The sequence below is a fragment of the Electrona antarctica genome (assembly GCF_951216825.1).
Source record: "Electrona antarctica genome assembly, chromosome: 11".
Taxonomy (NCBI): Eukaryota; Metazoa; Chordata; class Actinopteri; order Myctophiformes; family Myctophidae; genus Electrona; species Electrona antarctica.
Window position 1 is genome coordinate 7,182,305 of NC_136792.1, and position 72,089 is coordinate 7,254,393.

The 72,089-nt window shown below is 44.8% G+C and overlaps 1 protein-coding gene across 1 annotated transcript; it reads left to right on the plus strand.

Annotated features, from left to right (window-relative positions):
* Positions 1 to 13,008: 13,008 nt before the first annotated feature.
* Positions 13,009 to 20,583, plus strand: lhx1a (LIM homeobox 1a; the record flags this gene model as incomplete). Its single annotated transcript, XM_079513516.1, has 5 exons — positions 13,009 to 13,178; positions 14,978 to 15,201; positions 15,997 to 16,271; positions 18,598 to 18,763; positions 20,142 to 20,583. 5 exons carry the CDS (start codon positions 13,009 to 13,011, stop codon positions 20,513 to 20,515), a joined length of 1,209 nt encoding a protein of 402 aa, XP_079369642.1. The 3' UTR covers positions 20,516 to 20,583.
* Positions 20,584 to 72,089: the final 51,506 nt, after the last annotated feature.

Consider the following 72,089-nt stretch of genomic DNA (forward strand, 5'->3'; position numbering starts at 1 on the left):
GGGTTTAGCTCTGAATCCATTCAGAGCTTTTGAACAAAGGGTTCGTGACTTGAAGGTTGGGTGAGTAGCCTAATAATATACTTGTTTCCTTTTTTGAGCAATGCATTGGCTTTTTATTTGATGACTTTGTGGATTACTTGATTTTCGGAACACAATGTTTGGTTTGATTACATTTCGGATTATGTTTTTGATACTTGACTCATTGGAGACATTATGTTGCGGAGATTGAACATTTTCATTGGAAATCTTGATTGTTCAATCATCAATTCAATTGAATTTCATTATTATTTTGGTTGATCAAGTTTAAGTCAGATAAAAAATATTGCAGTTTAACTTCAAAAGCAACAGTTTTGAGTTTTCCTATTGGTCTGTAATACAGTTTGGTTACAGTATAAAGAACAACTAACTCTTTATTTCTTTTCGTTCTTTAATATAACTCAGACATACAATTTTGCAGATGTCCCTGCAGGCGTATCAACAGGCCTACTGGACCAAATGAAGGACAATAAGCTTCTGCTGGACCTGTACCCGCATTCTGGACCTGTACCCGCATGGCTCCTCATGTCTCAGAACCTTGTACACACAGATCAGGAGATGTGGCAAGCATCTCTGCATGCCTGACTGCTTAGTTGCTGCTGCAGCGACCATGTTCGCGTTCGCTAAACGCTTCGTGCTAATAAATAAGTTGATGATGCAGTAGGTTGTCTGTCTTTGTTTCCTGAGTGTGCACTCTCTGTATATATGTGTTGCCACAGACGAAAAACAGTCTAAGTCCACACTATTGATCCATAATGTATAAATGATAGATAAGGGTTCAGGACAACGAGGCCTTTTCGTGGAGGGGTCACAATGAAATTTGGACTGTTTTTCGTCTGTGGTACTCAATTGTATATCGAGGCTAGTGATGGGAGCTGATGGAGTGTAGCTCCGCCACATGCATCCATGTCCTTGGTCTGGCGCACTGATAGACACACTGGTTGCTGGGCTGATACATACAGGTGAGGTGAGTTCTATATATAGTGTAGGATGGATGGCACCCGGTTTGGTACTGATTGGATGATTGGTGTACACGAAGTGATTGGACCAGTGATAGGAGACCTGTGATAACTGATTGAAAGAGAACAGCGTGCAGGGGGAGAGCACAAACAACACACACACACACAAGACTTGACACTTCTTGGGCACGTAAGATCAACTTTGACCTCTGCCCAGCATACCCATATCACAAACCTCATGGCCCTTTGACCTCTAACCCACCTCATGCAGCAGTGTCCAGTCTCTCTCTCTCTCTCTCTCTCTCTCTCTCTGTCATTTACAATAACTACAAACTCCAAGACTGTGTACACACGCACGCACGCACGCACGCACGCGCGCACACACACACACACACACACACACACACACACACACACACACACACCCTAGGAGATGAATACCAGACCCCCTGTGTTTCTGAGCTGATGGCGCCATCAGCCAGAAGCCAGTACTGTACAGGTAACAGTTCCTCTCATGGCCTCATCCCTACCGTAGAGCCATCACACAGGGATAGACAACGCCTCCCACAGCCACCACTCTGGGGAGCCAGCAGGGGAGGGACGTGTGTGTGTGTGTGTGTGTGTGTGTGTGTGTGTGTGTGTGTGTGTGTGTGTGTGTGTGTGTGTGTGTGTGTGTGTGTGTGTGTGTGTGTGTGTGTGTGTGTGTGTGTGTGTGTGTGTGTGTGTGTGTGTGTGTGTGTGTGTGTGTGTGTGTGTGTGTGTGTGTGTGCGCGTGCGTGCGTGCGCTTGTGTGTGTGTGATGTGTGTGTGCGCCTGCCTGTGTGTGTGAGTGTCTCCTTTCAATGAATATGAAAAGTCTCATACAAGTCATATATTGCTGAGAGCAGGTTTGTGTTCAAATATGCAAAATGTCAGATGCAGGCATTGAGGGATCTATCTGTTCCATGAATGTTAAGGAGCTTACTTTCAACAAGTGCCATATTTTATACTGCTTTATTCTCTGCATATAGAGGACCCCTCACTCCCCCCCGCCCTCCTTTGTCCTTTCCAGGGATAAAGGTCGCGGGGAGCTCGTGGTGTTTGGCCCTGCTTTGAATAGTACCGTGTACGTACCCCAAAGCCGGGCGGGCTTTTGACATGGAGGGCTAAGACAAAGGCAGACGGGGGTCGTGTAGTGAAATGGTTAATGTGAATCTTAATCCATTCTGGGCGGGAAACCTTTTTGGTGTTAGCATTATGTTATGCTTTAGCTATTGAAAAATAGCACATCTACAAGCTCATAGCGTGCCACCGAGTGGCGCGCTACGAGCTTGTAGGTCTGCTATTTTTGAAAAGTCGTGAAAATGTGGCACAGATCTTTGAATATATATTTCAGAGCGAACATTTTTAACTAAAATATTTGCTTCTGGGGAGGTCCCTGGAACTACATATTTTGAGATGGGGGACTGTGGCCCAATAGAGATAATTCTGGGGGTCCTTGACATGAAAAAGGTTGACACTGACAGAAACATAGGTTTTTCAGAAAGATGTTAGGATTTAGAAGAAGCCTTTTTTTTAATCGACCTCAGTCCAAAATGGGTTAACAGGGGCTGGCAATGTCATTATCTCCAAATCCGCCTGAGCCCTCTCGACCGGGGGTCGCGCCACCGACGGCCACTTTACATCCCGAGCGTGTCGGGCCGAGAGAGACCGGGGCATGACTGCCAATCCCATGCGGCGGATTTGCGTCGTCCTCCTCAAAACCAAATTCTGCGAGCGCATGCATGCATGCGGACACGTATATAACGGTGTTCAAAGAATTGGGGAATTTGTCTGGGAGACATGGTCAAAGTCAACGAGGCTGTCTCATCTCAGACTAAATGGGGTGGGGGGGTGGGGGCATGAGGCCCCTGCAGGCCCCCCAGAACAAACCTTGACACGTCACACTTGTCCGCTGAGCAAGCCTTATAAACAAGACTGTCCACATTTCAGATGAGTTGGGGAGTCTGTCAGATTTACACACTGCTGTGGTTTCAACCACCCTTGATAATCCCTTCCCAGAAATAAATTGTCCCATTAAAATGAAATGTTGCCCATATAGGTTTAATAAATTGAAAACGCTTGTTTTGAATCCTCGGTAATTTGGACCGGAATCCCAAGCATGTAAGAAAGGCTTCCAACAAAATAAGATTATTTCCTGCTGTATTATAATGTATGCACCAGTTTTTATGACCAAACAGTGTCACTGAACCCCCCCCCCCCCCCCCCCCATAAAATGTGTGCTTATTTATATGCAGTTATTCAGGTATGCAGTAAATTCCAATTACTTCTTTAGGTTTCTATTTAGCATGGGGGGGGGGGGGTGACAGGGAAGCTCTGTTTTCTGGAGAGGCAGTGTAAATCTCGTTAACTCTTTGCTGTGCAACTGGAAATCTTACATTCGACTCATGAAATGAACAGTGTATAAGATTTTAATAACTAGCTAATGGTACCATATGAGAAAAGTATTAAAGGGGGCGGGTGTGAGGTACAAACGTGCGCGCGCAGTGTCATCTGCGCGTTCAGCAGTGCGTGAAGAGGAGGGAGGGAGGGGGGAGGGGGGGAAGGAGGGGGTACCAACCACGACCAACATTTCTATCCGTGGCGCTGAGTCCTTCGTTCGGCTCCCAGCGGCCCTAAATCCCCGCCGCCCCCCCGTGTCACCCCCCCACCCCACCCCACCCACCCACCACCCCTGTGAGCACCCGCTGACGTACGGCGTGCCGAGGCGAGCGCGTTTTGCCTATGCATTAGCCATCCATTTCCCCCGGCTGACACCTCTCCAACATAAAACCGTAAGGCAGAGGTAAAATATCTCTCTCTTGGCGAAAATAAAGCTTTGTCTGCCCGCTGATCTATTGGATATAAAAATAAAGCCAGCCGGCTTTGATGCCGGCTTTACCTTATGCGCGGGTTGCTTTTTGTGCACACAAAAGGCAATGAAGATGAATAGCGTAGGATTGCCCGTGCATGCTGCGTCCCCCGCAGTCCACGGTGGTGGTTCTGTCTGCTTCTCTGCGCAGTATTTGTTTCAGCTCATCATAGAGGCTATCTCTGCTATCTCCCCCCCTCCTCTGTCTCTCTCAGGAGGCCGGTTCTGATTCCCAGAAGTTCAGGGCGGCGTTATTATTGATCAGTATTGTGGTATTGTCGATAATTATGACATGGGATTCCCAGGCTTTTATAGGAAATGTTTCTCTTTTTAAGAAGAAAAATAAAAGGTTAGAGTTTTTCTATACAGTTTTATATTGGTTTCAGAACTATAGGCTCAAAATGTCATGCAAAGTTCATCCTTGTAAGTTCTGTTACTATCGTTGATTTGGGCGATTGCAACATGATATAAATATGACAATTATGATAAATCTTCATTAAAAACACGTGATATGATATAATGTGTGAACAACTAAAGTTTAGACGTTTATTTGTCTTGTACTTTTTCGATTCTGTCGATTCAGAGATGCTGTATTACTAAGGCCTATAAACATACTGTACATATAACTGAAAACTGTTTGATTCTGACAGAGTAGGCCTGTGTGTGTGTGTGTGTGTGTGTGTGTGTGTGTGTGTGTGTGTGTGTGTGTGTGTGTGTGTGTGTGTGTGTGTGTGTGTGTATTATATATATATATATATATATATATATATATATATATAGCCTACACATACACATACAGTCTTCAAGACCTGGCGACTTCTCATTATTAGGCCTTTGTGTTCACATTTCTGTGAGAGGGAGGAGGAGAAACAATAATTCACCGACGCCGCTCTATATATATATATATATATAAATCTTCCAGCTATCGTCCAGCCGTGCCTGTATTTTAATTCAACCCGGGGCACTTGATATCAGTGCCGGCCAGGGCTCCGCATCCTCGCGGGCTCTCCTTTTTTTGAGCAGCACAAATCTGCTCCCGTGCAGCCATGCTATCTGCTGCTTTTCAGCCACGCAAGGGCTGTCCCCAGAGCATTGCCCACCGCGCGATAATATCTCAAAGGGAGTGGTTATCACCACACATTATATTATAATCATTAGTGATCCTAGCCCTTTCACCCCTACTGCAGAATAAGCACTGAGTGCCATTAATCTAAACTAGAGCAACTGTTATAGGGAGGCTATAGAAGCACACTCATTCTTCGCTACTGCAGGGGGGGGGGGGGGGGGGGGGCTGTGGGGCCTAATAATAATTTCTCAATCCCCTCTGTTTGCAGACTTTTATATCGAACAAGAAAAGATACTTTTCGTCTTAATTTTATAGGGAAGGAAAATAGGCCACCGCGCTATGGGAAATGCTATTTGATTGATGAGCCTATATTACTCTCATATTACAGGCTATACCCCTCGGTCCGGCCTTACTTTCTAAATGTCAGAGACGGAGAGAGAGAGAGAGAGAGCCTTGCTGTGCGTGCATGGAAAGGGGTGACCATTTTACGTCACAGACAGATTTTGGATTGATAGAATGCCAGGCACACAAATTGTGTAATGCCTGGCAATCACAATCAAGACCATGTGGACCGTAATAATATGTCAAGCCACAAACCCTCTCCATGTTCGCCCCCTACTATAGTGTTAAAGTAATGAGTGAGTTGTGTGGGGATATAGCCTTGTTTTTCATGTAATGCACTGTATACTTTCTAACTGTGCTCCATGTATGATAACTCGAAGAAGCCATATTTGATATTTGTCGCCCACGGTAGATAATAAAACACTATAGGCCTACTTTGTAGCATTAAAGCTCAGATAAATGCTCAGATTGGTTCCATAATCTATACCATTGGGTTGGAAGCTTCTTTTCTATATATATTCAGCAGAACTCGGGGTTCTGTGTGTGGCAGCGCAGCACCGCGATGTCGTTTTGTCGGCGAGCGACACCGTCGTACTGAATCAGGCTCAGGTCTAGTGGTGGTGGTGGTGACAGGGTTTGATTATCGGCTGGGGACCGGGAAGGGGGACAGCTGTGGGGAGAGAGGGGGACCGCATGAGAGATCTATAAGTCCCATCGAATTTCTCTCCACCAAGCTGGGACAGAGTTGGGATGTCAGGGAAATGTTTATGTAGAGCTGCTGCTGTTCAATAGCCCGTGAGGTTCACACACTGCACGTTGGCTGCTGATTCCCAAGAAGTCCAGAGGAGGAGAGGAGACACACACACTCACACACACGCACGCACGCACACACACACACACACACACACACACACACGCACGCACACACACACACACACGCGCACGCACACGCGCGCGCACAACGTTGCATTGATCGTTGCGCTGTGCGTATTGGCTGTATCCTAACAATGTAGGTTATGCTGCCGTTGGTTTGAATTCAACTGTCGGTGCGTCTGGGCCATGCATACATGCATGCATGCATGCAGGGTGGATGCAAATGTTTCTGTGCCTCGTATAGGAATCGTAGGATGCGTGGTGGTGATGGAGGGTGGGGGTGGTATAGAGGCTTGGTGCTGCTGCTGGCTGCTGCCTGTGATATTTGGCCCCTGGGTCCTCCAGCGACGCATGACACCCTGCACCACCATCACCGCGCCACCCTCTTCTCTTCATGACTGACAGAGAGACGCACGCGGGCATGCAGGGCGCTCTCCCGTGTCCGCGCCCAGCCCTCCCCTCCTCACTCAGCAAATGCGAGCGCGTCCCCGGCTGTGAAAATAAAGACTTTTTTTTATTTTTTATGAATACGACTCGAATCACATGCTCGAGCCGCGTGAACTTTGAACCCCCATTTGAGTGATCTCACCATGGCCTCGTCCTTCAACCATGCCATGGCACAGTGCCAGACCCGTAAATACACTGCGTTTATTACTGTACGTTTATATTATTATACGGGCCATGCTGCCTGTATAGACCCTATACCAATACAATATTTAACAATACATTATTATTATTATTATTATTATTATTATTAACAATATTATTATTTATACTCGTTTTTATGCATGCGAAGGTAAAATGCACATTTGGGATTTGTTTTCCTGTCGCTTATTTATTTATTTTATATAGGCTGTATGAATCATTATTCTCATTTGCATGTTAATTTCGTTCTCCAGGTTTTTTTGTATTTTTTTTAACAGGCGCTTTTCGTTAGATTTCGAAAAGGAACACATGCCCAATTCTGAATTTAATAACAGCAATATTGTTTTGAAAATCGCCCGATGATATGTTTTTCGTTGGGTCCACTAAATGTCCTGTCAGTTTAATCTGATTTCCGGCTACATTAGTAACAAATTACTAATTTATTTTTAAATGAAGATTGGCCAACGTATACTTTATCCAGTAGTGCATTTTATTTGCAATTTAAATCAAGAAGACGATTTTGATATAGGCCTCACCAATTTCATACGGGCATTTTCGATGTAAAAAATAAACGCCCATATACTGATCGATTTGATTTTGAGAGTGCCATATTGGTGCTCCTTCTAAAAAAAGGAGGGCTCTTATCATCGTACATCACCATGACGTAAAACAGACACTATTGTCTATTTGCTCATGCAGACACTATATGACGTATAATTGTTCATTAATTGTCAATGGGAATTTAATGTTTGTGCAGGACAAAGTTTGTGCACACACACCAAAAGATGGATATAGGAGCGGAGGGGCTATAGCGCCCCTCAAAAGAAATCGACTTGGAGAGATCTGTGTACAAGCAAAGAACCATGCTGTGAGCCTGCAGGGGTGATGGGCTGGCTGCGAGCCCCAGGTTCCTCACTCCCCCTCCGGTATGGAGCTAGCTCTCTGATGCGGTCCTGGTGCGCTCAGATGATCAAAGCTCCAGTCGGGAGGTAATATTTCTCACTTTATTACCGGAGTCACATGCGTGTCTGTCCGGCCAACGATCACACAATCCGCACTGACCTATCATCCGACCTACCCCCCTTCTCACCATCCCGGGTTGAGGTCACTTTTATGGGCTATATATATATATATAGTTCTTCTGTACAACCGGCTTGAACATAATTATAACGCCTATATCCAAGAAACGACAAAAACAATAGTGTCCGTTAACCTTGGATATGTTTTCTATATATACATATATAGGTCTAATAGCCTTTATACTGTGTGTTTTAATTGAGAGATTTGCATGTTTAAGTTAAGCCTTAAGCATGACTTGTTTTTACAGCCTATATCGAATGCCACTATAGCCTATATGCCTGACATTTATCTGACCAAATACACTTTGCACTGAGCTAGTATTTAGGTTAGGACTGTTCAGTCTGCCTCACATGCGTTGTTTGTGCTGATATTGTATCTCCCTGGCTGTGAAGCCTCCAGGAGGCGGGAGACAAATAAACGTGTCATGATTAGAATTAATGATTGCATGCATCTTCACTGCCTCATTCATTATCGCAGATTAATTGTCTTGCAATGTACTAGTTCGGCTGTCTGCAGTTCATAAACTGAAATCTCTTGGGCTGATTAAAACGGTAAACCACGTGCGAAAAATGTCACTCCCCCTGCCCAGAGGTGTTAGCAATACAGGCATTATAGCCTACGGGTTATTTTTTCCAAGATGGCTTGTGGGAATGGATCAGACAGGTGCCAATAAGTGTGCATCTTTAGACTAGATCTTACTTCAATGGCGTGGAATTATAACTAAAAGGTAGAGAGGTACCTCAACCTTACCCAAACAAATTATGTCTCTGTTAGTTTAACGAAGAAGAAAAGAAAAAAAGAGGGGAGGAGAGTTAACTATATACTATTATAGTTAACTCTACCCCTCTCTTTTTTAAATTATAATGGAAAAAAATAAAAATAAAATCGTTCATCTAGTCTGACTGTGCAGCATAGTACGGGAATAAAACACAATGTTTCTCATTATATGCCATGTTCTCAGAATATCTCAGCAATGATCTGGTATAATGTTCCATATAGGCATGAACATACCCGGCCCAACATCGGCACATGGCTGTAATCTGAAAGCATAACTCCTGTAATAGAAAAGCACCCCTTAACTCAATTCATATTTTTGTTGTAACTTGTAAATCCCATGCGTGGCATGACTAGCCTAATCCTTTTTTGTTGTGAGGGAGAAACGTGTTGTGTTGAGAAAAGTTTTGTTTTCGCAACTATATTAAGATGTAGGCCTATAGCCAGCTCCGAGTCCTCCTAACAAATGAGAATACAGCAGAAATATCTTCTTGGTATAAAATTAAAAAAGGTCACCCCTTGGGTGGAAAACCCCCACATATCCTATAAGGGATTAAAGTAGTATCCTATAAGGTTAACCGCCTTTTGCATTTAATAGTGTCTTTGCCTCGAGGGTTCTCGAGATATTCTTAGGCCTATGTTTTGATTCCTATTCGTGGATTAGGCTGGTTGCCGTGGGTCGGAGGTTTTCTCCTGCAGTTTATTCCAAATCAGACAGAGATTATCCCCAGCGACATTCTAGCGTGCTATTTTATATTCCTATATACACACATAACACGTTCATGTTGGTTTACATTATACAAGATGCCTTTGCAAGTTCACCCGCAGTATGCTTGCCCCCATGAGGCTAAAGACTGGGGATTATTGTAAATAAGTCTACACACACATAGGCCCAAACTCAGACTCAACTTGAATGTTTTGAACTGTATAATGCAAACATACAATTATGGTGCATCGGATTGGCTGCATTTTTATTCTTTAAAAAGAAAAAAAATGAAAGGAAACAAGAAAAAGTCCATGGATGGCGGATGGTTAAAAAATGTGTTGTGCCCTGTAGTTGAACCATCCAGTTGTGACCCCTCTCTCTCTTTCCCTCGCCCTCTGTCTGCCCACCCCCATCCTGTCTGATGGAAATATAGAACCGATATATATACGCAGCACTGTCTGAATGCACTCACATCACATGCGCACTCTACAAACAGAATGAGACGTGGAGAGGTGGATGAAGAGCTATATAAAGGTGAGAATGGAGGAGGAGAAATCAAGCAAGTATAGGGAGGGGGGGGCGTCTGTCTGTATATGTTTGAGCTATGTTCTTCTTCTTTTTCTCTCTCCGTTTTTCCCTTTTTTTTTTTTTTTTTTTTGTGAGAAAAAAAAAATCAGATAGTCCCCAGATAGATGGAGGGAGGCAGCTGCCACCATGTGCCTGGTGTGTGCATGGGGGCCCGTCGCGGCCCTGGCTCGGCCCTGCGCCTCCGTTTTGCATGAGAAGTAGCCCATATGCAGGAGGAGGGAGAGGAGAGAGAGGGAGGCGTGCTATTGATTCCCCATTTCTAACTGGAACGTTTAACACCACCTCCGCACGCACGCGCTCACGCACACACACACGCACGCACACGCGCCACCAAAATAGAGGAAACGCACCGCCAAAATCTTTTGTCCGTCCAGATATAGTCTGATAAGAATGAACAGATCTATTTTGTCTCTTATGGGTGAGAGAGGTTAAGGTAGCATTGGGTGACATAAACAACCCAATTCTCACTGACGTGTGTAACGGGTCTTATACGGAGACCTTGCAACTAAGTGCCTTAAAGCTAAGTGACATTTTGGCTAATTCGGTGGTCTATATATATAGGCCTAAATGTTTTGGTTCGGTGCGCGCCACGGCGTCCGTTCCCATGCACTTCCCACCACGTGGCGCGTTCTCGCTCAACTATATAAACGAACCATCCATCCCATTGGCGTTGAAATAAATTAGAATTTTACAACAAAGAACAACTGCAACGATTTCACCGTTATCAGATTTATTAAGCTCTTTAACTTATACAGGCCACAACAGCATGCAGTTTGGGCACAATCAAACATTGTATAAAGATTAGCAATCACAACCGCTTTGCTGTCAAATGCTTACTCTGGCACATTGTGGAAATAAAAAGAATTAGCTCAAGCTGTTGTTTCCCGGCGACAAATCACGGCCACTTTATAACAGGCCCTACAAAATATGTGTTTAATGCATAAAAACACATTTTAAAATGCACTATAAGGCTATAGGCTATAATCTCCATGCGGAGCTTTTAATCTTAAACGTATATATAAGTGTATGATACACAACCGCATTGTACCATTATGCCCTTTAATGGGACTTAATCTAATAACCCACTGAGTCGCGGGGATCTCCACACTACTTGCACCTAATGTTAATTCCTTAACTAGAGGTAAGTGGATTGGACCGTCTTAATGCAACGTCCCGAGGTGTTGGGCCCATCAGCCGCTGACAGCATGAAGTGCTCGACCTGTCAACTTTAGAGCCTCTCTGTCTTTCACATCCCGTCTCCCTTCCTGTACTGGACCAGAGAAACAACACGGGATATAGGCTGCTATGCTCATCAAATACAAATATAAACGCGGTCTGAGCCTCTGGTAAGCATTATTCTTGAAAACGAGTCACATCATGTTTGCCCTGCCCCTGACACGAGGGAAAATAACAAATATATTAGGAGAGACAGTCCCAGACTGCTCGTTTGTGCTCGTGCATGCAGTGCACTAGATAAAAAGGTCCTCAGCTCAGCCCATCGCCTATTACCACGTATCCAGATTGTTGCTATACTGGTATCCATAACCCTATATAACTGCTATAGAATTGTATACTTCAAATTCCTGAGTTGCAAAGCGAACGAACCGCTTTCATCCCAACACCACGTCCTATACAAATATTTTTTGCTTAATCGCATTCCAAAGATAATATTATTATTATTGACAAAAATGTAATAAATGAGACTCAATTAGACGAAATGTGTGCGAAATGTTCACCTTATATACAAAAGACTCTAATTCTACCTAATTCTATGCTCAGTCTACAAGTTTAAGTTTGCGAACTTTGCCCTGCAGAAGCACGAATAATAACAAGCCCATGGTTCTTTTACTCTCAAGTGTTCCACCATATCTACCTTGTCAAATGATTCTTGATGCTCCTTTTGCCCAGAAGACAATTTCATTCAATGGCTCAAAGTGTCGTTTTTTTCCCCCCCGCGCGGACGCTCGATCGTCGCCGACTCCATCCTCCAGCCACATTCACTAACATATGACACTTTCGGGGAGATTTTTTGACAATTTGGTATGTGTTCACTTCCCCATAAATAGCACGGGAGTGCACCGGCTGCGCTTTGAAGGGATAGCTAATGGTTACTTGGCATGGCGTGGTGCTGATTGGCTTGGCCGTGACCTGACGTCAGCAGCCTGTGAATAAGGCTGGCTGGTGTGCGTTGAGGGGCATGCAGAGTACCGGAGACTGAAAGCAGAGCGTCAGACCCTGCGCATACATGACACACACATCCTAGCATCACCACTATATAGCATCGTGTGTGTATACCCAGAAGGGAAAAAAACAAGACAATAACAGCAGATCCTGGACATTCAGCAGACACGGAGGAGGACACCTTTTTTTTCTTCTTCTTCTTCTTCCTCGAGATCTTTTTGGGTTTATCGTTTTGCTTCGCGACGGGTGTTCAACAGTGGATAAGCGGCCATGTCAAAGTACAATGAATTATTTATAGGCATGCGTGTCTTGCTGTGTGACAGTGTTGCCCTAAAACAATTTTATTAGGCGCCTCTTCAAGCCTTTTTCTGACTGGCACACGTCGCTCGTTTTCGGCCAATGCATGCGTCGGCGTTGAAGAGCTCGGGGACAAGCTGATGAGCTGTCGTATTCTCAGCTGAAGAAGCCGATCTTCAGGTCGGGCTTTGATGTTTTTGTTTTGTCTTTGATTGCTTTCATTCATCTGCATGCGTATTCCACGTATGGCAGAGGACCCCAAAGGACTGATCTCTTTGGTACTTATACCTACCTCACACCTGAGAGGACGTCTTGGCATCAGGCTGTCGGCTGGTGGACCCTAGACCTCCACGGCGAGCGGTTTTACGCATGCAGGGAGGAATCCGTGGTGACACCTGATCGACCGCCTCTCCGAGCACATTGACCCGGGACCTCCAAGCGAATAAGGAACCAAATACTCCCGGCGATAAACAGTCAATGCCCGGCCTGTTCCGTTGATTTGTCTGTCTGTTCGAATCACAGAGGCAGAGAACCAGCCACGGTTATCATTGTGGGTGCACATCCAAAGACCATGGTGCACTGCGCCGGCTGCGAGAGGCCTATATTGGACCGGTTTCTTCTCAATGTTCTGGACCGAGCCTGGCACGTCAAGTGTGTTCAGTGCTGCGACTGTAAATGTAATTTGACTGAAAAGTGCTTTTCAAGAGAGGGAAAACTATACTGCAAAAACGACTTCTTTAGGTAAGCTTGTGGAGACGTGGCATCATCTTTATTATTATTGTTATTATTGTTGTTATTATTATTATTAGTAGTAGTAGTAGTAGTAGTATTATTAGTATTAGTATTATTAGTAGGCTATTATTATTATTGTTTTGTTTCCGTCATTTTCACGACAATGACCGGGTAATATCAGGTTGGCTAAAATGTACATTCAAATGCAAATTAAATTATTATCGTTAGATTATTGTGCAACAATCAGCAGCAGCAAGCAACAACAACAATAAATAACAACAACAAAGGGTCTAATAATTATAATAATCATTATGGGTTTACATAAATTAAATGTATATGCTATAATAAATGAGTAAATGATTATTACTTTTTTCAAAAAATATTTAGATAGATTGCTGCTGGTGTTTTTGTTTTGTTTTTGTTTTTTTAGTAGGCCTACAACAAAGAAAATTAGGGTTGCCTTGGCCCTTGTGCCCCTTTGTGTTGTTAAACGCAACCAGTGTATTAAGCCTATCGTGTGTATAGCCTATATGAAATTGTCCTATAGACCTATTATTTTGCTAATGCAACTTAATTGTGTATTTGGCCCTAATAACAAATATGCTACCTATTATGCTGTGTTTTACAGAATGGGTGTGTATATAATATATATAGGCCTAGACAGCCTAATGCACTGCAGGACATAAAACATAGGAAAGTGTTGCCACAAATTAAGTGTTGCCACGCTGGGGCACACATGACTTATAGCTTGTTTATTTGGTGTTGGCTCACACTTCATACATTTCAAATAAACATAGGTTATGTTGAGGACCAACGTGCCCGTGGGCGTGAATGGGGATTCGGAGGTGAGATCTCATGAGCTTTGATTAGGAGGTCCATAATTAAAAGCCCGTTAATTTGAATTGTCATGCAAAAAACAAAGGGACGGCAACATTGAACGCGTGTGTACTCGTTAGCGTCTGCATGGGGGGGGGGTCTAAGGAAATAGCACTTTGTTTACTAGATCCGTTAGAGTCAATAAGCTTGGCTAAGGCCCGGGCGTCGCATGGTGGTAAAACTATCTGCTCGGGTCCGTGTGTGTGTTTGCACAGCTCGACTGAGGAGGACGTGATAAGTGGATTTGAATAGTAGACAAGTTAAAAAGATCAAGCGCAGACAAAGCAATCACAGACTTGCAGTCAACATCACGCATGTGTACACCACCACGCAATACACATTTTAACACCCGTCTACTGTGGATCGTCTGTTTCCGAAACAGGAACATGTCGATTGCTTTATGTGGAGGATTAATGTGTGTATAGTTTGTATAGCTTGTGTGTGTGCTCAACACACACACACACGCACACACAACTGTGCTGTGTATGAAACGGCATAAAACGAATGTATAACCTGTGTGACAAGACCTCTGTATTTCCATCCTCGCGTTAAAAACCTAGATATTGAAGATAGATGGAAAAAATAATAAGGGAGTATGTAGGCTTAATTGAACATGCCCAAGTTCCTTTATTCGGCTCAAAACCATGTTTTTGACAAAGCAACTCTTGCTTGAACACAACCACAGAACTAATTTGGGGTTAGCCTACAATTAATGTATGTCCATAGGCCTATTTTACCCGTTGTTTGTCGATTATTATACGTTACGGTACCCCTACATCACACATAGGCCAAAACAAAACAAGGTGTCGTTATAAGCCCATCCCCCATGTAGCTGATCTTTTCTAACTCTCAATTCTAAGAAATAAATAAATATGCCTATACGTGTTTGCCTCTATATACTCTCATGCTTATATCTTTGTGTTTTTCCCCAGGCGATTTGGTACAAAGTGTGCAGGCTGCTCGCAGGGCATCTCGCCGAACGACCTGGTCCGGAAGGCGCGGAGCAAAGTGTTTCACCTCAACTGCTTTACCTGCATGATGTGCAATAAGCAGCTTTCAACCGGAGAGGAGCTCTACATCATTGACGAAAACAAATTCGTCTGCAAAGAAGATTACCTAAGCAACGCCAGTGTAAAAGACGCCAGCCTCCTCTCAGGTAGAGAGACGCGCGGGGGTAAAAATGGGCTCCATCATGTGGCGTGTGCACCGAGCTAAATTGTGATGAATGTGACGCGTTAAGCCCCACCGTTTTCTGTGGAATGATCATGTATCATAATGGAGCTATGCCGGGGCGACCGTGGCCTATAGTCCTGCATTCAGCATGAACAGAAAATACCAAAGCAACAAAAACAAGAGTCCCGCATACCAGAAATATATATAGGCCTTATACATATGGCTTATATTGAGACACATGTAACGTATATATCTTCGAAATGCAATTCATATAGCTATATCATTTAATGCAATCCTATATTCATCACAATTTATCTTATGACCTTGTTACACACACACACACTGCGCGCGCGCGCACACACACACACACACACACACACACACACACACACACACACACACACATATATATATATATATATATATATATATATATATATATATATATATATATATATATATATATATATATATATATATATATATATATATATATAAATATTAATATTAGTATTAGTATTAGTATTAGTATTAGTATTAGTATTAGTATTATTATGTGCACATTGTGCACATAATAATAATAATAATAATAACACACTTGATAACACACCATATATAGTTGTGCACTGCACAACTATGGTCAACTCAAGTGTTTTCCATGACTTTACTGAAATGGGGTGCATTGATTCGGCCGGGTATCCTATATATCTCATATCGATTGATTGATTGATTGATTTAAATATTTATTAACAGTTCGCCCATGGTTTGTTCTCTGCAGTAACGGCGTGCAGCGACCCCAGCTTGTCGCCGGACTCCCAAGACCAGTTGGCGGACGACTCGAAGGACTCTGAAATAGCCCCTCTGTCCGACAAGGAGGCGGGCAACGAGAACGACGACCAGGCCCTGGGCGGCAAGCGCCGCGGCCCCAGGACCACCATCAAGGCCAAGCAGCTAGAGACGCTGAAAGCCGCGTTCGCAGCCACGCCGAAACCAACCAGACATATCAGGGAACAGCTGGCCCAGGAGACGGGGCTGAACATGAGAGTTATTCAGGTAAATAACCATATTTCACCGTCACAAAAAAGGAAGGAATACCACAAAGGGGTTACGGGGTGTATATGTGTGGCTGCTGTGCATGGCATTGTGTGCGTTCATGGAGCTAGGAGAGGACGCTTGGTTTGGGGGAAAGTGCCTGTTTGCGGGCAGGAGGAGGGGGGGGGGGGGGGGGGCACTACACCTTGTGTGTTTTCGGGGGTTACACGCTCATTAAAACGTGTGATATAGCAGCTTATATTTTATGGAAAGCATCTCCCCGAGTGGCGGAGCTAAAAAGGAGGAGGGCGGGTGTCTTTTGTTGGCATTCGTTTCCCCAGCCTTGGGCACCCTGTCAACACACTGCCACGGACAGACCTGGGCTGGGCACAAACAAACACTGCCACCCAGCTCTCTCTCTCTCTCTCTCTCTCTCTCTCTCTCTCTCCCCCCTCTCCCCCCTCTGTGTGTGTGTGTGCGTGCTCCTATATATTTACCCTCCAAAGGATAAGGTTTATTCCTTGAAATCACACGGTCACATTGAATTCATTACGCTAAAGATTGGCTGTCGTTGGTTTGTTTGGGAAAGGGTAATTTATATGGGTATTATTTTTTATTCTTGGCGTGCGTTGCGGGCAAACACGCCAACTGGCGCTCGACCGGCGCGGGGAGGCGACGGGAGCCTTGGCACAGGTTCGCCATCACGTTTTGCGACCACATTTAGCCACGCTGTGAACGTTTTCAGTCAAGTGGAAAGGCAGAAAATCTGTTTCAGGGGTCTTCAGGACGTCTCCTTATCCCGTGGATTAGAGTGGGCTGTTTTACATTATAGCCTACTTAGGCATTTTTGTTTTGTATCTTTTATTATTATTAGTATTATTAGTATTATTAGTATTATTAGTATTATTAGTATTATTAGTAGTATTAGTATTATTAGTATTATTAGTATTATTGCTGTCGTTGTTGTCTGTAGATAATCTGTTTTTGTGTAGGCTAGAATTTGTATAATTATAAGAAAGTGTCAAAATGTTGACAGTGCGAATTGGAATTGTGTTGCTATAAAGATACTTAATGTGGCCATGGCTATGATTGGTCGAAATCACCGTTTGTATTGATAATTGGTCTTTATAACTGTAGTTTTCACATTCATAAAAAAATAAAACACCGCGGTTCGTTCGTCCTAAACGCTATATAGGCCTATACAATAAAACATGGGCATTTCAGAGAGCGGCCATGCACGGCGACCAGTTCTGTCGATGACTAAATAAATAAACCAATAGGCCTTATACGGCGGACAGATGAAGGAGGAGGGTGCTTATTCAGCTTACAACACTAATAAAGTGTCAGTGTGTGATATTTAATATGTGCGGGGCGGCTGGGAAAGGGACGTCCATAATTAAAAGAAAGGAATTGGATGGAGAGAGAGAGAGCGCGGGAGGGTCGACGCGTATAGATTGGGAAATAATAACCGTCCAAGAGCCGGTGGTTAACATATCAGTAACAACCCTCCTATTAAACATTAATTGGAGATTTTTCGTCCCCGCTGCAGCGGTTGCCCCCCCGGTCGGAGTAAATGGAGGGTTAAAAGATCATTAGAGAGGTTAGATCGGAGTCTCCTCTTGACGGTAATTAGGGCGCAATCTCGGCGCTACAATAAGACCAGCGCGCGGCACGTCACGTCACCACATTACGAGAAAGACCTGCCCGCAAACAAACCCAGGCATTTGCATAATGTGTGCAGTGTTACAGCTCTACAGGTCGGGTGCCATGCAAGCTTATATTGATATACTTGTTTTGACTGTCCATTTAATCGTACTGTTATTATAGGCTAGAAACAAATAGAGTAGTGTTTTATTTTTTTAAATACAGTATTGGCTAGACTCAGTCAGACCTTTACGCAAAGCCTTTGCTCTCTCTGTTTTGTTTGCTCGAACTATTTTTTTGATGCATGACTTGTTTCGTTATAAGTAGAACACATTTCCGGGCGCAAATAAAGTTAGGCATAATCATTGCCACAGGCAACAGAAACATTGTATTAGTAATTTCTCCCATAATGTACCGTATAGGCCTATATTTGGCTTGTGTTGGCATACAATCGCACAAAAACAGTAATAGGCCTAGTAATTATATATATATATATATATATATATATATATATATATATATATATATATATATATATTATAGGCTACATTTTCTCTAACGTGCCCATATAGCAACCATATAAAAACAAGGGATCTCCCTCCCTTTTCAAAATGGCGTCGCATAGCCTGTTGGAGTTCAAACGCCGTTTTCGTATGGCAGTGTATATAGTCTAACTAAAACGTCTGTGTCTGCATGATCCCAGGTATGGTTCCAGAACCGACGGTCCAAAGAGCGACGCATGAAGCAGCTCAGCGCACTGGGCGCAAGACGACACGCGTTTTTCCGCAGCCCGAGGCGAATGAGGACGCTGGTAGACAGATTGGAGCCCGGGGAATTAATCCCAAACGGTCCCTTTTCCTACTATGGAGGTAAGAGGGAGAGAGAGAGAGATGCTATTCTATTCGACTCAATGAACAATTATTTGTTTCCCGTGTTGTAAGAAATGGTGTGGTGATTTGAGCTGCATGTCTCTTTTTTTTTTACCATGGCTGTTTCAGTTTGAGGCATGGCCAGTAATGCCTAAAATGGCTATTATATTTACCAGATGTTTTAAGATATTAATGAAGTGTTACTGAAACGTTATGTGCATGCATGATGGAAGCCTATCTGTTAAATGACCCCATCGCCTTGGGAAGGAGATAATTACCCTAAACATATTCACCTATTGTTTTTAAAACACAAAATCCCAAGTAATAGTATAAATGCTTGCACTTGTTTCCATCTGAAAAGTGTAATATTAACTTCCTTAAGTCAGTACACAGTATAACATCATGTTAGTTAAACTCAGAGAGTGTACAAATGTAAAAGAAAAAAAGAAGAAAAAAGTATAGCCTATATTTGTACAATTTAACACAGAGGATTTTTACTGTTTTTAAACTTCATGGTAGTCTACTTATAGTTGGATGGATTTGTTGGGTGTCTTTGTTATTATAGGCCTATGGTATAGGATGCTGGTTCTATAGCCTATATGTATTGTCAAATATCAAAGGCAGCTATATTGCTATATGATCAAATATGGCTTGATAAAACAGCCTTGTGTCCTGCTCGAATAAATCTATTGTACACATTCAGTGATTATCAAAAAGCAGGTTCAATTTAATTTAAATTTGATCAAATTGATAGCAATTTGATATCTTGCTCTGCTTTTATGTGCCCGCTTTGAAATATTTTCAAATATAATTTTTAAGAATAGGAATTGTGCTTCGGCCTTTGTCCTTTCTGTTGAACCAAAAGTCTAATAATATTCTGCTGAAATGAAAGAATCAGTCTCAGTAGGTAAAATCGCTGATGAAATGGTCCCCATTTTAATTAATTTTGCGGCGACGTTGTTCTCCCCACCCAATTGCAGTTTTGATTTAAGTGTAACGTGCTCTGTGACTAATGTAGCATGGCGAGGGTCTCTCTCTCTCTCTCTCTCTCTCTCTCTCTCTCTCTCTCTCTCTCTCTCTCTCTCTCTCTTTCTCTCTCTCTCTCTCTGTCTTTCTCTCTCACTCTCTCTCTCCACAACACAGCCTATGTAAATTCAATATATTTGACATTATTTTCACGCACGCACGCACGCACGCACGCACGCACGCACGCACGCACGCACGCACGCACGCACGCACGCACGCACGCACGCACGCACGCACGCACGCACGCACGCACGCACGCACGCACGCACGCACGCACACACACACACACACACACACACACACACACACACTGTTTTCAGCCCCTAACCTTGATTTTCTTTGCCATCTGCAGATTATCAAAGCGAATACTACGGTCCAGGAGGGAACTATGACTTCTTTCCTCAGGGGCCTCCATCCTCAGCCCAGACCCCCGTAGACCTCCCCTTTGTGCCCTCGTCGGGCCCCACGGGCACGCCCCTCGGGGGCATGGACCATCCCCTTCCGGGCCACCACCCCTCCAACGAAGTGCAGCGCTTCTCTGACATCATGTCCCACCACCCGGGGGACTCTCCCAGCCCGGAGCCGGGTATCCCGGGGCCCATGCACAGCATCTCCTCGGAGGTGTTCGGCCCCAGCCCACCCTTTACCTCACTGTCGCTCAACGGCGGATACAGCAACCACCTGTCTCACGCTCCTTCGGAAATGAGCGAGGGCACCGTGTGGTAGCTTTATAGAACCAGGACTCCTCCCTGGAGACGATGGGAGATATGGGCGTCTTCTGGGCATGGGTGACATGGGGGGCTGGGTGTGGGTGCTGCCTGGGGGGAATATAGGACATGAGGGCCATGTTGTTATTTTTTGGGGGGAGGTATCGGGGGGGCTCATTTCATATTTATTTATTTATTTTCCCCCATATGAACTTTTATTCCTTTCCGAGGGAGAGAAGTGCGTGTGCCATTTGTAAAACATTTTCCTTTGATATTGTGTTTGATGTGTCTCCGCTGCTTCTTTTTTTCCCCCTCTCGAATCCGAAAATGGACTTTGTGGCGTATAAAAAAAGGGGGGGGGGGGGGAAAGCTACTGGGAGAGACTGTTTGAATCGAACGCCCCCCTGCAACCCCCCCTCCCTCCCCCCCCCCCCCCCCTCCAGGGCGCCCCTGCCCTCCATGGCGCTGACCCCTCCTGACTCCTGTCAGTGGCCCGTGCACAGCCACTGCAACCTCCCAAACAACACACCATTGGGGGAAAAACAACCCTTTTGAAATCTCCTAGTATGTCCAGAACACGAAAAACATCATTAGCTACTGTCAAAGACTTCAACAGCTTTACAGAAGGAAAGGAGGAGGACAGAGGTCGCGGGCTGTGTGCCACCGGCACCCTAGGAAAAGGCTGAGTGGCTCTCAGACTCTATTTAAGGCACTAGACGTGTCCGTTGTATTTATTCAGATGCTCCTCAGACCTCTTTGCCTCTCAAGGCTCTGCCATATTGACACTTAAATGACCTTTTTGACATAATATATGTTTCTGAAGGCCGGAGGAAAATACCTTTTTTTTCTTCTAATCTGGACGACTTTATTCCTTCCTCTTTGTCGTTTCTTTCAGATTTTTGTTTTGTTTTTTTGTTTTGTTTTTCCGAAATGTCCACCAAAATCTGAAGAAAGACGCCTTCAAAAGGCAAACACTAAACAACAACGCTCTGCGGACGGATTGTAAAACCCTTTATTTAAAATGGAAGCCAACTTGAAATGTTGTTGAAATGAAGTCTACCTTCTAAAAATCTTTTACTGGGGTTCTGGAAAAAAGGGGGGAACTTAGAACAGTCAACTGTTTACGTAAATCTCTTAAATTCAGGAGTCCAGAAGCATCGAAACACGTTTTAGAACCTCTCCATCCAAGATTAAAAAAGAAAAAGAAAAAAAAGTTCCAAGCAACCAACCAAACTTTTGTATTGATTTCATTTATATTGTATGAAAACAAAAGATAAAAACACGTTTGCTGGGGTTGTGTTTCACTGTGCTAGTTTGTACAAGATGTTGTTTACAAAAAAGGAAAAAAGAAAAAAAAGTAAGTAGACAGTTGCCAAATAAAAAAAATATATAGCACAAATACAGTTAACGTGCTTTGCACCATCATCTGCAGAACGTGTGTTACAAGTGTTACAAGGAGTAACTGGACTTCTTCATTTTTTTAGTCTGCTGACGAAACATTCATACAATTGTTAATATGGCATACTTAGACAGGTTTTATTTTTGTGTATTCAAGGGGATAAAAACATCCAAACTATAAAAAAAAAAAACGATGGTGATATATGCAGTGAGTCACTGCAACATCTCTTTGAATATCAAGCCCTCATGATATGTCTTTTATTGTTCCAATAAACCTAAGCTTATGTGACCTCCTGTGCATATTAGACCATTTCACTGTATAAATACAACATGTTTGACGAACAAAAAAATGTGTTTCTAATAAAACTTAGAAAATATACAATTTGAATTTTAACATATTCTTCTTTGGATCAGTTATAATTTACCTTTTTATAATATCTCAGAGACCGTCAGCCTAAAACCATACATCACACAGCGCCGCTCCCTTACAGCGCCGCTCCCTTACAGCGCCGCTCCCTTACCGCTCCCTTACAGCGCCGCTCCCTTACAGCGCCGCTCCCTTACCGCTCCCTTACAGCGCCGCTCCCTTACAGCGCCGCTCCCTTCAGGAGGCCTATTAGTCCATTGTCAGTCACTTTGATAATGAACACACTGCGTGTGTATAATTTTCTATTCATTTGGGGTGTGAAATGATTGGCCTTTGTAGACATTTTGACAGGTAAACATTTATTAATTCTGAGAGACGGAGCTGAAACGGAGCCGGTATATATACCATCTGAAACGGAGACGGTATATATACCATCTGAAACGGAGACGGTATATATAATATACCGTCTGAAACGGAGACGGTATATATAATATACCGTCTGAAACGGAGACGGTATATATACCGTCTGAAACGGAGACGGTATATATACCGTCTGAAACGGAGACGGTATATATACCGTCTGAAACGGAGACGGTATATATACTGTCTGAAACGGAGACGGTATATATACCGTCTGAAACGGAGACGGTATATACCGGCTTCTGTTGAAGCTCACAGCAGACACCTCCGCGCTCCTCTATGAATAGCCTACACTCCTAGAAATCGAATGATTATGGAATAGGGGAAATCCTACATATACAGACCCCTTTTACAGCATTTTGTGGAAACATGAACATGAATGTTTACGTTTGTTATACCGCTGCAGTGCCTCAGATTCTGATGGTCTGTGTTTGCTGCATGGTTTTCTCATTTTCTCAGAGTTTTAAAAGAACAATTCAGGAATGGCACACAGCAGGGATTTAAATAACAAGGAAGGTTGTTTTTTTTCCGCTGACTTCAGTTCCTCCCGGTTATACAGGGAGAGACGGCTGGACTGGGTTCTGCACAGCCAACACAAGGGGGAGTTGTGCTATTAAGAAAATGCTATTGCAGAGAATGAATTCACCCAGTTATGCTGATACCATTTCTTCTGTCCTGCGACTTCTACCAGGGATTCTTTGGGGGGTGGGGGTGGGTATTGGGGCTGCATTTATCCACCCCCCCCCCCTTTTCTCGAGGTCGTCCAGTAATCATAAGCAGTTAGCGCCGCAACTGTGAAGGACAATGATGAAATTGCCATGACCGCGGGTCTCTGGCTTGTTACTGTTTTATTAGCCTCACTTCTACATTATTATGATTCCCTGCAGCTTACTGTTCTTGTGGTGGGCTCTGATAGCGTGAGGGAGTGCAGGGGTAAGGGGTGAGGTGGTGTGCCCCCAGTCCTGCATTCTTACCAATGAAGTGCACACGCTACAGATTCACCACAGGGAACTGAGGGTCCAAGGGGCACGGAGGAGGGCGCATCACAAAGGTGGCACAAAGTTTATTCATGTTTTCTCAACTTATTTCGACGCTCACAACCGTACTAATAATAAGCACAATGTGGATGTACGAGGTGTGATCTTGGCAGGGAGTGTGAGGGGGGGGGGGGGGGGGGGGAGAAATGCTTAGTATTGTGTGAACGTTTGCAGGACGGGGTATTGGAGGCTTGAATCCGGAGGAAAGAAGCCTTTATCTGACTAACCCTGCGTCGTGCAACCCCGGCTCTCTCCCCTGCCTCCGGACTGTAATCCACCATGAATTAATCATGGTCTTCAGAGTTAACCAAGCTTGGGGAGGGGGTTGGAGGGGGTTGGAGGGTGGTGTGTGTGTGTGTGTGTGTGCGCGGCTCATGGCCTAAGGCTTGGATGGGGGTGTTGGAGGGATATAGGCCTGCTCCCTGAGCCTGTGGGCTTATCCCTGGTGGTGAGGCTATGCACCGCCTAACCCCCCCCCCCCCCCTCCTCCACCACACACACACACACACACACACACACACACACACACGCACCGCACGCGGCCATAGCCCCTCTGGGCTATATGGCTCTCTAAATTCAAATCTCCTATTGATCGCTCATCGGCTATTGGTGCAAACTGACCTTGCACTCAGCGCTGGGAAATACAATGTGCCTTAACTGCACTGAATGGTTTTAAATGACGCTTTAAATTCTTGAGTGAGGACATTTGAATAGCCCATAACCACTGCACTCGCAAATAAAGTGTGTGTGTGTGTGTGTGTGTGTGTGTGTGTGTGTGTGTGTGTGTGTGTGTGTGTGTGTGTGTGTGTGTGTGTGTGTGTGTGTGTGTGTGTGTGTGTGCAGGGTTGGTGGTAAGGGGCCGGGGGGAATGATACAAAATGGTTTACTTCAGAGTACAAGGGGGGCCAGGACACTGAGCCAATGTGAGGATCACTCCCCCAGCAGGCCAACATTTTGATTCTTGTGCATTTAAACCAAGAGGTTTTTTTAGAGCCCCTCTCCATATGAGAAGCATTTGGCTGGTGGTTTTAAATGCAGAGTGGCTCAGCTGGAAGTGTAGCCTCCTCTGAGTGAGCATGGCATACGCACACACAAACACATGGCACACGTCCTCATTTCTCCTCAAACAAATGACACATGTCGGGGAGCCAATTTCTCCGCCAGCGACGAGAAATGCTGTTAATCAATGGAGCAGGTTGGTTGATCGCTGAGCCACAATTTCTTGGCTCTTGGCACGCGGGTGATAGCGAGTCACGCGGATGCCTCGCGGGCCGATCTCATCGCTGACTGACTGCTGGGTCGGGCAGCTGACTGTGCCGGCCTCTCTCACTCTTTTCTCAGAGGGAGGTGGAGCCAGAGTTGTTCACTTTATTGGAGTGTGCCTTTGGGATGCCAGGATGTTCATTGAAACGCTTTATGCTTCTCATGCAAGGGGGGAAACATGGATACAGTAAGTAAATGGCACCTATATGGCAATTACTCCTTTATGAATCAATGTTGCTCACCAATACTATAGGGCTTAAACGACTGGTCAATGTGAGACGGGAGAAATGAAAGCCTCATGATTTATAAGCACAATCTAAAAGCCGCATTGCGATGCGACCCAATGTATACTAGTATATTCTTATTTTAGTATGAATTAAACAAAAGGAAGTCCACGACCATAGCACATTGGCTGTTTCTCAATCTGTTGTCTGTACTTTGTGGTCTCATGAACTTGTGAAACAAGCCATCATCAGCTGCTAAAGTATACTATTCAAAAGTTTGCATCTATCGCCAGGAACAGTCCGAATAGTGTTCTCGGATGTGAACTTGGATACCACTTGACATGCACTGAAGAGGTGACAAATATATCCCAGAATGCATTTCGCAGCAATCAGCTGCACCAAACCTGAGAGAACGGTCTTCACGAGGACAGGAAAGTTATTTAAGTGTATTGAGAAACGGCAATGGCCTACTTCAGGAAGTGGAAGTGCTGCAGGAAGGAAGAGGCTCCAGAGACTAAGGTGTATGCGTCGTAGTTAGTCAACATGCACAGAGTAACAGAACATGACAGTCTGTGTATTGCCAGCATGCGATTCTCTCTGGATGGTCCGTTGATGGTAACACCAGACACTACATGTGACAGAGCCCAGGCTGATTTACAAGTACACTTTTCTCATAATTCTATTGCGGTGGTTTGGTGGCTCAGTGGTCGGCAATGTTATACCGCACACTGCAAAGAGGAGCTGGGTTGACTTTGAACTGTTCTGGTTTACAGCCTAGTACTTGGTATGAAAACCTCAAACTAAAGTTGATGTTTTGTTCATTCATTTTGATTATATGGGGATATATATTTTAATTAGTGTCAGTCAATTTTCCATTTACAGAGTTTGGCAGGTGTAATGTTTTGTGAGCGGGAGTTGGGAGTGGATGCTGCAGGAGTCGGTAAACGGTAGGGGAATGGGTTTGAAGAAGGTTTTTGACATAGGGACAATGTTAGTCAACTGTACCCCCAGGCTTTTATTTTTGTTTGCATTCGGCTCAAAAATAGTCAACTGTTAGCCTAATTTATCCTCTGTAGCCTATTTCCAGAGCCTCCAGGTCCTTTCTGGGTTTAACCACGTATTCAGTGGGAGCCTTGAGTATATTGACTGGGTAGGTTTTGGTATTTTGTTATATTTCCACTCGCCAGACAGATGCACAACCTAAAACCGAGCCCGATTGGCAGGGCTGTTGTGGGCCCTTTTAGTGCTATTCTATGGCATCATTTTTATTTACTGTGGTCGACTCACCACAAACCTGAGTTTTTCTTTTTCTTTTTTTGAGGCCATTTTTAATGTTATCAAACATCTCCAGATTCGTTTCATCCATGCTGCTTTTGTTTACTTTACATAATGATTTTTCCTACCGATAACTGGTGTGTGTGGCCTTGAACGATGCACACGGTGCATATAAAGAAATTACCCGTCTAACCACCAATCCGTTCACCCACGGAGGAGAAGTATACTCATTCACCAAAGTGGAAAGTGAACAAATTGTCCCCCGAGGATGTCCTGATGGTATGTAAGGTCTGTAAGTTGGCCTGATTAGCACAGAGCACAGAGTGTGTCTACACCATCTGACCCACTGAGTGATATTCATTTGTCATTCCCATATTGGAGACCAACTGCTGTGCTTTTAGCTCAAGGCAAGGCTTCTCTCAATGAGTTGTTTGTTTCTGACTGCACTGGCAGTTTCCCATTGTGATGAAATAGAGGGGCTGCAGACTTGATACGGAAAGTGTTTATGATTTATACATTACATTCATAAAAGGGCGACGCAGTGATTATTTTTGCTAGCACCCCAGTTTTGACTGGTGATTCTTTTTGCCTGTATATATGCTATACCTAAATAGCTGTGAGTGAAGTGAAGACAAGAGGGCAGGTTAAGGGGTAATTCAGCCCGCTGTGATTCTTCTCCACAGCGTATGCTTATAATTCCTGCTCTGCCAGACAACACCTCGCACCACCAGGCTTTCCACACAGAGAGAAGCCTGGTTTTCATTCCGAACTGACCAGTGTGGTCTAGGGCAGTGGTTCTCCACCGGTGGGTCGGGACATTTGAAGGGGGTCACAATTTAATGACTTTCACGTTTTTAGACCTTTTTAATGCCTCAAAAACGTACTTTACTGCATCAAAAGTAATCAACAAACTATACTATAAAAATGGTCCAAACATTGGCCAAATTGTCAATGAGAAGGAGGCAATAATTGTGAAAATAGCCGATATACAAGCTCACACCGGGGTCACACTGGGGTCTCACGGCCTGAAAAGGTTGAATACCACTGGTCTAGGGCTAGGTGCCTTATAGAAATTGAGTAACCTAGTCTCGCCAGTCATGCTACGAGTTGGAATAAAAGATGGATATAACAAAACCAAAGTATTCCAAGTGTTGGATTCAGCAAAATACAAATGGCAAATATGATGTTATTTATTTGGGGGAATTATAGTCAAATTATAAAACAGGGTTGTGTGCTGCTGTCATCTGTGTTAACTTAGACCCACTTTGGAAACCATGCCTGAAGAGGGATTTATTACTGTAAGCAGGTTGGAAAATAGGAAACCGAAACCAGATCACCAAAAGACACTACGTTGGCGTTAGGCTACATTGGTGAAGAATTATTGAAGATATCCTTGGCCCCGGGTGGCTGGCATAGCCGTCTGGGCACCTATAGGCTGGTAATCCAGTCTGACAGCGTGTCGTGGGTTCGAGTCCCGATCCCCCCCGATGAGCTTTGCTGCGTGTCATGTCACCCCCCATTTCCTGTCAAAATTGTGTAATATATCAATAAGGCAAAAAAAATAATCTTAAAAGAAATATATCCTGCATATATAGTACTACCAGATTGTTAATTGCATTCACCTGCTCCAGTTCCATCAACTCCTTGATTGCAGTGTTGTTTTTGGCAGCAAATTTCTATTTTAGTTTAGTCATAGTCTTTGGACTGAAACTTAATTTAGTTTTAGTCACATTTTAGTCACCTGGAATGTCTTAGTGTTAGTCTAGTTTTAGTCGACTAAATGTCATAAGATTTTAGTCGACTAAAATGTATTTTGGGGGGCCTTGATGCCGTCGTAATGACTGTTTTTACAGTCATTACGCGTTGTGAGCTTGTAGATCGGCTATTTTCAAATGACTTATACTGGATCTCTTGTCCACTAGTCCCTTCCTAACATTTTAGTCTAGTTTTTATTTGTCGACGAAAATGTCAGTATATTTAGTCTTAGTTTTAGTCATCGTAGCTTAGTTTTCATTTAGTTTCCATTCGTTTTTGTCAGTGAAAAAAGGTAGTCGACGAGCATTTTTCGTCTTAGTTTTAGTCGACGAAAACAACACTGCTTGATTGCACAACTAGATTGACAAAGATACCAGGTGGCATGGAAAACCAGCAGTAGCTACTAATGGTCCCTGAACATTTGAGTTGAAAACCATGCACTGCTTTACACACTAGTAGGAACTCTCACAGAACAGTGAATCATAGTGGTTGGACAGATAATGTTATCGCCAAGATGAAGACCCCATTTTAACCTGAGATCAGATTCTAAAAATGTCTTCTACATCCTGTCAGTTTTCTGAAAAAGCCATGTTTCTATGTCAGTCGTTCTTCGATTTTTCAAAAATAGCAGACCTACAAGCTCGTAGCGCGCCACTCGGTGGCGCGCTATGAGCTTGTAGATCTGCTATTTTTCAATAGCTAAAGCATAACATAATGCTAACACCAAAAGGGGTTCCCGCCCAAAATGGGTTAACCAGTTTTTTTATAGAATAAAATTAAATTTCTTGATCTGCTTCTGGTAAAATCTGTTTTAATCTCCTCCACATTTGTTTTATTTTCTTGTGCTCGGAACTGTTCTTTTATAATGTTTTTGGCTGTTGATGGCATAGTCAGAGAATCTGCCTGAAGAAGGCAACATGTTGCCGAAACGTTGGAAAAATAAAAATGTGTTTGCATCGTGACTACGAGCTGTGCGGCCTCTCTCCTTTCTCAGATAGTCAGAGAATCAGACATTACCTGGCAAGGCAATATTTGCATAAATTGTAAAACCCTGAATAATTTTCAATAAAGTATATATAAAAATCAAGGCAGGACATACATACATAACAGTTGGGAACAAACTGTCATGCATGATGACATTCTGAGGAAAAGAAAATCAAAATATATCAATAATAGAACCCTAGGTGTTTGTAACTTTGTGAAGCTTCGTGTTACAGGCAGCTATAAATAGAAGAAAAGGCTTCTATAACGTGTTTGAATATTACAAGCAAATATTTTTGGCAAGAAATCCAAACCAAGTATTACTGCTCTCACTTCACAATTTTACAGCGCTTATAGGTCCTCGTGGGGGAAATTGATTTTTGTTATTTTCTGCCAGCTTAGCAGTTTCCCAGCGTGGCATTATCAGAGTGTGTTTGAGCACGCGGCTAAACGCTAAAATGCGGCTGTAGAATGCCCTTATCACCCCGAACACACTGTAACTTCAGCTCCAGGTGTTTGCCGCTGTGTTACTGTATATAGGCCTACCTACCTAGCAGCACACTTGGCCGTGTCTCTAATTAAAGCAATCCCGTGATTATCCTGAGAGGGAAATACCTGGATTAGAGGGAGATTTGCAACTCAAACCTAAGACATGGCTAATCAATTTAAAGCCATTAGACAATTAATTCACTTTGGCGGTGGGTGGATATTGCGCGTGCAGTAATCTGGCCTCTGAGTTGTCACTGTGTGTGTACAGATGGGTATTGAGCGTGCTGTGTACATATACAGTGACAGGAATGGCCACGAGCAACCTGTGAGCAGGAACAGAACAAACACTAGCATGTTTGATATTTGAGCTTGAGGTCAACAGCTTCTACATGGCAGGAAATTATGAGGTGTCAGTGGGAGGAGAAACCACTAACAGAGCAGGGTATCAGGTACAGTCGCCCCTAAACCATCATGCCGACCGCTCGGTGCCGCGGTTTTGTATTCTTTATTTTGTTTCACTGAGAATAAGTGATAAGTGATAAAATAAGTTCAGGGTTAGGCATAGTTTACTGGGGGTAAGTATAGGAATAGGGTTAGGTTTAGGCATAGTTTTACTGAGGTTAAGGTTAGGAATAAGGTTAGGTTTAACCGTTTAAGAATCATTTACTTGGGTTACTTTAGGAATACCAGGCCACGCAGTTCTGCTGGCTGTACGCCCGGGACGAGTTGGTAAAGGGGCGACTCGTCTGGTATTCCAGAGCAGCATGCCACGAAGATATGTACTACTTTTAATACATTCTGTAAACATGGATTCTATATATAATATATTTTGCATACATTATGGATACATACTGTATATGATAAATTATATTCTGTCATTGTCTCCACCAGGCCGAAGGCATGGGGAGAGAGTATGCACTGGACAGAGTTTGCACTCCGTCCGTGTGTGTGTGAGTGACTCCGTGTGTCTGTCCGTCCGTTACCAATGCCAAATTCTCTGGTCAATGCCAAATTTTGCACACACACTCCCTGGATGCCAACGATGAACCTCTGCCCAAAATGTTCCAGAACGACCTGTTATAGCACCACCAGGAGGTCGACTTTTGAAAAACACATTTTTTGATATTACTCCTCCAGATTCAGTCCAAAAATTCCACAAATCGTTACACACTATCTCTATAGTCATGTGTTCAAGGCGGATCTGTCCGATCTTTCATATTCCATCCTAATTGGCTAACATTGGCTTTCAAAGTTTGCAGGATTGGCCCGTTTTGAACAAAAAGCCTCAAATCATGAACGCAGCGTGCAATTTACGTGAAATCTTTCACGGACTTTCCTACTAGGCTGAGGAATATATCCCACCCTTTTCACATTGGCCTGTTATAGTACCACCAACAGGTGGATTCTTGCAAAACACATTTTTGGAACAAAATGCCTCAAATCATCCAATTGTAAGAAGAAATGGCACCAGGAGGCCACAACCTGACCTGCCCTGGTGGAGACCTGTGCCCAGAGGGGCACTTTATCTAGTTGTGTATGTATGATATGGTCAGGATCTGTCTTAATGGGTTAAGTAACTTGTCCCTACTCCCTGGTGTTTACTGTTGTCCTTGTAGCTGTTGTCTGTTTAGTCACGTATACCCTGTGATTGTGAATTTGAGTCACCTATTCCTAGTGCACCGTTTGCCCCTGCAGCCAATCCCAGTGTTGATTGTTTTTGAGTTACACCTGCCTATAGTGTCTGTGTTACTGTGCCCATTTGTTTCTGTAAGTGTTTGTCGGACGCTCGATCTGTTCATGTAACCCGTCTTTGCTGTCAGGTCTGCTAACCTGAGTTTTGAATCGACTGGAGAATAACATCTTTGTTTTTCACTTTGACTCAGACTCCGGGTTTTCCTGCGTTTGGATCTATAACTCTGACCGATGTACTTTCTGTACACTTTGAGTGTATGATTCAATACATGTACACATTCTGTATAGTGTGTATGATATATTATGTAGGCCTACCTATTCATAAAATGGTAAATGGCGCATTTATATAACACCCTTTATCCAAAGCGCTTTACATAGATTGTGCATTGCATTCACCCATTCAGACACACATTCATACATCAATGGCGGAGGAAGCCAACCTGCACATTGGGAGCAATAAGGGGTTCAGCGTCTTGCTCAAGGACACTTCGACACTAACTCTGGGGGAGAGCCCGGTATTGAACATCCTTATACCGCTCTACCCCTGAGCCGCTGCCGCGGCGGCGCCTATTCATGATAGTTTACAGTTTAGGAGGGACTGCTATGCATGCATACAACAGTGGAATTCATATGGACCACTCTTAAAGGCGCATTCAGTGATTTGGGTGATTTGGAAAACCACCCAGTCTGCCCCGGTAACAAAATGTGCACATGCACGCTCTCTACAGTGGGGGGAAGTGCAACAGCATGTGCACCAAGGCCCGCCCCCACACATGATTGGAGGAAGGCCCCTCTCATCCTGATTGGATGAAGGCTTTGCCACCCGCCACCAAAACTGAAACTAGGGTTTTTTGACCCCAGGGGCTCACTGGGGACAGGGAGGAACTCCTTATATGGTCAGCACACTCTATAGTAGGGAGGATTATCCAAATAAAAAAAACAAGTGATATTTGAATGAAGCGAAATCACTGAATATACCTTTAACATCCCCTGGTATCATGGCACATACAGTATACTATAGCATAGCTGTAATATGAAAAACAAGTGGCTATAGGTAACGAACTAACACCTCAGCCACACATTGTCCTTTATCCTATAGTAAAGATGGTGTGAATATTCCTATATGGGTTTTTATGTATTTATTCATTTATTTATTTATATTTATATATAAAAAAAAGCACATTCATTCCAATTAAAGCGAGGCTGTGCAAGTGCAGCGAAGCAGCTCTGTTATTCAATTCCATTAGAATGAACGATGCAGCCGCATGCAACCATGCAGTTAACAGGAATTAAAACCATAGGCAAGATGACGGATTACACAGGAAATCGCGGTTGTGTGCGTGTGCACGTGTGCACACACACACACGCTCGCTCACACACACATATTTTTTACTTTTTTATTATAATATTCCATATTCCAATATTGTACATATTCAGAATTTTACCGGCATGTCTACGTGACTATTAACCCATTCAGGCCTGACGTCGAAATTTAAAAAAAAAAAGTTTTCTAAATCATGACAATTTTCGGAAAGATTTGAGGCACATTTTAACGATTTTTCAAAAATAGCAGACCTACAAGTTCATAGCGCGCCACTCGGTGGCGCGCTATGAGCTTGTAGATCTGCTATTTTTCAATAGCTAAATTATAACATAATGTTTAAAACACCAAAAGGGGTTCCCGGTTTAATGGTTAATGTGGTTAAACGCTAACGTGACATGGATGCGTTCCAGGTCTCAATGGATTAAATCCAAATGCTTTTCAACACTGAATACACTGTTTAGGTGTATTTGTGGTTGCATGGCTCTCAATGTACTTGTCAGCATTTGCCAGCTGTAGTTATTACATGATATATGGCGGCGTTCTTGATGCATGCATGACAGTTGGCAGTCATTAATCATGGTTAGAAGATAGGATGTGGTTTAGGGCTCTGTTTCTCTGCTCCCCTCCTGGTAAGTCTCATCTAAGTGCTGCTCAGTGTTTGTGGGTTTCAAATTTTAAAACAATGTGTCTTGTGTTTTGTAATAGTGTGGTGTAATGATTCAGTACATTTGGACTGTTTTTTAATTGGATGTATATGTTATACACAGTAGTGAACAATCAAATTGAGTTCTAAGATGTGACCACAATTGCAGGAGACACCACACAACACCACACATGTGAGGCAAAGTCAATGTTGTTTTATTCCACTTTAGAACAATAAAAGCAGAGCGGTGGGATATTCAATGTTCAATGAAGGGGGGTGGGGGGTGGGGGGGGGGGGGGGGGTTCAGAGCAGTCGAGGTCATTAAACAAAAGTACAAAACACTGTAGGATGCAGAATGCAGAGTCATTAAATGTACAAGTTCCAATGCTTAGAATACAAGATGGCAGATTAAAGTGGCTTGTGCTACAGCGTAGTAGCCTCGGTCCCAGGCTCACTTAACTGCGAAAAAGAAGAGCCTGGTCACAACCTAAGGCAGAGAAGCTATCGAAATGCGGGACTTCCGCCGTGTAACCCCCCCCCCCCCCCCCCCCCCCCCGGAAGTTAACGTTTTTTGACCAATCGCAGCGTTGTGTTCCCGAAAATGTATTCCCGCTGAAATGATCATTGGGTGGGGACTAGTAAACACAGCAGCACCGCGTGACGTAGTTATCTTACACGCAACACTTCCGCCACTTCCGCTGATAGTCTTTTCAGCGTAGGTCTTGCCCAGGGTGACAGCGTAGTGCTTCCAGCCAGCACCAATGGCAGCCTGCAATGAAGTCATTAGCTCATGCCCTGAAACCTGTTGAACTTACTTCTCTAATTAGAGTCATCAATGCTGACCCGCTGCCACTATAGACTGGCTTCCAAAACACTACAACTCAACATGAAATAATAAAGAAAAGCATGCCTGCACACAAGATCAACATCAAAAGGAATCAACATAAAACCAGCTATAATGTAAATAAAATCAGCAGTCTATATTGTATGTAAAATTGTTTTTTTGTATGTTGTTTTTCTATGGACCTTGAGTCTGCAATAAAGGCATCCATTCATTCATTCATTCATTCATTCATTCATTCATTCGTTCATTCATTCATTCATTCATTCATTTATTCATTCATTCATTCATTCATAAACAACTGCATGATATTTCAATTACAACAGAATTTAAAGTTTTGCTGTGCATGCACACGCAGTCACGCACGCACCGTCACCGTCACAGTGTACCACCACAAGTACTACACAAGCCAGATGTGAGTGTGAGCTGTGAGACATTGGTTTTCTCATACCGTGCCTTGTTTAAGCGATCCACATTCCATCGTACAGATGTTTGTTCTGCCTCGACCGAACTTGGACAAAGCAGTTTTCAAAATGGAGGAACCGAGTTGTACACCACCAATCCATCCCACAGCCGAGGCGGGCCTCATGATCGGAGCGCTGTTGAGGACAAAATATCTCAGGAAGAGGTGTGTGCACGCGTGGGTGTGTCAGTAACCGGCTCAGCGAGTGTGTCTAAACTAGTAAAACCACATCATGGTGACACACCCCCTCCCTAGCTCTGGCAGCACCTTCACAGAGTAGACTAGTCATGCAGTTAATTAGAAACAAAAGCTGGAAATAACTAATTAGATGGCAATTCTTTTTTCTTTCTTTCTTTCCTTTTCCTTTTTTCTTTTTACCCCTGCCAAACTTATAATGGAGTAGATAGGCTTGCGGAATTTTACAGAGAATAATTAATTCAAGTTGAAGACAAGGAGAGGCCAGGAAGACGAATGGTCACTATGTGCCACCTCTCTCACCCCTCAGAGCTGCCTGGGGTCCCTCTCACACCCCTCAGAGCTGCCTGGGGTCCCTCTCACACCCCTCAGAGCTGCCTGGGGTCCCTCTCACACCCCTCAGAGCTGCCTGGGGTCCCTCTCACACCCCTCAGAGCTGCCTGGGGTCCCTCTCACACCCCTCAGAGCTGCCTGGGGTCCCTCTCCTCAGAGCTGCCTGGGGTCACTCTCACACCCCTCAGAGCTGCCTGGGGTCCCTCTCACACCCCTCAGAGCTGCCTGGGGTCCCTCTCACACCCCTCAGAGCTGCCTGGGGTCCCTCTCACACCCCTCAGAGCTGCCTGGGGTCCCTCTCACACCCCTCAGAGCTGCCTGGGGTCCCTCTCACACCCCTCAGAGCTGCCTGGGGTCCCTCTCCTCAGAGCTGCCTGGGGTCACTCTCACACCCCTCAGAGCTGCCTGGGGTCCCTCTCACACCCCTCAGAGCTGCCTGGGGTCCCTCTCACACCCCTCAGAGCTGCCTGGGGTCCCTCTCACACCCCTCAGAGCTGCCTGGGGTCCCTCTCACACCCCTCAGAGCTGCCTGGGGTCCCTCTCACACCCCTCAGAGTTGCCTGGGGTCCCTCTCACACCCCTCAGAGCTGCCTGGGGTCCCTCTCACACCCCTCAGAGCTGCCTGGGGTCCCTCTCACACCCCTCAGAGCTGCCTAGAGGGTCATAGTTCACCTCTCACACCCCTCAGAGCTGCCTAGAGGGTCATACCGGTAGTTCATATGCACTGGTTGGTCGGTAGTTACACCCCTCAGAGCTGCCTAGACGAGGGTCATAGTTCATATGCACTGGTTGGTCGGTAGTTACATTTCCAACATACCAAACCAAAAAGTCTGCAAACTGACAGCCCGCATCATGGTAACTCTTTGAATAAACACCTTTATATCCAAAATATGAGGTCAGTGACATTTCGAAGCCCAGGTGTGCACCAAATGGATTAATGTCTGAGGACACTGTGAGAGGAAACCTAGCTGCCATATCCCATCATGGCTTCAAAAATCCACATCAGTGTTGCGTGTAGCTGGAGCGTATGGGGTCGCCGACATTGTTTGGTAAGGGACGACGAAAGGGTCCACTTTATGTAGATTCGTTTAGAGCAGGACAGACAGAGTGTGATGCAAATGCCTCACTCCAGCTGAGATTACATGCGATTCAAGGGTAATGTGTTGTTTGGCGTGACCTCCCCTGTTTGCTTATTGTTTATTTCAATTACAGGTGTTGTGTTATGTCTGGGCATAATCTGGGTGTACGACCACTCCACCATGCTCTTATCTGGAAACGGATGCTTTCTCCTCCACATTCCGTGATTAACATCAAGTGGCTCACCTCACTCACCTTTCAGAGGAGACACTGAGGTCTGCCTCATGCGGAACATGCAATACCGGGCACTGGGCTGTAGGTATGTATCTAACCTAGTAATACCGGGCACTGGGCTGTAGGTATGTATCTAACCTAGTAATATACCGGGCACTGGGCTGTAGGTATGTATCTAACCATATATATCTATAATATTGTATTCTCACTGTGTGTTTTTGGGGTTTTTGGGTCCACTAATATGACTTTTCTTGTCTTTTAGATATTGAAGACCTGGATGACTTACACTGTCATATGAGCCTTTGTTCTTTAGTGATGCCCTGACCCTGATAAATTGTTGTATTTTGTTTTATGGGATTGCATACACCTTTTTTCTCTATTTAGGGTGGGTTCAATATGGTTTTGAGGGGAGTGTCTTAAGGGTTCTGGTTATCTGTGCAGCCAATGACCTGCATCTCCATGACCTTCTTACTGGGGGTGTGGTCTATAAATGTTTGGTGGTTATTGTGTCCTGTATTGTCTATCCTGATGAAGGTCGAATAGACCGAAACGTTGAATAAAGAGCAACATTTCTGGCAAGTTTTCTGACAGTGTGCGGGACCCTTCTTTGTTTTTCAAAGATACCCTTTTATGTATCTAACCAGGACATGCTGCACTGCATAATGTAGGATAGTGTGAATTAAAATACATACAGTTCTGTTTACTTAACCACTTAAACCCTATAGTTGACCAGATTCCCAAGGGCTGTGCACTGGGCCATATCCTGTTTTTCGCCCTACACTAAATATCTCTGCCCAAAATCTTCTAAATCTTCTTCTATTTTCACAAAATGTGTATCCCTGAATGGGAATGCTAAAGTTCAAGAGGTTAAGTCATGTGATCATCTTTCCATATTCCATCCCGATTGGCTTGCAAAGTTTGCAGGACGTCCTGGTGTGTTTTGAACAAAATGCCTCAAATCATGAAAGCAGTGTGATTGCCATGAAACTTTGCAGTTTGCACACACATTTCCACTATAGGCTGCAGAGGAAGAAATGCCACCCTTTTCACATTGGCCTGTTATAGTGCCACTAGCAGGCAGATTTTTACAAAATACATCTTTTGAACAAAATACCTCAAATCAGAGTGTGTCCGCCATGAAAGGCAGAGGAAGAAATGCCACCCTTTTCACATTGGCTAATTATAGTGCCACCAGGAAGCAACAATGGCTTACCTGACTTGGCAGAGACCTTAAGAGCACTTTTACTAAATGCATTTGCTTTAGCCTTTTGTCTGCCTATTTATTTCAAAATGTGCACTTTTTATTTTCTTTGTTAAGCTTTTGTTCTTGAAGTGTTGTTGACCTTGTGACCGACGACTATAAAACACTTGAGACCTACTATGTTTGATGCCAGGTGTGAACTGTCATCCAGATTTATTGGGTATGTGTCTCAAATGGAGACACATTCTCAATACATCTGAATACACGACATACAGAGCTCTTATAGGGATGGCAGGGGAGGATCTGGACATACAGAGCTCTTATAGGGATGGCAGGGGAGGTGGGCAGTAGAATGTCCACTGGCCAATGTCCACCATGAGGTCTGCTGCCAGTATAAGGGAACAAAATACATTTCCCTCTGCAGGATAATCTTCCCGTGATCCCTCGATAGCTTTTAATTGCTTAAACTTGTGGTACTTTTTTACAAAACTCCGCAGTGAACTAAAAATGGAGATTAATGGATGCCTTGTTCCATGGCCATTTTGAGGACAAGATAAGAACAAAACCAAACAGATGAAAGAGAAAAGGACACATTTACACTCCAATTAGTATTTTGAGAGCCTCGTCCTGTATCAAACGCAGTAAACACAGCCTCTGTAATGAGTCATTGAGCCATGGCTTTGAACGGGTCTCTTCTGTCACTGTCACGGCCACTGAGTGCCTCAGTCACATTCAAATTGGCCCAGAGTCCCCAGACATTGACAGAGGGCCTGTGTGTGGTAAGCGGCGTGGAGGCTAATTCCTCAACGTTGGGCTAAGGCAGTCCAGCCACTGTCCATCACCGCGTCGTTATTTGCATTGGCCTTAATCAGCGCAGAGCCGCGATCAATGCACGGCCAAAGTGAGCTTTCTGTTGGCATTAGGGGCTGCCCTCAATCACTGCCGCTAAAGGTACAGCTTATGTGTTCCTTAACACCACTTCCAACCTGGCATCCCCCGTTTTGGACATTATAGGATCCTTAACACCACTTCCAACCTGGCATCCCCCGTTTTTGGACATTATAGGATTTTTTTATTTATTTTTATTTTTTCAAAGCATTTCAAAACAATTACAATAATGTCAATTCCGTTTTAAATCTCACTACTAGATCTCACTACTGTGCATATATGCCGTGATGCAAGGCATTTTGAGCTTGTAGATCAGCATTTTTTTGCTATTCGCCATACAAAGTATGGGGCTTATGATGAGTGGTTAACATAAAAAGCCTTATGTCAGAGAGGAACAGGTCCGTGTTATCAACGGCATCATATTGTTAACTGTTGTGCAGCCACTGGTGCTCAGCGTGCAGTCTGTGCTTTTAATGGCTATATTAAATTGATATTGTCATAGGGCTATATTATATAGCCAACCGAGTTCTGGGAAGGGTAGGGTAAATGCTACTGATCGCACTATTCACAGCACATCAAACAATTCTAAAATGTACTGACTTTATCCCATTTTGGGCGGGAACCCCTTTTGGTGTTAGCATTATGTTATGCTTTAGCTATTGAAAAATAGCAGATCTACAAGCTCATAGCGCGCCACCGAGTGGCGCGCTATGAGCTTGTAGGTCTGCTATTTTTTGAAAAATCGAAGAACGACTGACATAGAAACATAGTTTTTTACAGAAAACTGTCAAGATGTAGAAGACATTTTTAGAATCTGATCTCAGGTCAGAATGGGTTATGTTATAGCAATTAGCAAGTAGCAATATTGATCATATTTGCGCACGCATGCACGTATTCCCCCCGATTAGAATATAAAAAAGGCATGAATCACCGCAGTTTTCTCTATCTTTCCATCCCTCCCCCAACCATATCGTCTCTCTCGCTTCCCAAAGTAGCCAGTTCTGGCTGATGATTTACGGCAAAATTGCTTATAAATTGGAGTGGAAAATGTTTTGCAGACCTGGCAGCTTTCAACTCCTGCGCCCATTTGTCACCCGGCATTTCCTTTTGTGTCGCGCTACAGGAATTAATTAGGCTGCGTGGTAGGAAAAGTTTACGGCCGTAATTTATGGGGAGATGGGATTCCTTGGACAGCAGCCATCTTGGTCCCGTGGCGATTCATTTTTTTTTATTATTATTGTGGTATATTGTATGTCTTCAACTCTTGAATGAGGTCGCCCCAGCATCGCTGTAGCAGTAATCCAAGATTCATTCCCCGTACTCGGGGTGTTTGTGGCTAAGTCACTCACAGCCATAAACAAAAACACAGTGCGGTCGTAGTTAAACAAACAGGATAATACACATTGAAGCGGAGATGTGAAAACATTCCTTCCAATTATATAAACCACCCCACCACACAAACACACTGCACAGTATAAAAACCCTGGGTTGTAATTTAGCCCATTGAACCTCTCAGAGTATACATATTGTAACCCCGTAAGGGTCAATCATGTGGGGTTACATTTGTATATTCACAGGCCTAAATTAACACGGCGGATTTTACTGTGCACACTCACACACAAACGTACACCCTCACACACACAACACAACAAGCATGGCATGCGCCCCTATACACAAATATACATACAGACACACACACACACACACAGTGTTAGAATGGCTGTTAAGCGCGTGTCTTTGTCCATTGTTTACATTGTACTCTGGGCTATATTGTCATTGTTGGAGGCTTGGCAGACCCCAGCAGAAATGGCCGCCTGAAAGACAAAGCAAATTAGGATTAATTACTGATTCAGAACAGAGTACAGTGGCTTATTGGAGCAGGCTGGTTGAGGACTTGCTGCCTGTGTGTGTGTGTGTGTGTGTGTGTCTGTGCGCGTGTACGCGCACAAGTGTGCGTGCTTGTGTGTGTGTGCGTGCGTGCGTCTAAGTGTGCTTGCTCACGCACGGCACGCACACGGTGTGCATGCGTCATATGCCTGTGTGTATGAGATGAACATAATGTCCATTCTGTCCTTGAACAGATTTGAAGTGGAGGAAGGTATTGCATCCAGACAGACGTCTACACGCGCGCGCACGTGCACGCACACACACACACACACACACACACACACACACACACACACACACACACACACACACACACACACACACACAGCGAGCAGTAACAAGCTGTATCGCAGCTATACAGAAGGGTTCACCTTAACCTTGAGCTACATGTGTCCCATGTGAATTAACATGTGTGTGCATGTGGTCTGTCCCTTTGGATCAACACCAGGTAGCACCCAGCACACACACACAGGCACGCACGCAAGCACGCACGCACGCACGCACGCACACAGAGCTGCTCTCAGAGCCATAGTAGGAGGTGTTTGGGATCAATGGTGTATAATTGGGTCTCCATGCAACATAATCTCACATTAGCAGAGCCAGCTGTGCAGGAACCATGCAGGGTCCCCGTGTTTACGTGTGTGTGTGATGTGTGTGTGTGTGTGTGTGTGTGTGTGTGTGTGTGTGTGTGTGTGTGTGTGTGTGTGTGCACGTGTTTGTGACTGTGAGTGTGTTCTCAAACATCCAAACGTACAGTCGTACTCACTTATTTGCCACTTGCACACCTGCATACGTGCATTAGTTGAGCCGGGCCGTGATCATAATGTCCTTTACCTGTGCTCTGAAACCACCCTGGATGGTCACTGGATCAATCGGCAAGTTCTACACACACACACACACACACACACACACACACACACACACACACACACACACACACACACACACACACACACACACACACACACACACACACACACGGCGGGCGGCGGCGGTGGCTCAGGGGCTGAATGGCCGGATGGTAACCACAGGGCTGCCAGCTCGAGTCCGGGCTCTCCCACGAGTTGGTGTCGAAGTGTCCTTGAGCAAGACACTGAACCCCTAATTGCTCCTGATGTGCAGGTTGGTGCCTTGCATGGTTTCCGCCGCCGTTGTATGAATGTGTGTATGTGTGTGTGTGTGTGTGTGTGCGTGCGTGCGTGCGTGCGTGCGTGCGTGCGTGCGTGCGTGCGTGCGTGCGTGCGTGCGTGCGTGCGTGCGTGCGCGCGCGTGCGTGTGTGTGTGAATGTAATGCACAATCTATGTAAAGCGCCTTGGATAAAGGCGCTATATAAATGCACCATTTACCATTTACACACACACACACACACACGCGTATCGCATGCACAAACATGCACACACACACGCACGCATATACAACCCTATACCCTCAACCTGCCCTCACCACCTCATCCCTTGCAGCCCCCCCCGCCCCACCCTAAAAAAAGAAAGCAAAAATGAAAAAGAAAAAAAAAGAAGGAGAAGAGAAAAAGCTCCCTCACACAGCTTTTGTAATCAATGCCCACAGTAAATGGGATTCCTCCGGCCCGCCGGCAATTAATACATTTGTGTCCTTTTTTAACACTAGTGAGCCGAGCTTGAAATTACCAGCGACTGGCTCGCGCTCATTTGCATATTTATTACAGCGGCAGGACGAGATGGGAGGGGTGGGGGGGTTGAGCGGGCGGCGGCGGCGGTGGTGGTGGTGGTGGTGGTGGGGGGGTGGCGAATGATTGATGTGGAGCTTGCTTCCTGCATTCCAAACAGCCCATTATTAGAGAGAGAGAGAGAGAGAGAGAGGGAAAGAGAGAGAGAGAGAGAGAGAGAGAGAGAAGGCTGAAGCGTGGTCTGGCGTACAGTTGATTAAAGTTGAAGACAGTGGGATCAGATTTTGTCCTCCACCCTCCCCTCCTCTCTCTTTATGCCCCCCCCCCTCCTCCCCCGACCATACTCCTCCTCCTCCTCCTTCGCTCCATATTCCTGCGAAGATGGCCCGGGGGGGTGGTGGTTGGGAGGGGGGTGTAGGGGTGTAGGGGGGGGCGGGCTGTGCGTTACAGGGCCAGTTGTAATGGATGTTGACAAGGAGTGGACTAACAGAAAAACCTGGCCCTGGATCTGCTTGAAAAGATTCAATCCGACATGTTTTCACAGCGATTAATTGACGACCGTGTGTGTGTGTGCACGCGTGTGTGTGTGTGTGTGTGTGTGCGTGCGTGTGTGTGTGTGCGTGCGTGTGTGCATGAGTGGGTGCACACGTGGGTGTTGGGGTGGCATGGAGGGATCACAAGAGAAGAGGTGTGAATGAGTGTGATTGTTCCGGGGGTCGCCCCTCCACCCCCACGACTCTCCCTGTCATTTTGAGCGATAGTTGGGAAATGTCCTTTGAATGATGCTAAAGACCAACCCCCCCCCCCACACACACACACACACACACACACACACACACTCCAACCACGCACACACTCGAGTGTGCACGCATGCACGCACGCATGCACACACACACGCACGCACACACAAACCCCCCTCAAATTATTATTATGGGGGGGGGCTACAGGACAAGACTATGGTGGTTTGGTTTGATTGGATTGGACCCTCACTATCCTCTGCCTCTCTCTGACAATAGTCATTAAGACATGAGAATCCCTTGACTCCTTCAAAACCGATCTCAAAGGGCTATACGGCTGCAATCCGTAAAATCTGAATCCCCCCCACCCCTTTTTCCGCTCACTGTATATGTTTTCTTTTCCCCTTTTACCTCCTTTATGATGATTTCCTGTTCTTTGGCTATATAGAAGTGTATATTTGTACGTCTATACATTTTATGATGAATTGAACAAGGTGGACCCTCTTGTAAACAAGTGTAATGCTTCATTGGGTCGTCCACTCACTGTTAACAGTTTTTGTATTGAGTTGTGCTTGAAATGTACTTGTAATTATGCAAACTGTCAATCAATGCTGTCAAACTGTCTCTCTGACTCTCACTCACACACACACACACACACACACACACACACACACACACACACACACACACACACACACACACACACACACACACACACACACACACACACACACACACACACACACACACACACACACACACACACACACACACACACACACACACACACACACACACACACACACACACACACACACACACACACACACACACACTGTATACCGTATATAAATCAATTGTGGTTGCATTATTTTTTCCACTCCACTACCAGATTTATTTTATTTTTTATTTGCGTGTTCCAATGCTTATATGTGTACCTGCATGGCACCCACTCCTCAGATTATTCCACATTATGCTAATCCAGAGCTCCTGAAACTGTGCCACCGAGCCGGGGTTGTGTATATAAGCCTGACGATGGGAACGGGTCCCACATCACACGACATCTGTGGCTGCTGCCCCTCCCTGGAACACGTCTCACCCCCTCCCTCCCCTCCCCTCCTCTCCTCTCCAAACTTCAGCTTCTTCTCAGAAGTGTGCTGCTGCAAAGTCGGCTTTTGGCGGTGAAGGAGAGAGGGGGGTGGGGGGGGGGGGGGAAGGGGAGAGAGTGCGCATGCAGCAAATTGGCAGCTCCATCAAATTATGCCGGCATTAAGGGGGTTTGGCAGGGTGTAATCCACCCGGCAAAGCCTACCAGCCCCTCCCTCCCTACAACGTGTAACTTTTGTCGACGTAAACGCCACATTTCATGCTCTGCCATTAATCTGTCGGATTACAGAATGCAAGCAGTTAGAGCAGAGTTTTGGGGGCGGGTGTGTGTAGGGGGGGGGGGGGGGGGCAGGGGGGGGGGTGAGAGATGGAGAGTAAGGGTAGATTTGTAATGAATTCTCTCTATCTTGGCTTAACTTTTGGAGGTGTGGGGCCTGTCAGAGCAGAGGTCTAAGGACCTTCCCCTAATAGGGGAAGATGCATCAGACCTGTGGTTGGAGTGCACCCAACTCTGGAGGAAACACAGCTGTCCCCTCTCTCTTTTAATAATAATAATAATGATGAATGGAGAATTTACGTCATGTGGACGACAAAATCGTCTATTTTTGTCCTACACAAACATTAAATTCCCATTGACAATGAATGGAGGATGTACGATGATAATAGCACCCCTCACTTCACACGGGTGTGATTTAAATTCTTTAAGGCACTTTGAGCAGGCCAGCAGTGGAGGACCTGGGGGGGCAGTTTGGGACATATATATATAATATATATATAGGCAGGCAGTCATGGAGGGTCCTAAAAACAACCAGGAGCCACTGTAAAGAGGCTAGAACTGGAGTGATATGTTCGCTCATCTACGTTTTAGTTAAAACTGTCGCGTTCTGAACAAGTTGTATATAGTCAGTTGTCTGTGTCCTTCCTCTCGCTCTCTCTCTATATGTTGAAACTCTTGTCCTCTGTCACCCTGCACACATATAGGCCTACCATGCCTCAGTCTCTCCCCAGGGTTATCTGGAGCTCAGTTTAAACATGAGCTTCTCAGGTGGGCCTCCACACGCTCGCAGGGTTCCTGCGGTGGAGGAGGGGGATGTCACGTCGAGAGGATCGATCCCTCTCCTGGCGTGCTGGAGAGGCAGAACGTGTCTGGCACACTCAGGGTGCCTGGCCCCTCTCACTGGGGTTCTGAGAGGCTCTCACCATGGGGGCGATCAAGGAATAAACCAGCATGCACATGGGGGACCATGACTCTGCTACGCCAGGGGAGCAGACCTCAGTGTTGCTGCAGGGCCTGTTATAGCGTGTGATGGTTTACAGCCACAGCTAGAGCTCTCAATGGCTCGTTATTTTCATATAATGATGCATTTGCAGAAACGTACAGTTCTCAGTAAAACAAATATATTTCCTAGAATCACAAGTTTCCTTCCCCTCCATCAGGCGCCAAACAGTTTTGATGCTAAATAGCCTTTCCTGCAATTGCCTTCACAAATCTCCACGCGGCACCTATTTCTTGCAAGAAATTCCATGCCTATTGTCGCCTGTTTTAATGTTTTGTTTTTGTGGCTGATGCTATGCCAAGCTATGTTATAATGAGCCCTGTAACGGGTTCCATTCACACCTTGAGGTGGTCTCTCTCTGGAATGAAAACCTGCATTCCATCATTTGTAGCCCTGTCTACAAATACATTTCTTTCCATATCAGTGCTTGATAGTTAGGTGGATATAGATATAAAGTGTTAATTGGATTAAGCCCTATAGTGTGTACCAAAATCTCCTGGAAAGGGCGTCAACATATGTGTCACGTGGTAGCGGCCGCCATACTTGTTGGCTTGTCTGGTTTGTTTACATTGAGCGACTATCCAGTGTGCTTGTATACGTTCTTTTTTTAAACTGACCTCACAATGGTGCAGACTTGCTCAGTAAATAAGTGCCACAGCAGGTCACGTCGAGGGAATGAGCCAGAAAACGGAATTAGATTTTCAGCTTTCCAGCATGGAGACAGCATCAAGGAACCCAGATTGACGAGTTTACAAAAAGACGTAGAATGGTTTGGATCTCGGCTGTACGGCGCAGAGACATAACGTTCAACAAAGTATCTAAGCACAGCCGTGTTTGTTCACAACATTTTCCTTGTCTGTGTAATGTATTTGGGCCCGACGTTCTTTCTATCCATCCTGGTGTTGGTTCACTATGTTGTCGCATACCACCGTCACTCTATTCTGAGTGATGTGGGCTAGAATTGAATGCCCACGAGAGTAATGCGGTAAATGGTGCATTTATATAGCGTGCCTTTATCCAAGGCGCTGTACTTAGATTGTGCATTACATTCACACACACATTCATACACAGATGCCAGAGGAAACCATGCAGGGTGTCAACCTGCACATCGGGAGCAATTAGGGGTTCAGTGTCTTGCTCAAGGACACTTCCCATCCAGCCACTCTACCCCTGAGCCACCGCCACCATAACCTCAAAACTATGGGTAAGCCTTAAACCTAAACTAACACTACTCTAACATTAGTGTGAGTAACTAATCTAAATCTAACATGTCTGACTAAGTGACTAATGGGCAGTCTGAGAATAGAGGCCTTTACCAGTAAGACAGGCTTACTCTGACACCATGCTTTCCCACTAAAATTACACACAATAGCCGAGGCTGCTGTGGATCAGCTAGCGTTCCACAGGCATGCACCTACAGCACAGTTAGCCAAGCTTTCACTCTTCTATGAGACACAAGACAGGTGGGTGCTTTGACAGGGCGCGAGAAAGGTTTGGGAATTATGAAGGCTGCAAGGCTCTCTCTGTCTCTCTCTTTGTTTCTCTCTGTCTCTGTCTCTCTGTCTGTTTGTCTGTCTGTCTATCTCTCCCTCCCTCTCTTTCCCTCTCCCTCCCTCTCTCTCGTGGGTTGGGATAGAGCTGGCAAGGTCCCTGTCACACTGGGGACGACTGCCATCTCTGTCTCCCCATGGTGCTGACGGGCCACGCTCATACCCAGCCATCCTGCACCAGCACTCACCCGCTCGCTCTGGGGAATAAATTGAATGTCTGAACGGACGCCGTTTGTAAAACAAGACAAATAATGAATCACCCCCCCCCACCCCTCTCTCCTTGCCGCCACTACACCCCCCCCCCCCTCCCGTCTCTCCACTCCTCATCACCCATCCTTGTCCTCCTCCTCCTCCTCCTCCTCCTCTCACATCTCTCCGCCTCCTCCTCCTGTGGATCTGCATGTTATTTGTTTCCCCACCCTTCTTCCATTATTCTGTCTTTCTTCTACTATCTCTATCAGTCTTTTCACCTCTCTCTCTCTCCTGCTCTCTCTCCTGCTCTCTCTCCCGCTCTCTCTCTCTCTCTCTCTCTCTCTCTCTCTCTCTCTCTCTCTCTGTTTCTCTCTATCTCTGCGTTGGCATGTGTGTTTCTCTCTTCCCTCGCCTCGACCCTTGCAGTCCTCTCTATCTCTGTGCTGTCACCGCGCCTCGTGCCAAACACTTCTCTCCCTCCTCTCCTCTCCTCCATCCTTCCTCTCCTCCTACCCTCTCGTCTCCTCTCCTGCCGCTGTTAATGGCGAGGCAGTGCACACTCCAGTCCTCTCTGCGGGAGATGTGTAATCTCCTGTCCGCTCTTGTTTTGGCTGCAGAGAGTCCCTCAACATCTCTGTTATGTACTGTACAGTCTGGGTGTTTTCATTGGCTGCCTATACATTTCCCTGTGCAAGAGTTTGGGGCAGGCTTGAGCGTGTCTCAATTTGTTTTTCCTTTAAGTGCACCGCCCAACCACCGCCGCCACCACCATCCCATAATGCATAGTTAAAATGTCAGCCGACGCATTTGTTAACATTTCGGAAAACAATGGGCTCCATTTGGTCTTGACAAACGTCCAATCTTAGTCTGAATGCTTCCATTACAAAATGTTAAGTGAACGCTAACAAGCGGCACGCCGAGGGCCTTTTCTACGTACAGACAACGCAAATGTGACACACTCTTTTATTCTCAAGGTGACGCAGAGGAGCCGAGAACTTCCACTGTTTAGAGAATGAAGTGAAGATTTGCAGCAGTCTGGGAGATAGTGATTCATTAGTAGTCTCTGTTCCAGGCCAATGTGGGGAGAGCCAGTGAAATGACAGACAACCTATTTGGTGACCTGCACTATATAGCACGGAGAACATGGCTATACTTCTCAGGAATGCGGAAGGCTTTACGGAGAATTCTGTCAACTCAATTACAGAGCTTCACTAGCACCCCCCCCCCCCCCCCCCCCCTTCTCATGCTGATATGAACACAGAGAGAACCTATCGCTGCAGGGCTGGAACAAGCTTGTTAGATACTTAAATCCTCTTTGATCTGGGCTTCGTGGAGAGGGGCTTGTCTGTGGGTCCTGTGGTCTAACACTTTAGTACAAGTCAGGGTCTCTTTGCATCATGTTCCAGGAACTCTCTCTCTCTCTCTCTCTCTCTCTCTCCGTTTTCATATTTTGCTCCATTTCACATTCACACAGTAAACTCTCTCAATCTCTTTCTGTCGCACGTATACGTTCCATTCTTTCACCGTTCACTCTCTGTCTCCCTCCCTCTGTCGCTTTGCTTTCACTCTCTCTGTTTTCTTCCTTTGAATTCCGTGGACACTAATTCCCTTTCTTCAAGGACAAGCATCTCGCAGCACATCATCTGAATGAGACTATGAGTCTCTGTGGCCTCTCAGGGCTTAAGTTCTCAGAGAGCTTCTTGTCTCATCCTCCTTGTTAATGCCCTAACAGCAGCCTGCTGCATGGTAGCGTCAGTAAATATTACCGTCCAGAGAGAGAGAGTAGGAGGAGGAGGAGGAGGAGGAGGTGGGTGCACTCCTGTTATGGCCGTCTGCCCATTGTATGGATCTCGCCACAGCTGTTTCTTGACAAATCTGGTGAAGGACAGTCGAGGTTGAGAGAATGAGTCGGGAGGTTAAGGTTTTGTATGCTGATGTTGTATAATGTATAATTTGGAGCAGTGGTGGAGACACAGTTCACATGACTTGGACTCGAACAATTGTATTTGTATGAACAGACTGGACTTGAATGAGAATTCATTTATTTGGATTCTAGTGACTTGAGGCGTGACTTGGATACTTGCGACTTGATTTGGATTCTAGCGACTTTATGGCATTGCCGTGTGCACTGCAGAAGCTGTCTAGTCGTAAGATATTCAGATATTTATAAGGTATTAAACTGTTACTGGTCTCTTGTGTGACCTATGCCCTTAAATGGCAAGTTACATCACGTGCTGTTGAGTGTTGGAAGCAGTCCTCTTTACTTGAGTAACATTTTGGAAAAATAAAGATGCATGTGTGGAAATGCCTATATAATAGTGCCTATAATTGCTGTCGGGAGTTGATGGACAGACAACTCCCTGCTTGCTTCGAAGTTGATTTGGAAGCTCTGCTGATTTGGAGTGTTCCCATATTTTATATTTGGTGTGCTGGCTGGTTTGCAATTGTGCTCTTTTGCCATTAACCCATTCTGGGCAGGAATCCCTTTTGGTGTTTTAACTAAGCATTATGTTATACTTTAGCTATTGAAAAATAGCAGATCTACAAGCTCATAGCGCGCCACCGAGTGGCGCGCTACGAGCTTGTAGGTCTGGTATTTTTGAAAAATCGTGAATATGTGACGCAAATCTTTGAATATATTCTTTCAGAGCGAACGTTTTTTAAATTTCTAAGTCAGGCCTAAATGGGTTAACGACTTTTATGGATCTTTATAATAAATAAATAAACAAACAAACAAACAAACAAACAAACAGATAAATAAATAAATAAATAAATAAAACTCTGAGATACAGTACTGTATATGATGGATGCCAGTTCGAACCAGGGCTCCCCCAGAGTTACTGGTCGAAGGGTCCTTGAGCAAGACGCTGCCATCGGTGTATGAATGTGTGTGTGAATGCGTGAATGTAATGCACAATCTCTGTAAAGCGCCTTGGATAAAACGCTCTATATAAATGCATGCACCGTTTAGTACAAAGCATATGGTCCACCTAAATGAACGTCCCTCTCTCCAAACACACATGAGGCACGTCTCACTTTCACCCCTGTATACAGTACAGTACAGTAGTACAGTACCGAGCCTGAGGCCTGCATGGGCCACTGTAAATGCAACGCCTGCAGCAGCAGCAGCACACTCTGTTGTCACACTCTGTCCCCTTTCCCTTGTCCCTGAGCCCAGATTCATTACAAGCCTGTGGCCGGGGGTATTAATCCATTTAGACCCCGACGTCGAAATAAAAAAAAATGTCTTCTAAATCCTGACAGTTTTCTGAAAAAGCTATGTTTCTATAGTTCAGTCGCTCTTCGATTTTTCAAAAATAGCAGACCTACAAGCTCGTAGCGCGCCACTCGGTGGCGCGCTATGAGCTTGTAGATCTGCTATTTTTCAATAGCTAAAGCATAACATAATGCTATAACACCAAAAGGGGTTCCCGCCCAGAATGTGTTAAGATACGGCCGCATTAACAAAGTTGTCTCGGTATCTTAATTGAATCTACCCCCGCCAGAGCCGAATCTGGATTATGTTTACCTGAAATATAAGCGGCTCGGCAGTCAGAACACGGCCCTGCTGATAAAACACTGGGTAACCCCCCCACCCCACCCCCCCTGGCCCCCACCACAACCATCCCCCGCCCCCACCAGCCTTCCTCAATCCTAATCCCCCACTGTAATTTGTCCCTGGATGGATGTAGCCACTGCGATGGGAGCTTCTGATTGGGATTCATTCCACCAGCTGAAAAGTATCTACAGGTAAGTTCATCTATTAAGTGTGCGTGTGTGTGTGTGTGTGTGTGTGTGTGCGTGTGTGTGCGTGTGTGTGTGTGTGTGTGTGTGTGTGTGTGTGTGTGTGTGTGTGTGCGTGTGTGTGTGTGTGTGTGTGTGCGTGCACGTGCATGTGCGTGCGTGTGTGTCCGCGTTTGAACGTGTGTGTCCGTGTCCGCTTGCATGTGTAATTTGTCCAAACATGGTTTGCATCTTAGAGATTCCTTCCTTCTATTTCAATCTCTCTCTCTCTCTCTCTCTCTCTCTCTCTCTCTCACATAATCTCTCTCTCTCTCTCTCTCTCTCTCTCTCAACCCCCCTCTCTCTCAGTGAATATACTCAATAAGCTACTCTGTTCAGCTCGTGGGCTCTGCCTTTTAGAATCTCCATTTAACTGGGTTCATGTAATGGTTTTACCGTGTCCATTTGTCTGAAAGTCCAATCTGTTCTTATCCAATTGTCCCCATGTTGGTAGTTGTGTCTGCTGTGTTGCAGTAAGAGCCCTTCCATCACACCCAGGACACTTATGATGCTAACGGCAGCGCTGAGGAACAGCCACGCCAAGGAGAGAGGCAAAGTGCACGACCACCTTGCTCAAGGGTATCGTTCTACCAAGGGAATGATACTCTCAACACGCACGCACGCACGCACATGCGCCAGTGCCAGCACAGACGTCTGGCTGGAGACCAAAGGTTTATGGCAGCCATGTGCTTGTCTGCGTGTGTGTGTGTGTGTGTGTGTGTGTGTGTGTGTGTGTGTGTGTGCAAGGGAGGACAAGATACCATGGGGGGGTCCTGTATGAGGGATGGCTCCATGGCCACAATATAGGTGGGTGTGTACAGTGTGTGTGTCTGTGTGCGTGCGTGCGTGCGTGCGTGCGTGCGTGCGTGCGTGCGTGCGTGCGTGCGTGCGTGCGTGTACATGTGTGGCGTCCTTCACAGAGCAATGCACCCCTCCTCCTGCCCTGTCCTCAGCCTTATCCCTCCCTCCTAACCCTCCTGGCCCAGGTGAAAGGAGCTAGCTATTGACTTGGCACCGATGCACTAGACTGGAGATTCCATGTCCCTCCACCACTATAGTCCCACGTATCCAGACAATTATTCCACAATCTCTGAATGCTATATAGAGTCTGGAACTATACCTGGTGAAGGACAGTCGAGGTTGAGAGACATTTGTGTGGGAGTATGAGTCGGGAGGTTAAGGTTTTGTATGCTGATAGTTCTATAATGTATAATTTAGAGCAGTGGTGGAGACACAGTTCACATGACTTGGACTTGAACAATTTTATTTGTATGAACAGACTGGACTTGAATGAGAATTAATTTATTTGGATTCTAGTGACTTGAGACTCTTGGCCTTGGAATATAGCTACTACTATAGCTACTACTATAAGAAAGCTGCCATTTCCGAAAATATATTTAAAAAATATCTTTAGAGCTTTTTTATTTTATTTCCTTTTCTGCTAAGCAACAAGCTATACTGTATATGCTTAGATGATTTCTATTTATATTAGGATAAATGTGCGCGACTGTAAAGACGAAACGGAAGTGGGGAGGAGGCTCCACTTCCGCTTTATATTTTACTCGTGATAGAACTTCCGTTGCTGAGTCCAGACTGTATGATGGAAGCATTTGGAAATTGCGAGAGGCAACAGTCTGGCAACGCGAGACTACTCCACCACCAACAACCACTGGTGGAAAAAGTACTCACTTGTTTTACTTAAGTAAAAGTATCAATACTGCAATGTAGAAATGCTCTGTTACAAGTAAAAGTCCAGTAATTACAAAATTGAGTAGTACAAAAGTATTGTTATCAAAATGTACTTAAAGAACCAAAAGTAAAAGTACTCATCATGCAGAATGTCCCATTTCAAGTTTTCAAATGTATAAAAATCTTTTCAAAATAGCAGATCTATACAAACTCTTGTAGATACAAACTCAAACGCTTGTTTATCGGCTATTTTCGTAGTGGAGTAACATTTACAATATTCGAGTATAGAAGTAAAAGTACTGGAAATTAAATTGGAAATACTCCAATAGAGTAAAAAGTACACCTCAAAATTGTACTAAGTAGGCTACAGTACTTAAGTGAATGTAATGAGTTACCGGCTTCCACCATGGCCAACAACAGCATCAGCTCCTCCAGTAGCTGGTCTATGAGGGGTCAGGGGAGAAGGAGAGGGAGAGGTCAGGGAATGGGAGCTGGGATGGATGGGGTGGGGGCTTAAATAGAGCTGATGGAGGTGAGATGGGGGGGGGGGGGGTCTTCCTCTGCATGAATGTTTCAGTCAGCAAGTCGTCCACACGTGTGTCATAAATCATGTCTTGCCACCCGAGGCTGCGTGCGTGGGTGTGTGTAGGGTGTAGGGGGTGGCGAGGGGGGTGGGGGCTTATTGGACCTTGATGCGTGTTCTGCTGCACAATATTTTCATGTTCTTATAACGGCGGGACATTTGCACAGTTCTGCATGTGACCAGGCGCTCGTTATCTTAACCCATTTTGACCTGAGATCAGATTCTAAAAATGTCCTGTTCTACATCCTGACAGTTTTCTGAAAAAGCTATGTTTCTATATGTCAGTCGTTCTTCGATTTTTCAAAAATAGCAGACCTACAAGCTCGTAGCGCGCCACTCGGTGGCGCGCTATGAGCTTGTAGATCTGCTATTTTTCAATAGCTAAAGCATAACATAATGCTAACACCAAAAGGGGTTCCCGCCCAATCACTATACCGGAATGGGATCGATATCACTGGAGATTAATGTCATTTTCACAGACAGAAAGCTTGGCGATTTATTTTTGGTCCCGTGTGGATCAATGTAATTTTTAATTATTATAAGGTGTAATAGTTACTGGGCAAATAAGGTACTGATTTTTGTCTGGAAACCGTTCCGTGTCAAATCTATTCTCTGGATCGACAGTCAATAATTAAAAATACTACTGTCTCACTGGGTTGTGTTGACAGCGGAAGTAGTCCATGATATATTCTGGGTTGAAAATAAAAATAAGTGATTTAGATGTGTAATACGATAATAGATTTATGTGTGTAATCTAATTCGCTATAGCATTAGATATAAAAAGTTCCATTACTAATGCTAATACTGAGCAGAACAGTTTGTTGCACCTATAGGTCATTGTGTGTGCTTTAATGTGTTGATTCATTGATTAATTCATTTTCAGAGATTACCATGGACTGATTTAAAATGTATTCCAAAGGAGGTTGGCAAACTTTCAAAATGATGATTTTCTCCATTTTATTGTATTTAGAAAATTATATGGATATAATTTGCAGTATGGGCCATTATATATTCCACAAAAATTAACCTGCGGCTAATTTGGTAATCATCTGCGTCTTCCCAAAGAGAGTGGGACAAGGGTGTAACTTCTACTTTCTCTCTAGCAACAGAAACTCCACATGGCGAGCGTCAAATCCCATGACATTCATTTCACTAAATATGGAACCCTGTTCTATTAACAGGGGGAGATGTGAGATGACGTAAACCACTGTGCCCATTGGATTACATATAAAAAGCCATACCTGCACTGACAAGTGTCTGTATGTACTTCACCACTGGCGACTGCAGTTGCCTTTAAACTCTAATTACACGACTCCTCCTTGGGCATGGATGAAGGCTAAACCAACACACTGCACCATCTGTACACACTCGTTGCACTCTGCTCCGGGCTTGAGGAGCTACCTTGACAGCTTTCTTACCCCTTACCTTCCCCAGGCAGCCAGGGAAACAGGTGCTGCTGGGGGGCTGGGAGAGCTTTTGGTGGGGTGGGGGGCTGCACAACACACACTCCATCCACACACAGTCTTATCTCCAGCAGGAGGGCTTAAGATAGAAAGCACCGTGTACAGTAATTACCACCTCTCTCTCTCTCTCTCTCCCTCTCCCTGCATCCACATCCTTCAATCTCTCTCTCTCTGCCTTATTATGCCCTATACCACTTTACCCGTCTTCTACAATCTCTCCATCTTCCCCAAACTTTCCCATCGAGAGTCCCCCCCCCACCACCACCCCCCAACCCCCAAGACAACTCCATTCTCCTCGTTCCATCTCCCCATCCTTCACAGCCTCCTTCATCCTCCTCTCTCTCTCTCTCTCTCTCTCTCTCTCTCCCACATCGTCCCTCTGGCCCAGACTAAGCCATGTTTAGCCTGGCTGCTGCAATGTCGCTGAAAGAGAGACAGCAGCACGCGCCCCCCCGGGGCGTCACGGAGAGCCCGGTACAGTCGGACGTGGCGTCGCCTCTCCTCGGGGGTGACAGTGGCGTACGTATCCCGGCTCCCTGCTCTATATAAGCCCCGCGCTCCCGCGAATACCCCCATCCCGAAACAGATGCTCGGGACCAGGGCGGGCGCCAGTCAGGGGGGACGTGGGTTAATTGGGGTAGTAGTGGGGGTTAATTTCAATTAAAACTTCATCTAATGGAGGTCAGGGAAGCGTCTGCAAATACCTGATTAAAACAAATGGTGCTGCCAGTCAAAACTTTATCTTGGTCAGCCCCCGGCGGAGCTCAGTACGGAGAGAAAGAAAGAACAAAAAACAGGGGGAGGGAGGAGAGGTAGAAAAGATGACTAATAGGGGGGACACTTGTTAGCGCAGCATCTGCAGGGAGAGGAGAGAGAGAGTCGAGGCTGCGCGTGCACGTGCACGTGTGCCTGCCTGCACGTTTGTGTGTGGTTGCACGTGTATTCCTCTGCAAACGAGCGAGTGGGAGGAGGAGGGGAGTGTGAGTGTGTGTGCGTGTGTGTTTGTGTGTGTGTGGTGGGGGTAATGTTATCCTCACTGTACCCAGGCTTGCTGTGCCACCCTGCTGCCAACCTGCTCTGCCAGGCGTGCCACAGCAGCTCCCGACATCTGGCGCAGGCCCTCCGGGAGAGCGGGGGGGGGAAGTGGGCGCCCCGCTGCGACTAAATATGGCGCAGGGTTACGCTGCGCGTCCCTAATCACTTAGCCACTGTCTGGCAGCTAGCACCGCATCCACCAAGGCCGCTCGTACATCACCACCGCTAGACATCTGTATACCCGCTAGCCATCTCTCTCTCTCATATCGCCTCTCACCCTCCCTGTCTTTCTCCTTTCTTATTTCAATCCTGGTGACAAGCCGTGTGTACTTGAAGTACTTCCTCGTTCCATTTATTACATCTTATACACCCCTAAAAAGTAATGAAGTCATTGCATCTGCGTTTATTGACATTTTAGCGCAAGCTTATTAATGAAGCCTAGCCTGCATGCCTATAGAGCGTCGCAGTCCCGCCTCCTACCCTGGACCAGGAAATGAAATCCAATGCATTATTCTCATAGACATTTCTTAAAGTATTTATTTAAAGACGGTTACGCCGCGGACAAAGCCAACTCGAGTCGTGACAACTCATGACAACACAAACAATATTTTGGACCAAATAAATAATTACAAAGAAGAAAAACAACAAAAAAAGTGTTGTAACCTGCCGTTTTTTTCTTCTTTCTAATTATTTGTTTGGTCCAAAATATTGTTTGTGTTGTCATGAGTTGTCACGACTCGAGTTGGCTTTGTCCGCGGCGTAACCGTCTTTAAATAAATACTTTAAGAAATGTCTATGAGAATAATGCATTGGGTTTCATTTCCTGGTCCAGGGTAGGAGGCGGGACTGCGACGCTCTATAGTGTCTCAATCTAGGCAGCCATTCTGCAAACATAGATCTACAAACCCACAGTGTGTCGCACTGGCAACGTGATCTGTTGTGAGCATGAGGGGAAAGGGAAGTATGGGTTTTTAGGGGGTAAATCCACTGTAGTGCTGACATTAATCCTATAAAACAAACGTATGTTGCACTATTGCTTTCTCTCTCTTCTCTCTGTTGTTTACTTATAGCTCAGCGCATCGTCAATGGGGTAAACCAGTTGAGCTCTGTGTGCTGTTGTATGATGAGTAACAAATATAGTCAACACGACTTGTAGGTCTATTTGATTTGATCTATTTTGGACACATTTGAAATGTTAAAAAAGGAAGAAAATGGTGTATTGTCATCACCAGCTTTTCTTTTGTTCAGTCATCATTCTGTCATGTAAAGTGTTTAAACATTCATTCAGTGTTCCCATCTTTGTAACTATAATCTATTCGTCATGCACTTAAAGGTATATTCAGTGATTTGACTTAATTCAAATATCACTTGTTTTTTCTTTTTTTCTGGATAATCCCCCCTACTATAGAGTGTGCTGACCATATAAGGAGTTCCTCCCTGTCCCCAGTGAGCCCCTGGGGTCAAAAAACCCTAGTTTCAGTTTTGGTGGCGGGTGGCAAAGCCTTCATCCAATCAGGATGAGAGGGGCCTTCCTCCAATCATGATCGAGTGGTGCACATGCTGTTGGCCTGTTGCACTTCCCCCCACTGTAGAGCGTGCATGTGCACATTTTGTTACCCGGGCGGACTGGGTGGTTTTCCAAATCACCCAAATCACTGAATGCTCCTTTAAGCCACTTTGTAACTTATTTGTCTTTGAGTATTAAAAGAAATACTCTTTTATGAGCGGTGTTGTTCTTCCATACATGTTGCGGGCTGGTTGCCCCTAGACTTCAGAACAGTCCGTAACAGTATATTTTGTGTATATTAGATAGAATTTTCACCTGTAATGACATGCCCAAAAACTGAGATTCTACATCCTGACAGTTTTCTGAAAAAGCTATGTTTCTATGTCAGTCGTTCTTCGATTTTTCAAAAATAGCAGACCTACAAGCTCGTAGCGCGCCACCGAGTGGCGCGCTACGAGCTTGTAGATCTGCTATTTTTCAATAGCTAAAGCATAACATAATTGTCACCTGTAATGACATGCCCAAAAACTGAGATTCCAGGTTGGAAGTGGTTAAATTATACAACGACACATGAGTTCATTGGCATAATACCTGCATGGAGAAAGGGATGCTGTTGAGTCATTGATTAAGGCGATTCCATTCTTCTGCACTCGGCATGTCTGGTTCAATAGGAACATGCTCTGTCACAGCTGGACAGCTAAAAGACAGACACAGTAATTGCAATGACAGTATTGACCAACAGCTCCTCGGTACTTCAAAGCCTAATTCTAGTGTAAAGTAGCCTATTGTATTGGTGACCTGTCCTTGCCCTATATCTCTCTAACCTGGAATGGTCATGTTCGCCAAGAATGAATGTTTAAAATAAATATTACCTTACCCAGTTAGTAACTAATTTCTTTTGTTCTTTCTGTGCTGTAGTTCAGTGGTTCCAAAACGTTTTCATGTCAATGACCCCCAAATTGACACTAATTAGACCGCGGACCCCCATTTGAAAAATTTATGCTAGGGACCCCCATAAGAGAAGATCTTTACGGAGTTATTCCCAACCGTTTAATTTCAAGGACCCCCAGTTTGACATGCATTAGTCTACGGACCCCCCATTTAATGGCATTTCTATCTCTGAGACCCCAATTTATATTGTATAAAATCAATGTTAATTTAACTCTGAGAGTGTACAAAATGGAACCCGTTAGGGTCCATTTGGTTCCATTTGTACACTCTCAGAGTTACAGACCCATAAGGGTCCATTTGGTTCCAAACTATCATTTAGCTGGGGACTCCCTGCCCTGGAACTCCCTCAAGGACCCCTGGGGGTCCCCGGACCCCACTTTGGGAACCACCGGTCTATAGCTATGGCTCTCATTCTTTTTCTCTCTGCTGTCTCTCAACAGTCCATTATTCACATGCACACCAGCGATCTGCTGCATCACGATCATTGTCTTGTCATTGTGGTTTGTCAGTCTCTTTTGTCAAAGGGTCCCCACACTGCACAGACTCTGCTCTAACTGTCTTTCCTGTTGTCAGACTAATATCTCTTCCTATCAGCCTTCCTCATCATCGTCACCTCTCTATAACTCATAATTCATTTGTTAATCATTATGTTTGCCAGGCCACAGGATATGGGGAGCCAGGGAGGGAGATCTAGCATTGCATCTAGCATCTCTCTCTCTCTCTCTCTCTCTCTCTCTCTCTCTGTGTGTGTGTGTGTGTGTGTGTGTGTGTGTGTGTGTGTGTGTGTGTGTGTGAGAGAGTGCGCGCAATGATTTTTTTATTGTCCATATCATGGTTTTGTCCAATCAGAAAATAGGCAGCTGGCTGTATGTGGCGCGGGCATTTTCAAATGATGTGACGTTCGCTCGAGCATCTTCTGACGCACTTACTTTGGGCTTGTAGGTCTGATATATTTGGCGCGACAACATCGTGTGACGAAGTGTAAAACAAACCTACCGTAGCTTCAGTCATGTAGTTTTGTGTGTGTGTGTAGTTGTGTGGTCTGCACAGCAGGAGGAGACATACCTGCACCGCAGAGACGTCAAGCGGTTCTTCCAAAAATGAAAGGAGAAAAAAAAACACCACGGAACAACAGGAGAGAAACAAAACAAAACACTGCATGGATCTGGATGGAGAAAGAAAAAGTTGAAATCGTCACCATGCGTTTTTATAAGCATGTTGTGGGTGTGTTCTTGACTTTTCGGTCTACTGTATTTATTAACTTATGAATTGCTGCTCATCATGTCTACTCTGAACTTCGTAGAGAAGTAGCCACGATGGTTCACATGAGGCTTGGCTTGTCCTTCAGTCATGTTTCAGCCGCTAAAGAAGACAACAACAAAGGTAAGAAATAGAACTTTGACTTCTATGCTGGTTTTGCTTAATTATGTTCTTGGATTATATACGCTAACTTTTCCATGGCCGCTACCATACATTGACATAACATAAAGGTGAACGCAGCAGGTGTTACTCATAATACTAATTAATTAACAACATCGGCAGCAGCACCCTGATCTGTGTAGACGTTTGTCAAGGAAATGCATGTGGGAGGAGGAGGAGGAGATGTGGTCTCCATACCTGTCTGCGTAGCTGCTTAGTATTTGAGTGTTTACACCACTAAAGGCTAGCTCACACCTTTTAATTTCAAGGACTCCGCCACAAATGGAACCAAATGACTTCAATTGAATGATTTGAATCCATATTCTGCACACAATATTACTGTAATATACTATTACAGATCTGTATACCTTAAAGGTGTAGTGCAACGGAAATGGTGGACATTTTATTTTGAAGTTTCTAACGGTTTCAAGTTGAAACACCGGTCTGAAGTTTCTGAACCAATCAGAGCGTCACATCCCTTCAGGCGATGGGACGGTAGCTATGCTACACCAGTACGCATGGCGTGTGTTTGTTTACAAGTCAGATTGTTGGCCAGCTGTACCAGTTTACTGTTATGTGGCTTATTTCTACCCTATAATGTTTTCTGATACATATTTTAGCGCAGCACAGGCTGGATGTGTCTTGGCTATGAAGAATTGCCTATTATGTAATATCATACTAAATCAGACATTATGTTGAAGCGCTGCGTATATATTGTTTTTTTGTTTTGTTTTTCGTTCTTTATCTTGGAAGTGCGGGGTCATGCAGGGTCAGACAAACATGGCATCAGAAACGTTTGGCTGCTGTTTAGATTGTTGATAATGAACTCGGTTGTCATTTAGACTCCCCACCAGACCCATAAGATTAGGAGAGAGAGAGAGAGAGAGATGACAAAAGGGCGAGGATGAAACGAGAGTCAGACTGGAGAAAAAAGGTAGTATAGACGGAGAGCAAGAGAGAGGGAATGGTACCAGGAGAGGGCAAGAAAATGGGCTGAGGCTAAGAGAGAGAGAGAGAGAGAGAGAGCAGGTGTCAGAGGGAAGAGAGGCCGAGCGAGACCAGCTATAGGATAAAGAGAGTCAGTGAGGAGGGGGCAGAGCAGAGTGTTTGTATTCTGGTGGAGGTGCCAGTGAGAGTGCTTGTAAGGCTGTAGGCGGGCAGCCACCAATCATTAGACCCTGTCACTGATACCAGATCAGCACCACCACCAACATATTATATATAGAGAGAGACACCATGCTCTGATGTGCTTTATCCCATTCTGACCTGAGATCAGATTCTAAAAATGTCTTTTACATCCTGACAGTTTTCTGAAAAAGCTATGTTTCTATGTCAGTCGTTCTTCGATTTTTTCAAAAATAGCAGATCTACAAGCTTGTAGCGCGCCACTCGGTGGCGCGCTATGAGCTTGTAGATCTGCTATTTTTCAATAGCTAAAGCATAACATAATGCTAACACCAAAAGGGGTTCCCGCCCAAAATGGGTTATGATACAAGGGTGTGTGTGTGTGTATGTGTGTGCGTGCGTGCGAACACGCTTTAACATTACATGACCGTGAGCAGATACAGTAAGGAAGCATCTATTTGTAAATGTTTGGAAGGATTAACCATTTAAGCCCTATATGCAACGAATAGTGCAAATAGAATATCGTAACGCGTCATAATGTTTTTGAAAATTATTGACTATACGTCTGCATAACGTGTGTGTGTGTGTGTACACACACAAAACAAATCTAAAAGATTCCATAATTATTATTATTTTTTTATTGTGAAAATGTAGATCGTATATTTTCACTATAGTTTGGGCCCTGGGGAGACTGGAGCTAAAACCTTTTGGCAACCACTGCACTAGACAGTAGTTGTCCACACTATACTTGGTCCTAAACAATACCTCAACTGGATTACTAGTACAAGTAAGACGCGCGAACGCGGGAAGCGAACGCAGCTCGTAAATTGCATTAACAACAATTAGAATAAATTACTTTTTTAAGTTCTTTTTTTTATTATTTTTTTAAGTGTTTTTTTAAGATTTTTTTAAAGTTAAGTTTTTTAAGTTAAGTTATTTTTTTAAGTTATTTTTTTAGTGTGTGTGTGTGTGTATGTGTGCGTGCGTGTGTTTTTTGTGTGTGATACAGCTGCGCCCTCTGGTGGCGGGCCGGTGGTGTTACAGCGTGACAGACAGACAGACAGACAGACAGACAGTTTAGGCCAGCTTCTATAGTTAGTGCTCACTGCGTTCGCAATCACTGCGTTCGCAATTAGCCTATTGCCTATTTCCTTTGCATCTTCATGAACCCTATACTGATATTGATGCTCTTTCCTAGTCTAGCAGCATCCATAGGCTAAAATACTTGCACACAAGTTATCTCAAACTCTAAAGGGCGAATAGGGATCCATCTCTCTTCCACGTTGCGTTCACAACCAAACTACAGGCTTTCTTGACCTTGCTGCTCAAGGAATCCCTCCCCGTCTCCAGTGAGGGACTGTCCCTACAGTGGGCCGAGCCCCCTACCTCTATACACAGACTCTGATTCCCATGCATGGTAGTGTGTCTAATCTTCACCCGCCATGATCGCTCCTCCGCATCCGTCATCACTTCATGCATCCACACCCACACAACGCAGAGCATGAGCTGCAAATCTGCTCTCTGGCTGCACTGCAGGAGTTATTTGTGTGTGTGTGTGTGTGTGTGTGTGTGTGTGTTTGCGCGCATGTGCGTTTGTATGTGTGTGGTATGTGAGGTGGTAGCTGGGAGCATGTGTTAACCCATTTAGACCTGACGTCGAAATTTAAAAAATGTCTTCTAAATCAGTTTTCTGAAAAAATGTTTCTGTATCAGTGGTGCTCAATATTTCATGTCAAGGACCCCAAAAATTATCTGTAATTGGTTGCCGACTCCCATCTGAAAATATGTTGTTCCAGAGACCTCCCAGAAGCAAAGATTTTAGTTAAAATGTTCACTCTGTAACGATATATATTCAAAGATTTGAGTTAAAATGTTCACTCTGTAACAATATATATTCAAAGATTTGAGGCACATTTTCACGATTTTTCAAAAATAGCAGACCTACAAGTTCATAGCGCGGCACTCGTAGATCTGCTATTTGTCAATAGCTAAAGTAAACATCATTTCAATAGTAAAGTAAACATAATGCTTAAAACACCAAAAGGGGTTCCCGCCCAAAATGTGTTAACAAGCCTATCTGCCCATCGGAGTGTTAATCTGTGAGATGCCCACTGCTAGAGAAAGGAGGGGGCGGGGTTAGCCCTGTCAGTCCCTCTGCCCACAGCACAAGCCCATCACTTTGCCCTTCCACGCCTCCCTGCCCGGGCACAGGTGGCACTCTGTGTGTGCCCCGCATCTCTGCCTCCCTGTGTTTGTCAAGACCGAGACTGTGTGTGTGTGTGTGTGTGTGTGTGTGTGTGTGTGTGTGTGTGTGTGTGTGTGTGTGTGTGTGTGTGTGTGTGTGTGTGTGTGTGTGTGTGTGTGTGTGTGTGTGTGTGTGTGTGTGTGTGTGTGTGTGTGTGTGTGTGTGTGTGTGTGTGTGTGTGTGTGTGTTACCGTCAACCCTATGTCAGGATAATCTCCCATCCTGCCCATGTAGCACAGGTGGCCATGTTGAGTGTGTGTCTGTGTTCGTGTACTGTCTGTATGTGTGCATACTATGTCAGTGCTATCGGGTGGAAACCTTGTATGTCCACACTTCAACCCCCTCCAACCCTCTACTTTGTCATACTATACAGTTTCATGCAAAAAGTGAGCTGGTATATATCGACTATTTTTGCAACTTTCGAATTTAGTGGAAGGCTAATTTTGCAACTTTTGAATTTAGTGGAAGTGAAAGTGGTTAATTCGATCCGTTTTTAAAAACGATTAAAGTAATTAACAAGAGCTTATATATATGATTAAATAATAACATATTTTCTTTCCTGAAAAGTAACGTTTTTTGGACATATGAGGTTTCTGCCCAACATCTGTGTGTGTGTGCGTGCGTGCGTGCGTGCGTGCGTGCGTGCGTGGCGTGCGTGCGTGGCGTGCGTGCGTGCGCCCGTCTGTGCGTGCGTGCGCCCGTCTGTGCGTGCGTGCGTGCGCCCGTCCGTGCGTGCGTGCGTGCGTGCGTGCGTGCGTGCGTGCGCCCGTCCGTGCGTGCATGCTCAGCGTCCAGTGGCTCCCTCCATTGCACACAGCACCCTGCTCAGTGCATCTTGTCCTGGCCATCTGCCACTCCGGGCCCCAGGCAGAGGGAACATGCAGTCAGAGGGCTGCAGCTCCTGCAGGGTGGAGGGGCCCCTGTAGTGTACGGTGGCATGCAGTCCACATAACAACTAGACTCTCTGTGGTACGAGGAGCCGCAGCGCACACACACACACACACACACACACACACACACACACACACACACACACACACACACACACACACACTGGCAGATGCCCAGCCTGGAAAACCATCCCGGCCGTGTGAATTCACATTATCATGTGTCTCCTGCAGAACGGTCGGTCTGGCCCCATGATGAAGCGCTTTGTGGGCGTCTTGCAGAAACCTAAAAAAAAGTGGCAGAGCCAGTGTCTGCGCTCATAGGGCCCTGTGATTGACAGCCGCTGATCGGCTCTTCTCTCCACTTTTTGGGGTTTTGCAAAACGCCCACCCAGCGACCAGTCTGTAGGAGACACAATTTACGCGACTGGGATTGGTTTACCAGGCTAGCAGATGCCTGCACGCACGCACGCACACACACACACACACACACAGATATAGTGTCAACAGCTAAACTGTGCTCAAAATGGATGGGAAGCGCCAAAGACATTAGTCTCCACGCGCTGACGTACGGCGGTGGACTGACCCACATTAATACGGTGGGCTTCAGTTAATTTTCCGTTGCGTACAGTAAAGTGACTGAACCATGACCCGCCTCCCCGCGACCAGCTCTGTAAATGTCACCCACATGGCCCGCTTATTCATTTTCCCACAAAACAAATTCCCACAAAAGAGTGAGTCCAAGTGTATTTAACCCATTTTGGGCGGGAACCCCTTTTGGTGTTTTAAACATTATGTTATAATTTAGCTATTGAAAAATAGCAGATCTACAAGCTCATAGCGCGCTATGAGCTTGTAGGTCTGCTATTTTTGAAAAACCGTGAAAATATTTATTTCAGAAAACTGGAGGATTTAGAAGATGTTTTTAAAATTTTGAGGTCAGGCAAGGTCAGGCAAAAACAAGATGTTTTTTTTATTTTCCTGAAAAGTCACCGTTTTGGACATACAAGGTTTCTGACGATACATATGGTATTATGCACATGTGGTGTTTCCTCTATATATTCAAATGCACATGTGTGTATGTGTGTGTGTTTATGCAGGATGCACACAGTGGCATGTCCATATTTTGAATGTGTTGGTCCCATGGGTGTGTGCGCTACGAGCTTGTAGGTCTGCTATTTTTGAAAAATCGTGAAAATATTTATTTCAGAAAACTGGAGGATTTAGAAGATTCTTTTTAAATTTCGACGTCAGGTCTAAATGGGTTAAAAGGCAACAGCCGCCCGAAAGAACCCTCTTATCCGACACTCATTTCTCCCACGAGCAAGAGGTGCTCTTTTAATTTTCCTCCCAGAAAGGTCAGCCGCAATGTTCTCCATCTCTCCTTTAATTGATTCTTTAACGCATTTAGACCCGAGTTAAAAACATTCACTTTGAAAGAATATATATTCAAAGATGTGCGCCACATTTTTACGATTTTTCAAAAATAGCAGATCTACAAGCTCATAGCGCGCCACTCGGTGGCGCGCTATGAGCTTGTAGATCTGCTATTTTTCAATGGCTAAATTATAACATAATGTTTAAAACACCAAAAGGGGTTCCCGCCCAAAATGGATTAAATGCAGCCGGCCTCGCAGTGGGTTGGTGGAGTCAGGGAGAGAAACTGAAGAGGTGTTTGCCAACCTTTAGTTATGGTTAAAGGCTCCCTAAAAATCCCCCATCCATTCCAACCACCCCCACCCCCGCCGTCTCTCCGTAATTGTATTGTCTGTGTATAAATGTATGCTGTCGGGAGCTTGGAACCTAGTTCTAAAATACTGTCCTCTGGCATATCAAAACCCTGGACGGAGCAATTTGTAAATGGAAAATGGAAAAAGGGTTGTGTTTCTTTTTTTTCTTTTTCTCCTTTTTTCAATAGAGCCGTCTTATAGAGCCGTGTCACCCAAACCTGAGGAGCTTGCTTTGTGAAGACGACATTGGCTTTGGGTTGGATTTCACTTGTGTTTAATGTCAACAGTGGTCAGAATACCTGATTATTTTGTCGCGGACATATTCTAATTCGCTTAAGAGCTGGCAGACATTGTACACACACACACACACACACACACACACACACACAAACACACACACACACACACACACACACACACACACACACACACACACACACACACACACACACACACACACACAAGGTTTGTTCTTAAGCACCAGGCCAAAAATAGGCCAGGTCTCACAATAGTGCTGTTTGAAAAAATACTTTATAGCTATACTGTTCTTTGTTGAGGTTTGACTCACTCGACCTATCAGGCTTGCATGGTTTCTGGTTTCATGGTTATAAGTGTGTAATTGTTTTCTGGTAAGTACAAATTTGCAATAATATTTGTTAGTGCCTCTCTAGGTATTGTTTTTCTTCTACCAGGATTAAACCTTTTCAAGTGTCTGGTGGTTCCCAAACTTTCATGTCAAATTCCTGCCAAATTGACACTAATTATCCCGCGGACCCCCATTTGAAAAGATATGCCAGGGACCCCCATAAGAGAAGCTTTTGACGGCTCTAGCAGTGATTCTCAACCCGTTTAATTTCAAGAACCTCCAGTTTGACATGCATTAGTCTACGGACCCCCCATTTAATGGATTTTTTATCTCTGGGACCCCAATTTATATTGTAAAATCAATGTTAATTTAACTCAGAGTTACAAACCGATAAGGGTCCATTTGGTTCCAAACTATTATTTAGCTGGGGACCCCCTGGAACTCCCTCAAGGACCCCTGGGGGTCCCCGGACCCCACTTTGGGAACCACTGTGGTATATGACAGGCTGACAGTATTGGTATCAGATGATGTTTTCCTAAACATTCGATGATTTTTGAGCAGTATATTTATTTTTTATTGCCTGTTATGTACAATGCACTTTGTCAAAAAACAATTTTGCCTTTGAAAGTGTGAGCAGCCATTGTCTCCATCTGTCTGTGGCCTACCAAATGTTCGTGAACGATAATGGCCATTAATTCCGCTTTTTGTTTTACGACATCGCTGTCTGTGAGTGGAGCATCTGGAGCATTTAGTTTAACCAATAAAATGCATGTATTCGGCAATGAGCCACTCACATCTCACCGTAAAGTATTGCCTTCCCGGGGCTTGGCTTGGCTGTCCTGTACAGATGCACTGACAAGGCAGTCAAACAAACAACTGGCTACGGCCTTCTGTTTAACATTAAAAATGACTCTGCTTTCTGTCTCTCATCTACTGAACTACACCAATGAAAGTTAGCTCAATCAAAGCTGCTGTCATTGTTGTCGGTACATTGGGTAACACACAGGGGGCTCAGGAGGTAGAGCAGGTCGTCCAATGATCCATGGGTCAGCGGTTCGAATCCCGGCGTGTCCTTGGTCAAGACACTGAACCCCAAATTGCTCCCGATGTGCTGGTTGGTACCTTGCATGGCTTCCGCTGCCATCGGTGTATGAATGGGTGAATGTAATGCACAATCTATGTAAAGCGCCTTGGATAAAGGCGCTATATAAATGCACCATTTACCATTCTTGGATGGTTTGTTTATAACCAGTACCACACGAACGAGCATATATACCTATTCTGGCCTGAGCATTTTACAATAGGTGAACATTCAGCCGAATTTGATGTACAAAGTGGGTAACCCATTAAAACCAGGAAAGCATCTCTGTCATTTAAGATTTTTGCATTGGCTATTCAAAAATAGCAGATATTTGCGCACAGCAGGTCATGTGACACGCTGTGAGCTTGTATATCTGCAATTTTTTTAAGTCTTTATAAAACTACTGATGTAGCTTTTGTAGAATCAGCCTCAGGCCTTGCCGCCTTAATGGGTTAAGTGGTTGAAAGAAGTTTCTCATAGTGTCACAATAGGTTCAAAATGCACCTTCTGCATGCACAGTAACTGCATCTGAGTTTCATGTTCAAGATTAAGATTTATTGTGTCACAAAGTGGAAAGATTTGGGCTTTTACTATACAAAAAGTATGGTGAAATGGTTACACTGGAAAAGTTGCCAGATGTTTAATCCCTCATGTAGAGATGTCCTTGAGCATGGATTCATGCACATTCTAGATCCAAAATGACTGATGATCACTCTGGGTTGAAGCATCAATTATTTTTATGCAAAAATATAAATTTCCAATAAAAAGAAAATCGAATGATGATGAACGTGAACAGTAAACGGAGCAGAGACATTTGTCTCTATTGTCAATGTAGAATGTTCTCCGTGCCAGTAATCTGTGAGATTGAATTAGTAGTCATTCTGTAGTCGCTGAATATTTACCTCTGAACCGTTCCAACAGATTTGGGGGAAAAGATCTGTCGGTCTCTCAGACTGTGTATCGGCAGTGTGTCTAGCATTACTGCAGTATTTGCTGAGACTGTATTCATACATTCAGAGTCACCACCTCGGAGCAAGCTCAGCTCCAACTAAACCTTTTAGTCCAATATGGTGTGACTGAATTTACTTTCACCTCTACCGTATATATGCTCTCTTCTCTATTGTCGTCATTAGTTCTTTCGTCTTTGTATTTATCTTGACATTGTGAGCCTCGTGATGGGAAACCATTTTAATTTCCCTGCCCTAACAGGTTATCTGTTAGATTTACAATTGATTGTGTTGTGTTGTGTTGTGTTGTGTTGTGTTGTGTTGTGTTGTGTTGAGTGCAGCATGAGATCCACATACTGTCCACATACTGTCCACATATACTGTAGGCCTATCAATCTAAGGTTTGAACCTAAATAAATTTCAATAGTACCATTAACAAACGCATTACACACATAAAAACCCCAAGAAAGTGTTTCTAAACTTAGCTCTGGTTTAAAGCGTAGATTGACTGGCCTAACAGATAGACAGGACAGGACTCTTGGCTGTATGTTTGCAAGACAAGGAAAGGACAATGATGTCATGGCATGTAGTAAAACAGAAGTCTTTGAGCTCGAATCCAAGTCGAGTCTCGAGTCTTTGAGGGACAAGTCAGAGTCGAGTCTCAAGTCATATTAATGGCGACTCCAGTGCAACATGAGTCCGAGGGCAGTATTATGCGTGTCTTAAGTACCAGGTCTTATTACTTAACTTAAGACCTGGAGGCGTGGTCAATGCCATTTGGCTATTCTGATTGGCCAAACAGCATTGACCACGCCTCCAGGTCTTAAGTTAAGTAATAAGACCTGGTACTTAAGACATGCATAATCGAGTCTCTAACTTGAGTCCCCATCTCTGCCTAGAGGAGTAAAACTCCTGGCACCTTCAATATATTTCACTTTTAATTAGATAAATGCCTTTGATAGGTCCATCAATGAAAACCTGTAAACAGGAAGTGAGGTGTTTTCCTCTGATGTTAATACGATGTGATCTTTCCTTGCCAGGGCACATATTTGTTTTACTTAATTAGTGGTTATTGTGCTTGCAATACTTGCAAAACTTCATTATTTCTATTAATCTTATTTATTCTATAGTTGCTTAATATTGAACCCTGTCTCGTTCAAAGGGTTTGGAGAAAAGGGTGGATTTGTCTGTCTCTCAGACCGGTCCTGAATAACTGTACTAAAGATAAGTGCTACGTAGATAAAGTGTATTGTTATTATCACTGTTAGTAGTACTCTAATGTTTCCTCGCTGTTTCTGTCTGTGCTTTGGACTGCTCTGGGCGAGCTGCTGTTGGTGAGCATGGCACCTATTGAACCAGGGTTCTCCGTGAATGATGATTCACGCCAGCCTTGTAGATTAATGATGGTCATCAGCCCGTCTCCACACGCTGGCGCTGACCCGCTCTTCAACCCACTCCCCTGCCCCCCTCCTCCATCTCCGCTTATCAGATCGCCATTTGTAATGGTGTTGTACAAACCGCCACCATCCCTTGGCTCCGTGGCCCCGGATCAAGTGTCACCCAGAGCACGAATGCACACACACCGTGACTTTAACCCAGTTTGGGCGGGAACCCCTTTTGGTGTTTTAAGCATTATGTTATACTTTAGCTATTGAAAAATAGCAGATCTACAAGCTCGTAGCGCAACACCAAGTGGCGCGCTACGAGCTTGTAGGTCTGCTATTTTTGAAAAATCGTAAAAATGCGGCACAAATCTTTGAATATATATTCTTTCAGAAGACTTTTTATTTTATTTTTGAGTGGTGCAACCACTCCAAGGAACAGCAATGTCTGTGACTTTGTGACTCGTGTTAACCTATGTTTGTGTGTGACTCATGTGTGACTCATGAGTACCAGTAGGGGCGCTGTTGTGCCAGTAACAGAGACAGAGAGATAGTATTGCACTGTTGCCTGCTAATGAGAGAGAGGGGGGGGATTTGCACCACTCAGTTCACACGGGTGTGATTTTTTTTTTTTACGTCAGGTCAAAATGGGTTAATTACTGGCCCTCAAGCAGGAGGCTGTCCAACCGGCCTGTACGGTACGGTACAGTGTGGGCCGAGACAATAAGAGCCTCGTGCACCAAACCCACTTGAGGATGAGACGTCGTTCAGACCGAGCCAGATAAGGGGAAATGACTGAGTCGAATTTGGTGTGTTTGCACAGGCAAAATGGAAGGTTTTGCAACCAACATTAAGCACACAATTTGGCTTTGAGCCCTGTAGTGTGTGTGCACTGTGCACGAGGCCAGGCGTGTGCACTGTGCATGGGGCCAGGCTGGAGCCCTGTAGTGTGTGTGCTGTGCATGGGGCCAGGCTGGCCAGCTGACCTAAGATTGTCACACACGTTTTCAGTGCCCGAACCCCCCATCTGCAATCTGGCCATCTTTACACACTATAGGGTGTAACGATACGTAGAGCCAGTTGAGGTTGTTTGGGCATCTAGTAAGCATGCAGTGTTGTTTTTGGCAGCAAATTTCTATTTTAGTTTAGTTGGACTGAAACTTCATTTAGTTTTAGTCACATTTTAGTCACCTGGAATGTCTTGGTGTTGGTGAGTCTAATTTTAGTCGACTAAATGTCATAAGATTTTAGTCGACTAAATCTACAGTTGATTTGGTCGACTAAAATGTATTTTGGCGGGCCTTGATGTCGTCGTAATGTAATGTTTTTACAGTTGCTGAAATCACGCTGCGACGCGTTGTGAGCTTGTAGATCAGCTATTTTCAGCATGCAACCAAGTGTAAAATGACGTATACTGGATCTCTTGTCCACTAGTCCCTTCCTAACATTTTAGTCTAGTTTTTATTTGTCGCCGAAGTTAGTTTTAGTCACCGTAGCTTAGTTTTCATTTCGTTTCCATTTGTTTTTGTCAGTGAAAAAAGGTAGTTGACGAACATTTTTTGTCTTACTTTTAGTCAACGAAAACAACTCTGCTAGTAAGGATGCTTCCTATAAAGTCCCATCCCCCAGGTAAGGTTCCCATCATGTCCAGCTGGGAGTCGTCCACTCCACGGGTCAGACCAGTATCTCCACACTGGCCTGCATGAACGCCTCGGGATCCTAGAAATGAGAGCTGGGCTCATGTGGCCATGCAGGGAAGGTCGTCTGGGGACCACTGCTGGAACTAACCTCCATGGCCCAACGGTACAAGCTCACAATACACTTTAACCCACGATTCTACAAATGCCTTCTAAATCCTGACAGTTTTCTGAAAGAATATATTCAAACATTTAGGCCACATTTTCACGATTTTTCAAAAATAGCAGACCTACAAGCTCATGGCGCGGCACTCTGTGCTTGTAAAAATAGCAGACCTACAAGCTCATGGCGCGGCACTCTGTGCTTGTAGATCTGCTATTTTTCAATAGCGTGTGTGTGACTGTGTGTGTGCGCTCGTGTGCGTGTGCGCGTAAAGTTACTTTGAAGCACTTGATGTTTCACATAATTGTTTTTGAAAAGTCTGATTAAAATGTGCTTGATATTTAGACGGAAGCAGAGCCGCTGATGACAACGACAGCGACGGCGACGACAGGTTGATCTCTCACTTCCTGTGTTCCTCCTCCTGTCTCAGGAGTACAGTTAGCGGTTATCTGCACGCTGTAACTCTCACAGGGAGAAGCCAATCCACTCCATGGGGGGATTGGGGAGGGAAGGGGGGGGGGGGGGGGGCAACAAAACATGATCTATGGCATACAAATGAGCCCTATAATTTATTCATAAATCATCATGACTGCCGCTGCTGGCAGGGCCCTTTTTTTTAATTGTCTTTGATTAACAGTGGCGTGCGTGAGAGATACGTTCAGGACACCCCTTTTGTTGTGGCGTGGCGTCTGGCCACCCAGGGAAATCATGTGTCACTCTAAGAGCACATCAGAATGGGGGGGGGGGGGGGGGTGTGCGTGCGTGCGCGTGCACGCATGCATCATGTGAATGACAAACTTGGGTTTGGCAGCCCTTCATGCGAGCGTAACAGACACGGAGGTACAGAATAAAGGAACATATGGGTTTATAGCGCCCTACTCACA